This window comes from Pseudorasbora parva, chromosome 17 (genome assembly GCF_024679245.1).
Source record: "Pseudorasbora parva isolate DD20220531a chromosome 17, ASM2467924v1, whole genome shotgun sequence".
In the NCBI taxonomy this organism is placed as follows: domain Eukaryota; kingdom Metazoa; phylum Chordata; class Actinopteri; order Cypriniformes; family Gobionidae; genus Pseudorasbora; species Pseudorasbora parva.
In genome coordinates this window covers 22,770,016-22,842,104 of record NC_090188.1, presented here as the reverse complement: position 1 = coordinate 22,842,104, position 72,089 = coordinate 22,770,016, and the positions used below count along the sequence as shown (strand labels likewise).

Below are 72,089 nucleotides of genomic sequence, written 5' to 3'. Positions count from 1 at the left end.
AAGGAGTTTGTCCTGCATCACAAGGGATGTTTGGATCAGCACCACTGTTCAGCAGAAGCTCAGTCACTGGCCGGTTTCCATGGAGAGCAGCAAAGTGGAGGGCTGTGAAACCTCCCCAACCTGAGAAGATGAGAAAACTTTACAAAAGTTTTTTGTGACTATCCCGAAACATGAGTTGACAACTTGCTAAAATACACTCACCTTAAAGGGTTAGTTCACCCAAAAATGAAATTGATGTCATTAATGACTCACCCCAATGTCGTTCCACACCCGTAAGACCTCAGTTCTAGCCTGACAAGCCAGACCCACATCAAGATGTTTGGTCTGGAAACTCACCATAGACAGGGCTCAATCCAAAGGGCGGGATAAACGGTTGTCTTTCCCTCCCTCTAAACTCCCTCTGCACGCGATAGGATAGCGCTACCACCAACCAGAGCAACGAAGGTGAAACAGAGCTTGTTGATAGATTAAACATTTGCCGTATCCGGTCAGCAAAACCCCGAACACATCTTCCCTTTTTAAGAATGACTTCAGTGCCGTTTTTTGTTCTTTTCTCAGAGAAAAGCTTAACTCCAAGTCTTCCAGAATCGCGGTCAAAGCTGATTCGAAAGACCGCCGCCGTTCGCCAGTTTCTGTGTTTACTAGAAGCACGCAAACGCAACTCGGCCGTCGTCATTATGGCCCCGCCCACCGACTCTATACACGATGTGATTGGTCCGGCAAGAGTTAGGGGAATACAGCTCAGAAGGGTATTGAGAGTTCCTAGACGACACTTGCGGGCAGATTAAATTTGCTGCCGCTAGGGTGCGTCTAGATTTCTAGGCTACCTCAGTTCATCCTCGGAACAAAGTTTAAGATATTTTAGATTTAGTCCGAGGCCTTTTTGTCCTTTTGAAGCGTCAACAACACATTTTGGTCCAAAAATAACAAAAAATACGACTTTATTCAGCATTGTGTTCTCTTCTGTGTTCCTCAAATAAAGAATAAAACGGTCATTATTCAAGATTCGGAGTGCGTGTCAGACTGGCAAACTGCTGAAATCACGTGACATTGGCGAAATGAATCACAAATCAATCTGCTGATTCGCGACCGTTTTATTCTTTATTTGACGTTTGGAAAAAAAAAACGCGGAAGAGAAGACAAAGCTGAATAAAGTCGTATTTTTTGTTATTTTTGGATCAAAATGTATTGCCGATGCTTCAAAAGAGTCTAACTAACCAACTGATGTCACACGTGGACTACTTTGATAATGTTCTCTTTACCTTCTGGACGTGGATAGCAGGTGGGAATACACTTACATTCAAAGGACAGAAAGGCCTCGGACTAAATCTAAAATATCTTAAACTGTGTTCCGAGGATGGACAATGGTCTTACGGGTGTGGAACGACATTGGGGTGAGTCATTAATGAAAGAAATTTCATTTTTGGGTGAACTAACCCTTTAAGGATTATTAGGAACACCCTATTAATACTGTGTTTGACCCCTTTCCCCTTCAGAACTGCCTTAATTCTACTTGGCGTTGATTCATCAAGGTGCTGAAAGTATTCTTTAGAAATGTTGGCCCATTTTGATAGGATTGCATCTTGCAATTGATGGAGAATTGTGGGATGCATATCCAGGGCACGAAGCTCCCGTTCCACCACATCCCAAAGATGCTATATTAGGTTGAGATCTGGTGACTGTGGGGGCCATTTTAGTACAGTGAACTCATTGTCATGTTCAAGAAACCTATTTGAAATGATTCAAGTTTTGTGACATGGTGCATTATCCTGCTGGAAGCAGTCATCAGAGGATGGGTACATAGTGGTCATAAAGAGATGGACATGGTCAGAAACAATGCTCAGGTATGCCGTGGCATTTAAACGATGTTCAATTGGCACTAAGGGGCCTAAAGTGTGCCAAGAAAACATCCCCCACACCATTACACCACCACCACCAGCCTGCACAAGGCATGATGGATCCATGTTCTCATTGTTTACGTCAAATTCTGACTCTTCCATCAGAATGTTTCAACAGAAATCGAGACTCATCAGACCAGGCAACATTTTTCCAATCTTCAACTGTCTAATTTTGGTGAGCTTGTGCAAATTGTAGCCTCTTTTTCCTTTTTGAAGTGGAGATGAGTGGTACCCGGTGGAGTCTTCTGTTGTTGTAGCCCATCCTGCCTCAAGGTTGTGTGTGTTGTGGCTTCACAAATGCTTTGCTGCATACCTTGGTTGTAACAAGTGGTTATTTCAGTCAAAGTTGCTCTTTTATCAGCTTGAATCAGTCAGCCCATTCTCCTCTGACCTCCAGGATCAACAAGGCATTTTCGCCCACAGGACTGCTTCATACTGGATGTTTTTTCCTTTCACACCATTCTTTGTAAACCCTAGAAATCTTTGTGCGTAAAAATCCCAGTAATTGAGCAGATTGTGAAATACTCAGATAAGCCCGTCTGGCACCAACAACCATGCCACGCTCAGAATTGCTTAAATCACCTTTCTTTCCCATTCTGACATTCAGTTTGGAGTTCAGTAGATTGTCTTGACCAGGACCACACCCCTAAATGCATTGAAGCAACTGCCATGTGATTGGTTGATTAGATAATTGCATTAATGAGAAATTGAACAGGTGTTCCTAATAATCCTTTAGGTGAATGCATAAATTTGCAGTGGAAAAGTGGTGTATACATAAAATAATCTCTCATCGATGTATCTGTATTGCTCATCAGTTTTTAAAAAGTCAAGTCAATTTATTTGTATAGCGTTTTTTCACAATACATACTGTTTAAAGGAGCTTTACTGAGTTTTATGATGTTAATGCCTAGCAGGGTAACACTTTACAATAAGGTTCCATTAGTTAACATGAACTAACAACAAAAAAATACTACAAGCATTTATTAATTTTAGTTAATGTTAAAATATTCTTATCATATACCAGTCAAAAAGTTTGGACAACTTTTCCTTCACTGTTTTTTCTTTATTTTATTTTTTATTGTTTTTAACATTGTACATTAATAATGCATCCAAACTATGAAAATAGGTGTTAAAACAACCCAGAAAAAGTTTTATGTATTAGATTGTCCAAAGTAGCTACATCTATCTTTGATGAAAGCTTGGCACACTCATGGCTCAGATTCATGAGGTAACCTGAATGGTTTTCGATTCACAGGTGTGCCTTGTCAAGGGTTCATATGTGACATTTCTAGCCTTCTTAGCATGCTTAGTTTAGACCATCAGTTGTCTAGTGCAGTGGAAGGGTGGGTACTGGGTACAATATGGTGGGTACAAGAGCCAATAGTACAAATCCATATTATGGCAAGAAACACTCAGTTGAGTTAAATAAAGAGAAAAGACAGGAAAAAATTCTCAAGAACTTTGAACATTATCCCCTTGTGCAGTTGCCAAAATTATCAAACACTATAATGAAACTGGCTCTCATGAGGACTGTCCCAAGAATGGAAGACCAAGAGCTTTTATTAGTTTATTAGTATTACCAGCCGATTTACTGCACCTCAGAAGACAGCCTACAGAAATGTTTCAACATTCTTTGTTCAGCGGAGATCAAGTCAGGCCTTCATGGTCTGACAATGGTAAAAGAAACCATTACTTTGAAAGAACAACAAGCAGAAGAGACTTGCATGGGCCAAAAAACACAAGGAATGGACATTAGATCAATGGAAAACTGGCATTTGGTCTGATGAGTCCAAATTTAAGATTGGTTCTAACTGCTGTGTCTTTATTAGACTTACAGAGGGTGAATAGACGGTTCCTGAATGTGTGGTTTCCACTGTGAAGCATGCAGAAGGAGGTGTGATAATGTGTTGAGGGTGCTTTGCTGGTGGCACTTTTGGTGGCTTGAGGCCCCACTTAACAAGTATGGCAACCACAGCATTTTGCAGCGACATGCCATCCTATCTGGTTTGCACTTAGTGGGTCCATCATTTGTTTTACAACAGGACCCCAAACACACATCTAGGTTACATAAAAGCTATTTGTTCAAGAAGGAGAGTGATGGAGTGCTGCATCAGATGACCTGGCCTCCACAATCACCAGATGTAAATCCACTTGAGATGGTTTGGGATGAATTGGACCGGAGAGTGAAAGTAAAGCAACCAACAAGTACTCAACACCTCTGGGATCCTTTAAGATTGTTGGAAAACCATTTCAGGTACCTACCTCATGAGGCCAACTGACAATGCCAAGAGTGTGCAAACCTTAAAGGTGGCTGCTTTTAAGAAGCGGGAAAAAAAAAAGTTGTTGACTATAGGGATGTCAACGATTAATCGATCATCGATTAAGCAGGGTCATGCGCTTGCGTTCGGCTCAACCGCGAAATGGGAGGAAAAATGAAGCGAGCGTGCCCGAGTTATGTTTGGGACCATTTTACAGCTGGAGTTACACCTTCATCATGACTGCAAGTTTGCATGTGCATTCGCAGCCTTTTGTTTTGTGCAAATGTAAGTTGTAATATTGTGTTTATTTTGTGCAGGCCTATCTATAGCTGATGTATCTCATAAAGGATGCATTTGGTTAATAATTAACGTTAGAGGCGGGCGGTGGTAAAAGCGTGGCGGTGATCAGCTTCAGCGTGCAGCTCCAACAGCAATGCACAACTAATAATGAAAATGATTGGGACTGTCATATTATTTGCTGTGTGTTCCATTGCGTTGATGCAGGAAGAGCGCATGCACAACATGAGTCACGCATGACTCGTGCATGTAACTTAGTTCAAGTTCACTTGTACATTCGTATAAGATTGTGCAGATGTAATTTATAATAACATACATTTATTTTGTGATCAATCATATAGGATGCGTTTCTTTTAGCAAAATAAAACGCACTAGCAAATGGCTTCAGTGTAACGTATGGCTACCGGTTTTCATTCAGTGCTTGGGCTTTAGCGCATAAGGAGCAATGCATAATAACTATGATTGGGTTGACTATGAAAAGTTGTTGTTGCAGCCCTCAATCTTGATGTTGACATGTTGCGTTTTGGCCTGAAGCTCCACCCTCCACCTATCGACCAATCATGGAGTCAGTAGTGTTTCGGTTTCCGGGTTGCCAGATCTGCTCTAGTTACCACAGCTGCAGCTACAAACGTTCCTGCAGCCTATCTGGCAACCTCGAGTCAGTGGGGAGGGGGAGAGGGGATACACTGCTCCACAGTCATTTGAAAGTGATTGCAGTACCATTTTTGGAAACCCAGTCTTACATACACTTCCTTTAAAGGGTTGTTAATTCACCCAAAAAATTTAATTATGCCGCAGACGATCACTTCCGCATCATGCGTATGGGGCGTAACAGCGCTTAATCATATACATTATTTGAGTGTGTTGAAAGTTATTGTATAGTAAGCTAGAACAATATTAGGCATGCTAAAGCATTACTCGTAGTAAATCTAGAAAACGAGATATATAACTCTATAACAATAATTAGTTTTCTGTCATTGAATGCATCCAGACAGTTATGCTCAATTGTACAATAAAACACATAATATGTTTATTAACATCCTCTTTCCCATTATGTAAAAGGTAAAAAAATAAATAAATTAGAGCTTAAATAAATTAACTTAATTACAAGCATATTTATTACATTTACCAGAGCTCAAAATGTACAGATAGACTCAATTTGCAGTGGCTATGTTTCCGTACAAAAGATTTATTCATCCAAATTTCAGTCAAAATACTATAGTTGCAAATGTAAAACCGAGTGTGAAATCTCCCGCATTAATCTTTTAGAATATTTGTCCGTTTAATTCATCTTGTTTTGATTACAGTGTTAACAGTTTTAACAAAAACTATATAGTATTTTAGGAGAAAACACCGCTGGTTCCCATGGTAGCCTACAAATGGCTTTGTGGTGTCCTACATCATGTAAGTTAGGACACCACAAAGCGTAACAGGTAAGTTAAATCGGACGGAAACAGACTGGAAGAAGCATGCTATTGAAACTACTGCTATAACATTGTAACATTGCTATTTTAGGTCCTTTCTTTAATAGAAAGCAATTAAAGCTTAAGTTACAAGAAGCTCTATTGACCTGAATAGGATCAGGAAGATAAAGGCGAAATGTTAACAGGATCAGCGCAATCTCTGCCATCATCTGTCACCGTGGATCAATTCAGACCCCTTTAAAACAAAATACTCACCTTTTTGTTTTAAGACGCCTCGATCCTGCTGTAATAAATGGGAAACTTGATCGATCTCCCCCCGTTGAATCGATTCAAATATACAACTTCCTGAAGCCTGCAACATTCTGCCACGATTAATTCTGCTGCAGACTTAAGAAATGATCGGCCAACGATAAAACACTCATTATAAAAGGATTTTTACTGTTCTATTATTTTGTTGCAGTGGAACAATCTAACGTACGTCCATCAAAATATTCGCGTCGCGACAAGAGAGAGCCAATCTGATCATATGTAAATAACGACTGTTCTTACGTTAGTGATTTAAGAGAAACCCCGCCCTCTGGCAATATGTCTCTGCAGGGAGAAATGTATCCTCTAGTGGGCGCTCGGTGGCCCAAAACTAACCCTGAGCGGCAGTTAAATGTTAAGTTTTTGTTGTTGGTTTTTTTGCCTCACTGAGGAAAATGAAAGTTACACGTATAATCGTTTGTAATATAATGCAACGATTGGAATGGCATCTCAAGAATTATGAATATGCTCATATGATGTAAACGCATAGAAATGTGATTGACTGTGAAAAATCCAATACGATTTTTACATAAGGTTTAGAAATGTAGCAAAAAAACAAGCCATGTGATAAACAAAAGGTTATGATCCTTATATGTTCCAACGAGATTGTATTATTTTTTTAAGTAAAAAAAGAAGAAGAAGAAGAAAATGTAGGTTAAGAATTGTATTCATAAGAATGTTTCGTGATTTTAATCCGGCCCCATGAGGCCAGAGATCTTGGGAGGGTTTCACACCAATCTGAACATGAGCACCCATACTTGCTCATTTGCGAGTTTTCCACGGTAGGCTACTACTTTCAACCTCATGAGGGCAGTACAGTTCTGTGTCTGAAAAAACATTTTTTTTAGATTGGTTTTAAGGATGCATATTAGGATATGGTTTAACTGGTCACCAGAATATCTCAGCTACAGGTTTGAGGCATACATAACCCAGAATGTCTTATAGTTTTTTGAAGGTCTTCACATCTGAAGTCAGGATTGTCTAGATGGAGAGCTCTGCTGGCATTTGTCAGGAACTTTTGATCCCAGGCAGCCTTGACAGGGAGTTTTTAGACAAGGAGCTGACACAGAGCACTGGAGCTGAGGTGGCTTTGGGAACCAGCTTTGGCTCTCGCAAGACATGGGATGGACTAGATCACTCATGTCAGCCCGCCTTATGCTAAGACGAGACGACTGAGAATCTACTCAACTGGTGTGATAAATAATAGTGCAAATTAATTTAGGTTTCATTCACAATATTTACATTCTCCTTGACATGGGAGACACTTGACATTTGGTGTTCTGAAAAAAAACACAAATAAGGTCTATGCATTACACTTAGAAGAGATTTGAATTCAGATGAATTCCCATGTCACAATACATGGTATATGTGAGGATTTCCAGTCAGGATTTAGACCGTTTCATTAAACTGAGATTGCTCTCATTAGAGTTACAAATGATTTACTCTTATCATCTGATCGTGGTTGTATCTCTGTTACTGTTAGTGTTACTCGATCTTAGCACTGCATTCGATACTAACGATCACAATATTCTTTTGGATAGACTTGAAAATAATGTTGCCATTAGTGGAATTGCATTGGCATGGTTTAAATCGTACTTATCTGACCGTTAGCAGTTCGTAGCAGTAAATGAAGAAATGTCACACCGATCACAAGTTCAGTATGGAGTACCGCAAGGCTCAGTGTTAGGACCGTTGCTTTTCACCCTGTATATGCTACCGCTGGGAGATATCATTAGGAAGCATGGCGTTAGTTTTCATTGTTATGCTGACGATACTCAGCTCTATATTTCCTCACGCCCTGATGAAACTTACCAATTCACAAGATTGACGGAATGCATAGCTGATATAAAAAAAATGGATGAATAGTAATTTCCTGCAACTTAATTCAGATTAAACTGAATTTTTACTTATTGGACAGAAAAGCTCCGCAAGTAGTAACCTAGAATACTGTCTAACACTTGATGACTGCTCTGTCAAGCCCTCGACGTCAGTGAGGAACCTGGGTGTGCACTTCAATACCAATCTTTCATTTGAAAGGCACGTTTCTAGCATCTGTAAAACTGCATTCTACCATCTTAAAAATATATCTAAACTACGGCACATTCTTCCGATGCAAAATGCTGAACATTGAGCTCAAGGCTAGATTATTGTAATGCTCTACTGGGTGGTTGCCCTGCTCACTTAATGAACAATCTCCAACTAGTCCAAAATGCAGCAGCTCGAGTTCTTACTAGAACCAGGAAGTATGATCATATGATCAGTTCGGTCAACACTGCACTGGCTCCCTATTAAACATTGCATACATTTTAAAATCTTGCTTATTACAAAGCACTAAATGGTTTAGCTCCTCAGTACTTAAGCGAGCTCTTAACACATTATACTCCATCATGTCTATTGCGCATCTCTTTACTATGGCATACATTTTTAACTTTCATTATTCAAATCAATTGACCAATTGTTAGGCTGCATTAACTAGGTCAGCCGGAACCGGGAACACTTCCCATAACACCTGATGTACTCGTTACATCATAAAAAGAGTGGCATCTACGCTAATGTTAGTCTCTCTGTTTATCCCGAGGTTTACTGCAGTGAGCCGGATCCGGATCAGATGCTGGACCTGTGTCTGGACATGATCAGCGTATCCTGGAGTGTCTGCTGAGCCCGTGTCAATATGTGTCTCCTCTAAATTTGCCTCACCAGCACGTCATCCTCAATAAACCGGTCTCCGGCACAATAACTCTGATCTTTCAAGTATTTATACTCTTGTGTAATCGATGCGCCATCCTAAATAATCCTGTCTCCCGTCTCTTCTGACCTGTAAGGTTGCCAGAATAATAATCATACACTGTTTGATAATAGGCCAGAGGAGACCCTGGCACCCTGACTGGGTCTGATTTCTCCCAAGGTTTATTTTTCTCCATCATGCCCTGATGGAGTTTTGGTTCCTTGCCACTGTCGCCTCAGTTGGGGACACTGAAATTATGATCCAAGTTATTCAACTAAATATACAAATAAAATTAATTAATTAGGTCTTATTTAATTCTATAAACTATAATACTGATCTGACAACATTGTCGCTATATGATAAATTAAAATAAGCTGATAACATCACTGTTTTCTCCAGAACGACTGTACAGCCAAATCAAATTTTGTTGCAATATTGTCCTGTTTAACACTGTGAAGCTGCTTTGAGGCTCCGTCCACGCGAAGCCAGAGCTTTTCGTATCTGATCTTTTTTTTTTTCTCGTTTCAAGAAATATCTGCGTCCTCACGAGAGCTATGAAAACGACTCAAAACGATGTGGTATGTATGCTAGGCCAGTGTGTGGCACTGTAATTCTCCCACAGAAATACACTAAAAACGGAGAAGAAAAGTTATGGATAGAAGGGGTAAAGCAATGGTTGAAAGTGAGGAACAATTTCGCAATAAAATAACAATAAATACATTTGCTACTTAACAGATGTGTTTTATTAACGCCTACACCTACCCCGACCCTAAACATACCCTTACAATAATGCAGATGCAGTAATTAAATGACTCAATATTGATGTGCGCATGCCCAGTGCCTGAGCCCATGTTGTGATTTCCATTACAGTAGCATTCCTGTATGTGATGCAGTGCCGTCTAAGGGCCCTAAGATCACTGGAATCCAGTATGGTTTTCCGACCTTGACCCTTACGCACAGAGATTGTTCCAGATTCTCTGAATCTTTGGATGATATTATGCACTGTAGATGATGATAACTTTAAACGGTTAGTTCACCCAAAAATGAAAATTCAGTCATTAATGGGGGGGTGAAACACTGAGTTTCAGTCAATCGCATGTCAATCTTGAGTACCTATAGAGTAGTATTGCATCCTCCATATCTCCTAAAAGTCTTTAGTTTTATTATATTTATAAAAGAAAGATAGGCTGTACCGAGTCTTTCCGGAAAAAAAAAAAAACAGCGGATGGAGGTGTATCGTGTGGGCGGAGCTAAAGAATCACGAGTGCGTGCAGCTATTGCATGAGAGTGTCTGAAAGCTGTGACATCCTCAAGCGTGGAAAAGAAAACGTTACCCTAATAAACCATGGCTATCAATCAGATTCAGCCATATATGATCCAGAATCAGATCCGGAGGCTGAAATAAATTGAACAGGAGAAGCAGCAACAGTAGGACATCCGTCTCTGTGGTATGTACTGTATTTGCTTGTCAACATTTGTGTGGGTTTGAATTAACTCTTTAAACTTGCTTTAAACGACTTAATTGATGATGTCTTATCAAATGAATGGCACTGTTTTTTTTGCTGCCTTTGCAGGTGTTATTTGCAGGTGAAGCCACACACAGGTCTTTCTTCTCTACAGTGCATGGAGCGCTGCTAAGTGGCTGGAGAGAAGCAGAGCGTCTTATATCTCACTACACTCCTGCCACTGGGTCATTCTTATCTAAACTGTGAAAACTGTTCAAGCTAGACTGGTAAACCCAGCCTGATCTGCCAGCAATTTGATTTCGCCCCACAACTCAGTCTGGAAACGTGTACATTCATTTCTACTGCTTCTGTTACACTTTTTAGTGGGAACCAATAACAGACTGGCTTATCCACCTGGCGCACTATTGGCGGGGTTAACACAATGACAGATAGGGAAGCAATGGGTTATTGCCCATTGATCATGCCTCTTGTGGTCTGATTGGTTGAAGGACTATCCAATTGTGTACAGAGTCATTTGAATAATGCTCTTTTATCACACCTCTTGTGCAGTAAAAAATACAGACTCCCCAGACCAGTGTTCAATCTTAAAGGGTTACTTCAGCGATTAGCATATGGCTTTGTATCAGTAGAAACACTGGAATATATTCGAATGATTGACTCCTGCAGCGTCTATGCTGTGTTTTAACAGACACTTGTAGTACATTGTAGTATCTGTACTCTAACTGAACTGATTTTATAAAAATGAACGCAGTCGCGGTGGGAAAGTGAAAGTGATCCAGTCACAGTAATTCAGTAGTGGTATAGCTTTGGGAGTGACCTTGTAGGGCAGCGAAGCATTCTGGGAATTGTTGACTTTCATGCCCATGAGACAAAATACATTTTCTTTCTTTTCTCAGTCTAGAAAGCACTGAATAAAAAAATATTTCACATTGCTACTACATTAATGACCTAGTTTAAATACAGATTCATCTTCCCAGTGCTGAAGTACCCCTTTAATTTGAGCTTGGTCTGCCGATAGCCAGACAACTGAATCTGGAAGGATTGACACAAGTCATTTTCATTAATGTGACAATGTGTTTGTTGAGAATAGACCATATTTAGAGATAGTTTCTTGATACATTTATTATATTATATTTTATTTGTTTTTTATTTGTCTCGCCTTATGTATTCTATTTGACTCTTTATTTGTTTTAAAGGTGTAACACTGGTAACACTGAAGCACACTTGCATGGTTCTAGTGGACTCAAGTAATGGTCTATAAAGATTATAGACTTGATATAAAGATTAAAGACTCTATAAAGATTAAAGATTATGAACCTGATAGCTGGACTGGAAACTTAAAGTGATTACAAATTCATATCAATATTAATTTACAAAGCATGACAAACAATAGATTATTGTCAGCATTACAAACACCCTTTCATAAATGTCACGTTTAAATGCACTAGGCCTACATTTAAACAACGAAAAGTTGATTGCTCAATTCATCACCCCTTTAAATTTGATACCAGGAGATACCAGGATACCAAACAAAAAATACTATTTTAAAACTGGTCGTGATATAGGAGCAGGATATACAGGGCCTTCTCAAAATTTGCATATTGAGATAAAGTTCATTATATACCAATTATATATTTTAGATTCATTGCACACCAACTGAATTTATTTCATGTCTTTTATTGTTTTAATACTGATGATTTTGGCATACAGCTCATTAAAACCCCAAATTCTCAAAAAACTAGCATATTTCATCCGACCAATAAAAAAAGTGTTTTTAATACAAAAAAAAGTCAACCTTCAAATAATTATGTTCAGTTATGCACTCAATACTTGGTCGGGAATCCTTTTGCAGAAATGACTACTTCAATGCGGCGTGGCATGGAGGCGATCAGCCTGTGGCACTGCTGAGGTGTTATGGAGGCCCAGGATGCTTCGATAGCGGCCTTAAGCTCATCCAGAGTGTTGGGTCTTGCGTCTCTCAACTTTCTCTTCACAATATCCCACAGATTCTCTATGGGGTTCAGGTCAGGAGAGCTGGCAGGCCAATTGAGCACAGTGATACCATGGTCAGTATACCATTTACCAGTGGTTTTGGCACTGTGAGCTGGTGCCAGGTCGCGCTGGAAAACGAAATCTCCATCTCCATAAAGCTTTTCAGCAGATGGAAGCATGAAGTGCTCCAAAATCTCCTGATAGCTGCATTGACCCTGCCCTTGATAAAACACAGTGGACCATCACCAGCAGCTGATATGGCACCCCAGACCATCACTGACTGTGAGTACTTGACACTGGACTTCAGGCATTTTTGCATTTCCTTCTCCCCAGTCTTCCTCCAGACTCTGGCACCTTGATTTCCGAATGACATGCAAAATTTGCTTTCATCCGAAAAAGTACTTTGAAAAGTACAAGTTCTGGAATCAGTCCTTCTCCACAATCTTCCTCAGGGTCCGGTCACCTCTTCTCGTTGTGCAGCGTTTTTTCCACACTTTTTCCTTCCCACAGACTTCCCACTGAGGTGCCTTGATACAGCACTCTGGGAACAGCCTATTCGTTCAGAAATTTCTTTCTGTGTCTTACCCTCTCGCTTGAGGGTATCAATGATGGCCTTCTGGACAGGTCGGCAGTCTTACCCATGATTGCGGTTTTAAATAATAAACCAGGCTGGGAGTTTTAAAAGCCTCAGGAATCTTAAGAGTTAATCAGTTGATTCAGATGATTAGGTTAATAGCTCGTTTAGATCACTTTTTCATGATATGCTAATTTTTTGAGATAGGAATTTTGGGTTTTCATGAACTTGTATGCCAAAATCATCAGCATTAAAGCAATAAAAGACCTAAACTATTTCAGTTTGTGTGCAATGAATCTAAAATATATGAAAGTTTAATTTTATCAGTACATTATGGAAAATAATGAACTTTATCACAATATGCTAATTTTTTTGAGAAGGACCTGTATACCGTAAATCCGTTCGGCACGCTCCCTATCGTTCGCCCATTACTCCAAGGTGTATTGGCTAGTCACTGTTTGTGAGCTATCTTAAATCACCACACGGTGTCACTATTGCTCAACATCTGCCGAATCTCAAAGCGCTTAGTGTAAAAAAAAACACACCAGAGGACATAGATACTATTTACGTGCCCTCAAAATCACTTTTGATTGGTCGATTTTAAATCTTCCTTTTGGAATAATATAAGGAAAACCAGCCCGAATGATACACTAGTCTTTTTCACATGATCCTACTTTGAGCCTATTAATGTGGAAAACACACAGATGCGCAAGAAAGTCTTTCTTCTGCTTTTTTTCACTAGGAAGTGAGGCACATGACCAGGCGCAGCTGATGTCAGAGTTTCACATTGTGCAAAGTTCAGGCAAACAGTGTAGAATGGATTAGACAGATTAGGAGGCATGTTTCAGCTGGCCACTTGACTGGGTGATGTGACATGGGAACCCAAAGGAAAGACTTCTGTCCAGCCATAAATCTACGTACACAAGCCTTATCAAAGACTTGATATGCCACCTACTAAACAACAGGTAAGTGTCGGATTACAGTCTGGTCTGAACTGGAGTTTCACCTGGGGTTCATATTCGTTTAGAGGTTAAATCCAGCTATCTCACAGAGACCATTGATAGCTGTGGTTGTCATGTTGTTGTCTCATTTAAGTGTATTCAAAATAGTTTTGTTGCTTCATAAAGTTAAACAAGGAAGCTTGACTGATTTGGTAGTACTTTCTAAGCCTATTTGTTTGCTCGAATTTGCCTATTTTATCAGATTTTATTTTACGTTTAAACATTTCACCAAGAGACCGCTACTGGACAGATCAATATTGTTTACCGCAATTAGCCAAAGGCTTTTGAAGAAAATAACGATATGATATGACATTCCTGTGCTGTATTTAGCCACTGAGCGAATAAACTGGTGGGAATGTGCAGTGCAATGCCATTTCTCCTGGAATGTAAATGGTCCTCCCTGTAGCAAAACAAGCTCACGGCTTGACATCACAAGATCACATTTATGTGCGAACAGCTGCTTGTAAGTTGTAGGAAAGCCCTCCAACTTACTGCAGTTGTCTTTAAATGAATGTTTATTGTCAGATGCTTCAGCTTCAATGCTTTTATTGTACTATATTTTTGTGATTCCTTCTTGAAAAAAGTTGTATGGCTTCCCTTTTATGCATGCATCATTTATCAACTGTTCCTTCATATGTTTAATTTATTTTGTCTCAGATGTTTCACCTAAAAAACCCTAAAGCTGTAAAATTTAAATAAAATGTATCAGATCATTCGTTTTTGAAAGAATGTGAAGGATACATATCAGAGAAGCAGTTTTTTTTGTGCAATAGCTTCCTTGTTACAGTCACTTAATTGAGAAAGCAGTTTAAGACATTTTTTAAGAGAAGCATATCATAATCACATATCATATCAATGAGTATCAGTGTGTAAGTGTTTCAATGTAATTGTACCTTTTTTTTATTTGATTTTTTCATAGGAGGCGGGAGCAGAAATGGACAGAATCAGTAAGGAGAACGGGGAACTGAGTGCGTCAGGGGAGAGTTCAGAGAGCACAGAACTGAAAACTACCCAAATTAACAGTGAGACAAATGGGGACCTGAAAGCAGATGAGGATCTAGTGATGTTTCTGAGAGATCAGCTAACTCAACTGGGCCAACGCTCACCAGAACACAAAGACCAAGAGCTCAGTAGACTACTGCTTCTGTTTATCCAGGTACAGAAAATGATTGAGAGGAGTGAAGGAGAACTGATTGTTATAAACTGGCAGTCAAAAGTTTTGGATGCTCCTATTAATTCACAAAAATAATATCCCTATCTATCTATCTATCTATCTATCTATCTATCTATCTATCTATCTATCCATCTATCCATCTATCCATCTATCCATCCATCCATCCATCCATCCATCCATCCATCCATCCATCCATCCATCCATCCATCCATCCATCCATACATACATACATACATACATACATCCAATCTTCAGTGTTACATAATCCTCCAGAATATGCAAAATAGAATATGCCTTCTAATATTCTTATTACAATGGCTTCAGAAACATTTCTTATTACTATCAATGTTGAAAACTGCTGTTGTGCTGCTTAATATTGTTTGATGAAAAGAATGTTCAAAAGAACAGCACTTATTTGAAATAATAACAATGGAAACGTCTTTTGTTCATTTTTAAAGAGATAGTTCACCCCAAAATGAAAATTACCCCATTACTTACTCACCCTCAAGTTATCCTAGGTGTGTATAACATTTTTTCTTTCAGACAAATACATCGGATATAAAAAATTGTCCTGGTTCGTCCAAGCTTTTTAATGGCAGTGTATGGCTGTTTTTTGTTTTGAAGTCCATAAAAGTGCATTTAAAGATAGCCCTGAACCAGTGATGAGCGGGCCGTCTCATAACCCATAACCCTGATGTCAGAGTTTCACATTGTGCAAAGTTCAGGCAAACAGTGTAGAATGGATTAGACAGATTAGGAGGCCCCGTATGTCTATTTAATGGTCGCGGGTGCGGGGCGGGTTGTAAAAATATATACAGTGGTGCGGGGCGGGCCAAATAACTTCATAAAAGCGGCCCTGCGGGTTGGAAAAAAAGCCGACCCGCACATCACTAACAGTTACCCTGAACACTGCAGGAGTTCACATGCAGGAGTTCTGTTTGTCGCGTGTGAAATGTCTTCATCCCAGGTACAGTGGCATATGTTTCAGCATGTCATATGAATATAATTTCATGGGTTTTAATTTTTTCAAACGCCAAATGATCGCGATGCTCACGATTACAAGCCAGCGTCATTATAGTAGCATAGTCTATTGGTTACCGTTTTACAGAATCTATATAATACTTCGATTCAGTGTTTGAGTGGTAGGTAATAACCATAGCATGACAGCCAAGTCAGCATCGGTTGGGCACGCCTCCTTCAGCTCACGCCAACAAACGCTGGCCCAAAGTTGATCCTCGTCCTGCCTTTAATCCAATCACTTTTTCGTTTCCTCTTATTGCTTTCCTCCAACAAAACCTTTGCTATCTAATTTTTTTGTGCTGCTTCGGACATGACTATAACATCTGGCAAACAAACGATTATTGGGCTCGCACGTCCGAATTTAAGGAAGTGTGGGTGTTGGTGGAAGTGACGTATTTGCCGTAAAGCAGTCGAATTTTGTAGTTCTTTTTGTTCTCTGGTTACTACCCGAAACTCAAAGTTTAAAATTACGATTAAAAACGATACAGACCCCGTTAAGCTATGGCAGACGTGTCATTCAACCTATTGTAAGTCGATGTATCATTTATACACCTTTTTAATATTATAATATTAGCTGCCCATCAGTGATTGGATGAAATGTGTGTCCCTTTGACAAAAACACTTCACACTGACACTGATTAAGCATTTAGTGTTTAAATTCAAAGATAATCTGTAACTAGGAGACATTGATCTGGTTTGTGGATCTGCATTGACAAAAACTCGTCATGACCTACTGATATGTAATCACACCCATGGAGGTTTACACACGTGTGACTCAATGGCTTATCACTGCATTCTTACTGGGATTTAACCAACTGTAGAGTAAGAAGTAAGGCATCACATCCGCTTGAAAACTCACACAGAAGTAGGGATTGAAGTTGGGAATGTTGGGTGAAATATGCACTCAGCTTAGGGAAATTAAACTTGAAAAGTGCTGATTACAGTTGTGGAGAATTACTGCCACCCTTGCTATAAAAACAATCAAAGATTACTGTAAAAATAAATCTGCATTGTTTATCCTTTTGATCTTTCATTCAAAAAATGTGCAAAAATCGAACCTTTAATTGTTCGAACCTCGAACCTTTAATTGTTAATTTAAAAAGAACACGAACACCTGACAAGAAGAGGTGAACGACTATTCCTCCATACAGAATCTCTCCAGATCCTTCAGATTCACAGCTTCATGTTTGTGCTTCTTCTCTTCAGTTCACACCACTCGTTTTCTATAGGGTTCATGTCAGAGGACTGGGATGTCATGGCAGAGGCTTCCTTTTGTGCTCAGTGATACATTTTGATTTTGATGTTTATTCTGGATCATTGTCTTGATGAAAGATCCATTATAAGATTTCTAGTAGAGGCCCGTGCGTCAGGTTTAGATTTTTTTTATTTGTTGGTATTTGCTAGAATCCATGAAAGCATGTATCAGAACAAGATGTCCAGGACCTACAGCTAAAAAATACACCCACAGCATTAAAGGTCCAGCGGTATATTTTAACTGTGGGCTTAGGGTACTTTTTATCCCTGTTTGCACCAAACCTGTCTGATGGGTTTGCTGCCCCAAAGGTTTTTTTTTTTAGTTTCATCTGACCACAGAATCCAGTCCTGTTTATCCCAGAATCCCAGTCGTGTCTGACCATTGCATATGCTGGTGTTTGTTTTTGGATGAGCGAGGATGATTTTTCTTCCATTTTTCTCGCAAACAACATGTGGTGATGTAGGGGCTGTTTGATTTTTGTGTTTCTGACCCCAAGACTCAACTAATCTCTATGTTCCTTGGAGAGTATTTGGCCACTCAAACTCTCCTCCTCACCGTGCATTAGGACGATATAGACACAGGTCCTCTTCAAAGATTTGTAACATCTTTAGTTGATTGGAACTTCTTAATTATTGCCCTGATGGTGGAAATGGGAATTTCCAATGTTTTAGCTATTTTCTTACAGCCACTTTCTATTTTGTGAAGCTCATAACAACCTTTTGCTGCACATTAAATACTTGTTTGTTGTTTGGTTTTACCCATTGTGATGGACGATTAAGAGAATTTGACCTTTGTGTTTCGTCATATTTACACTGTTGTGAAACAGGAATTTCATGTTCCTAGTCATGTTCCTAGTCATGTTCCTGGTGTGCCAAAAAAATATGAATGGGAATATACAACTGCGATATTTTACTCATAAAGCATTCTAGAAGTGAGTGCCAATACTGCTAGAATCAACGAAAAGTTTTTACTTCAACGAAAAGTTACATTTTGCTCATTTTTTGAACGAAAGATCATATTTATTGTGTTTATGTTTAATGATTAACAGAAACAATCTTTCCGCTAATTCTTCTTAAGGTCTCAGAGAGTGGTGGCGTCCTTGATGATCTGGACCTCCAGGGTCTGGCGCTGCAGGTTGGAGGAGCTCTTGTCTGTCATATACAGCAGAGAGTTGCAGAAAAGCCTGCAGGTACATAAAAATATAATTCAACGCAGTGTTAATAAAGTGGTAACAGTGGCATCGAGTCACTAAAGGCCAAATACAAAGCAAACTCTGATTCTGTTGTTGTTTAAAGGGAAGTAGCACCCACTTCTTTATTTCACAAACATACAACAAAATGAATGTTGACCGTTATGGCTATTGTCTGTGTGCATTTCTTTTCAGTTCTTCTTTATTGTGTTTAGTTCAGATTACATTACTAAAAATTGTTGTTTAGTAATGTAATCTGTTGTGCTAATATACAGTAAGCTCAAATGGCTTTAATTGTGCTTTCTGTTGCTTTTATGGCTTTGTTCAAAATAGAGGAAGCCCGATATGAATTGGAGCAGTTGTTTCAGAGGTCAGAGGTCAAAAGCAACCATGGGTGGCTTCTGCTCAAATCAATATCTCTTTTGTCTAACAGAGACGCTGTAAGTACTAAAACCGATATATTTATGATGTGTGCAATCAGTTTTGTAATTACTTTGCTTATGTTTTACCAATAAGTACACATTTAAAAAATATAGTTAAAGAGCAAATCTGTTGCATTTTATGTATTTTAGGTAACACTTCATAAAAAAGTTTCATTATTTAACATGAAATATGTAAGAAAAAAACAGTACTTTTACAGCATTTATTAATCTTAGGAAATTTTAATATCAGCATTTACTAATACATTATTGAAATCCAAAGTTTTTATTTTTTCATATTAGTTAATGCACTTTGATTTAATGAACAAACAATGAACAACTGTGTTTTTATTAACTAACGTTATAAAAGATGAATAACTACTGTAACAAGTGTATTGCTTATTGTTAGTTCATGTTAGTTTATACATTAACTAATGTTAACAAATGAGACCTTATAGTAAAGAGTTACCATATTGTTTTATAAAAAATAAATAAAAAAAACATATAAATCATGAGTTTTGATTGCGGAGACAAAAATGTATTCAATTCAGAATGTCATAATTTTCTTTTCTTTTTTCTTTTTATGGTTTTATTACACAAGTCAGCGTTCAGATGCTTAGATCTGTCATTGAAAGCATTCTTCTGTTTGACTCGATCCTGTCTAGTCATGTTTTGACATGAAGTTGTTGTGTTATTTGACAGGAGGTTGGCGTTATGATCAGGACGGGTCTTCCTGCTGCATTAGTCAAATGTCTGTACCTTTTTGTAGCTTTGCCTCCCAGGAAAGAGAACTTTGACCCTCAGAAGAATGTCAAAGAGGAAGTCAAATGCTCTTTCCAGGACACTCTTATTCAGGTTTTTACATTTTGACATGCTTTATTTTATGTTGTAAGTAATTACACTACAGAGGCTCATCTTGTGTAATGCTTATCAAATTGGGAACTCAATTTCTCCATTAGTACATACATTTTTAGAAAGCTAAGTCTTTGTTTAGTATTATTATTGTTTAAATAAATTTGCACAAATTTACATAGTCCTTTTAATCTTATAGTGAATGACCATGTATAGAAGGTTTTCATATCTAATGCATTTGTGTCAAACTAAGAGAAATGTATCTCTTTAAACCTTGCTCAGGTGATCTTGCAGCTCTGCAGGCATGTGTGTTTTGTGGAGGTTCTGCTGGAGACCCAAGAGCTTTCAAGTGTGATGATTTCCCTCACACTGCTGTGGGATCAGTGCAGCCCCTCATGGAGACGGCAGGCGTCCCGTGTGCTCCGAGCAGTGTCTGCAGCACAAGCTCACAACACTGTACCTGCACTGCAAGGTCAACAACCACACACACACAAGCCCCAGCCTATTCTCCGGTCAACTGAATGCACCGTATTAGATTATATTATGAAGAAAAAAAATCATAATAAATTATTCGCATTTAGTTTATTAAAAAAAGTGCATTAGTGTAATAATCTACTTTAATATCTATTTATATAAAAAAAGATTGTATTTTGGCTAAATATGGAAAGCTACTATAAGCACATCGGCAAATTTACTTTCACATGATGCTAAATTGAATTGCTTAGTTGCCCCAGACTTATGAATACATAACATTTGGGTTTTAGCTGGATATCTTTGGTAGGTCGTATTAGGAAATCTTAGGCATGATATAAAAACTTCCAGTTGTCACTTTTTGGCAGACCTGGGTCTAGGATATTATATTGAACATGATCCAAGTCAGAAAGTTTGCCCGGGGACATCCTATCTTGGAGCCACAGACAATTAGGAAAATGTACAGACTGACCTAGGGAAAATTAGTTCCTAAATTGTTAGTCAATAGTTCATGTACTTATTTAATTCTATTACACTTATTTATGGTGTTTTGTTTCCTTTAGCTAGTAACTGCATTAAGATCTGCATCCAGAACATGCATAAGTTCAGCGAGGACGTCCCTGGTCATGTTGTAGCTGAGGTGGCCATGAGTGTTTTCAGCTTTGTGAAGGACTCTTATCCAGTCAGTCCTGTTCTTTTTGAGGAGTTTGAGAACAACGACGGCTATGGGATCTTTCAGGCCATCTTGTTACGGTAAATTCATGAGATTTGTTTGGAAAAATCAACAATGTAATTGAAGATTGTCACTAAATAGTGCACATGAAAGGCAGAACTGATAACTAAATGTCTCCAAAGCCTAAAAAAATTAGGTGGAAAATGCTTTTACTTAATGCATTCTTGAGTACTTTCCATTCCTTTCTGTAGCTCTCTTTCTTCCTCTCATTCTTAGCTCCTTCCTCCTGCAAGTTTCTTTTTGAATGCCGCAGAATTCAATAATTAAAGAGCTTGTAATAAGATCAGCAGTAAATTGAGCTCAATCATATTACTGATCATGCTAGCTCTCTCTATCCCACTGTGTGTCTACGCTTCCTCACAGCAAGGGTCACTACAGGACTAGACCGTTCTCAAAGAACAATGGGTCTCATTCACCAAGCATGCTTATACACGTATTTGTGTGTAAAACTGTGTGCGAGCATCTACATTTAATCCGGAGAAATGTTTGTTACTTTTCTGTGCACATACTATAAGAACGCTTAGTAAATGAGACCACTGTTACCTTGTTGTCTGTTTCTTACACTACCATTCAAAATGTTGGAGTCTGTAAGATTATTGAGGGCCAGATTAACTGAACAGTGCAAAGTAGCGTGAGAGCGCAATTTTAAAAAAAGCACAGATGGAAGTGGATAGTTCTGTGCGTGATCTACTGACGACCTGCACATTAAAGAACACAGATGCTGCCGGATCATTTCCATAATGACAAACCAAGAGCAAAACCAAGAGCCGCACAATTTAGCATCTGATTTAAGACATGCTTTTTTGGGGCGGTAAATAATGGCGTAAAAAACAGTAAATTGACTAGCGCAAACTTTAGTAAATCACCTACAGGATTCATTTAAATTCTCTCCTATAAATGTAGCATATTACAGGGAAACTCCTACAAATGCATTTGCTATAAGGTCAGCCGCAAAAGTTACTGTGCCCACGTCTTTTCAGCGAAATTATTTCACTGCGTGTCTTTAGTAAATCCAGACAGTAGTTTTTTAACGCCAAAAGAGGGTTTGCGCTAGTTAATCTGGCCCTTAATGTTTTGGATAAAAGTATGTTATGCTCAGTAAGTCTGCATTTATTTGATAAAAAATACTGTAAAACAGTAATATTGTGAAATATTAAAATTCAAAATGGCTGTTTTTTTTTGTTTTTTTTAATATTGCTGTCAAATCGATTATTCGCGATTTATTCGCATCCAAAATAAAAGATTGTTTACATAATATTTGTTTGTGTACTGTGTATAATTATGTTTAAATAAATACACACTCATTTTATGTATATATTTAAGAAATATTTGTATGTAATTCTGTATATGTATTTTTTTAATTTATCAGTATATACATACATGTATGTGTGTGTATTTATATATACATAGTGATTATACACCGCACACACACATATATTATGTAAACACAAACTTTTATTTTGGATGCGATTAATTGCGATTAATCGATTTGACAGCAATAATTGTATTATTATTATTTTAATATGTAATTATTCCTGTATTGGCAAAAGTAAATTTTCAGCATCATTACCCGAGTCCTCAGTGTCACATGATCCTTCAGAAATCATTCTAATATGCTGATTTGGTGCTCAAGTAACATTTCTTATTAGCAATGTTGAAAACAGTTGTGCTGCGTAATGTTATGTTTTGGATTTTTTTTTCTTGTGATTCTTTGAGGAATAAAAAGTTAAAAACAACATCATTTATTTGATGTTTTTGTTGCTGTATAAATGTCTTTACTGTAAATTTTGATCAGTATAATGCTTCCTTGCTGAATGAAAGTATTTTTATTTATTTTTTAAATCATACTGACACAGTTTTTAACAGTAGTGTAGCTTTGACCAGTTGTAAAGAATAAATGATACAAAATACCATTCATTAAATTCCAGTAAAAAGTTTTTAAAAGTTTTTTTCTTTGAGCTGTTGCAAACATGTACATACATGTGTAAACATGCCATACTGGACTAGATAATTACTTTTTTTTTGCCCTTTGCAGCTGCGAGGAGGAAGTAACAGATGAGCACTTTCTAGCAGTTCAAGACCTTCTAGGCCTCATTGCATCATTTACGCTTTTTGGCAAGGCTGAACTGAAGGTGGCCGTATGTGTGAACAACCCCCAACCACCAGGCTTCAGATTTGACCCCACCCTGACTAACGGTAAGCCACCATGACAGACAGTGAGTGCCACTCTGCATCTTTGCTGCACCACCTCATAGTAGCGCCACAGAAAAGGCAATTATGTCCTGGATGATGAAGTGTAGCACTCCTCACTAACTCGTTTAAGCCACCCTGCATCCATTCTCTTCATCCATACGGCAATTCTCCATTCATCACCACCAGAGCACCTCACTCCTGAGAGAGAGAAAAACTGTGCCTTTTTTTAAGCTTTATTTCATTTGGCTTTGATGTGATTTTAATTATGGGTGAAACTCAATCTTATTACCCTCTGCAGCTATATTTATTTGCCATAAACATCGGCGCACCTTTGTCAAAAGAGCAAATCAGTCTTTTTTTCATAATGTTGACATACCTAAATGTTGATATAGTTCAAAATGTGGTTTAATACGTGCCCTATAACACAGTTTCAGCCATCATAAATGTGAATAACTCAATACTGATGCAGAGTTTGTCATCTGCATGAGCTCTTAGTTGTTCATAATGTCGTCAGTAATGTTGCTCTCTCTCAATGTACTTTTAGGAATAGCGTTACAAATTGTGTATATAATATGTAGACAACCTAAAGTCAATTAATATACATTGTTATTCTACTCAAACATGATGCAATGCTATTTTTGTCCAGTCAAGTTAATTGCATCTTTTTTTTATTTATTAATTAATGTTTTCTGTAGAAATAATTTTCTGAGCTTTTTATTTGTATTTGATTTTTAGGTGCATACTTTATGGTTGAAATTATTATTTTATTAATAAATTGTTTCATATTTAAAATTTTTATATTATAATATATTTTTTGCTGCACAGTAAATTATTTGATGAAAGTTTTTAGTTAAAGGAACTGTATGTAAGAAATGTATTTCAATTAATCATAAAATGGCCCTGATATGTCACTAGACATTAAGAAATCATGTTAATTTCAAATACTTATATCACCAACAACAGTAGTCCGGCCAGGATATTGTCATTTAAATGTCCCATGGCATGAAATTTTTATTTCATGAGGTTTTGTTCCCCTAGCCTGAATATTATCCCCAAATGGCTAGACATTTTGATTGGTGTAAACTGAGTTCTGGCTGTCTTTCTCTGCCTTTGAGAAAATGAGAGCTCAGACGAGATGATCTTGAATTCTCTTATGACGTCATACCAGGAAAGGTTATCTCCCCTTCCTGTGCTTTGCCCGCCCAGAGAATTAGTAGAGAATAGATTCAGTTTATCAGTCGCGATGTCAACACAGGCTTTACTATATGGATTCAACAGCACCGCCACAGTATGTAACAGTGAGTAACAGTGTTCATTAATGCCTGATCTAGGATCAGTGAGTTCTGTTGTGTAGCTAATCATTCAAGTTCACACAGACTTTCTTTCTAAATTGATTAATACTGTCAGTCCCATCGCTGACCGTCTTGATGCATCAGAGAATCAAGCCAGTGACTAAAACCATCAACTTCACGTCATTTTTGTTAGTGTGAAACAAATCTGTTATTTAAATGATTAAACTACAGAGAGCAATCAAAGAACAGTCTTTATAATGTTCGGATCTGTCAATCACATGTATATCTGCAGTGCACACTTGTCCAAACTGCCTTTGAATGACACCGTTAAGTTAAGCAAAGGTTACTTGTGTTTATTCAGAGCAATCAGATACAAACAAAATAATAATATATAATATATATAATAAGAATAATATTAAACTCAGAGACGCTCAACAACTCGGTACAGTAACACTTTCTCAGCAATCTTTCCCCAGCTCCCTCTGTCTCTCTCTTGATTGGCAGTGAGTGCTATTCCTGGTGCTCGCGCCTCACTAAGCCACGCCCCCTCCGCACGTAATCTCATTTCAAACGCAAAGATGTCAGCCAATCACAACAGTGGGTGTTTTCACTGAAGACTCACAGCAGACACGCCCCTTGAAACAGAGCATTCCAGCCAGAGGGCTAATATCAGGATAGAAAAAAAATGCCTTTTATTTCTAAATTATGACATTTTTTTTGATGTAAAAACCATAATAACAATATAAGTACACCTCAGGAAACATTATAAAATAATAAAAAAAATCCATGCCATGGGGCCTTTAAGTACTCGACCAGTTGCTCCTTTACCTTTTATCACTTTCTAAGCGCCTCACTGTCTATATTTTTTCAGGTTTGTCCGTGAAGAACCTTACAGCCTTCAAGATCATCCAGTCCTCCTTCTTGCGCTCAAGCAACACAGTGATCTGCAGCCAAATCCTGCGCACCATCCAGATGATCTGGTCTTGGGAAAAGGCTAACTTCTTCCTGCTGGAGTGGACTCTGCAGTCTCTTGCTCAGCTGGCTGAGTGTGTGTGGCAGAAATCTCCACCTGTTCACCTATTTTTCTTCAAACTGGTTGAGACCGTCATCTTCCAGCTCTCCTACATCCCACACGAGACCCTCAAGAAGATCCAAGCTGTGCTGAAACAGGGCTGTTCGGAGGCCTTCAACGTCGCAGCTCTCGACTGCTTCTATGGACTCATCATGCACAGCAGATTGCTGTCTGAAGTCCTGAGTGATGGAGGACTGATGGAGCTACTGTTGTTTGAGCTTAAAAAAAGGGCAAAGATAATCAGAAAGACTGGAGTTGCTGGTGAGTCATTCGGGGTTTACTCCATACTATGAATTACAAGAAAGTTTGATATGAGCCTGATCTGAGGTCTTATTTATCAACAGCAAATGAGGATGAAGAGAAGGCTGACAACTATGAAAGGAAGTTGACCACCAATATTTTGAATGTGGTTGCAGCCCTGGCCTTGCAGTCAGTCAGGAACACTGGTTGGTTGAAATAATTTTCTTTATAATGAACCCTCTATGCAGCCAGGAAATAATTACAGTAAAATGAAATAAAAATGTAAACCCACAACATTTTAGGAATGATCTCTTTCTCTTGCATTTGAGCACAAGCTCAATTTGAAGTAAGGAGTTATCTAAAGGACAGTGCACTAGAAGTCATGGCATCTGATCAGTCTCTTGGCTTTAATAGTGTTCATCAGGGACTTGGGGATGATTCCCTATGTGAAGATCTTTCTGGATGTTGAGCAGATGCGGAGTCCTGCTCTGTGCATCCTGGAGCAGCTTTCTGAGGTGAATCCAGAGGAATACATGAGCACCACCGTTGGAGCCATCTGCTCCTCCACTGAGAGTGAGCTCAGACTCAAACAGGATCTTTTACAGGTATTTACTTTATTGCTGCTTTTTATTTTTTGGCTCTCCCACTTCCTCAGTCACATATACATATTGTAAAGACTTGAAATAGTTGAAATACAGTCGCAATTATTTATTCCAAAGCATGATGGGATTAAATTGGAAGAGGGCACCTACTAAAACTAAACCGTGAGTTCAGATAGCCTGTAACTGTCTGTAAATTCAGCGTTCATTCCTAATTCTAACAAATTATAACATGTTTAAAGTATAATGAGCCGGTGAATTTATTATATCAGCTTTTGGGAGCCTGATTCCATTATAGCCAAATTCAGATTGATTTGCTAATATACAGTTAGCTGTTAACTCAAGCTTCATTCGATTAAGCCTGCAGCCTTGTGGTGCGACACACACAAAATTATGAGCAATATCAGATCAGAGAATGTGAGAGAAATCTAATTATGCATAACTATGTTATTCAGTTACTGTACATGTCCATTTTTTAGATTCAGGCTCAGGAATACTAACCTGCAGACCATTAAAGTTTAACTGGGTTAAGGCTGCTGACAATTGGATTCACCCTGACCACTCTGTGAAATGTGTCAGAGCCATTCTGATTACTTCTATTGGTGCTAATTAGGTTTGGGCTTCATTTTATGACACATTAGCTCTTTGATGTATTAGCATGGTAGATTGAATAAGGGCTAATCCATTTTGTGCTAGGCTCTTTGAAACTTGAGACCCCTCCCGTTTCCCTTTTTAAAGTGATACATTATTTTCAAACAGATATTTTGAACAATTCTAGGCAGATGTAGTAAAACCTTGTAACTAATTCCTATTGGATCGTTCTATGTCAAATCAACCACATTTTGGAAACTTCCCTGGCTCAAATTTTAGATTTTGTTTAGTCTTTTCTGAAGAAAGATGTAAGAGCCACATAAGGACTAGTTCACTTGAAATAATAACTTAGTTTAAACTGTAATAAATAAAAAATAAAAAAACTATTTCATGAAAACGAATAAGAAATGTATTGGTTTAAAAAAAGCATGATTTAGTAATGCTTAGATCCTATAACATTTCAGTATTTTGAGCTTCCAGTCAGATAGCACTACGTCATAGCTTAAGCGATTGCATGTAGTTAGTTTAGTTTAAAGTTAGAGACGTTGGAAACAACACAGTTTTTTGTCTATGCATAATTTTTTGTTTAAAAAGATGACAGTGGTCTGCTCGAGCAGCGTTTCAAATACTGGTTGTAGTTAGACTGACTTCAAAAGGTGGTACAGAAGAATTAAAAGCAACTAGGTGCCACTACAAAAGATTAACATTAATAGCGATGGAAGCCAAAATATTCAAATAAATTGCTGTATATTTACTGAGTATCTCATTATCTCTGGGATTGAACCACGTAGTCCTTTAAAAAATTAAGATTCCAAAAGAAAAGTTTCAGAATCTAAAGTTATATTAAGATATCTTGAACACTTCTTAAGTTACAGAATTTTTTTGGAACATTTAGAGAAGTATGTTTTATGCAATGGTTTTGATAGAGGGAAACAAGATACATTTCTAATTTCAGTATTATTTGATCTTCAGACATTACTTTTTAAAGTATGAGCTGTTTGAAAAGTTACCCACATTTGGTTTTTGACCACTAAAAATGTGTACAATTGACCAATTTACTTACAATTTACATTAACATCTCCATTTTGGGCCTCAAGATACCAAAATAAATGTTTGTTAAGAACTAGAATCTAAACTAGAATCTAAAATCAAAAGCACTTCTAAAGTAAACAGATTTATCTAATAGACCTAAAAATCTCTGTGTAGAAAGATGACAGAATGATGATTTTTTATTAAAGTAATTTTTACACTGTAATGTGGCACCAAATCTCATGTGAAAATTGGCATTTTGACCCCCTCTACAATTACTGTATTACTCAGTAGATATACATTCATGAAATGTAATAATTTGGCTTTCTTCTTCATATATTTCTTTCTTTCAGGAGAATTTTTTTCATCAAAATCAAAGTTTATTTTAGCCAAGGACCTCTGGTCGAGTTGACACGGAATGACCCATTTATATTGGTTTTTAATAATAATACATTTATAAAGATTAACGTCTGAACTTGAACTATACAGAGCACCAAAAGGGACAATATGGTGGAAAAAATATGAGATTAGAGGAAAAATTATATTTCAAAACATTTGTGTTCTCTCGCAAAACTTTTGGGTTCCCCCAATAAATTTTCCGTTCACTTGCGGTGAACTCAAATGTTTTGCTAGCGAATGCAAGGTTTCTTGGGGAACGCAACATTTTTGTGAGAGAATGCAAAAATATCAACATAATTTGTTCTCCCATCTCAAAAAAATTCCTAAAGAGATCTATTTTTTTCCATCACCATGTCCGTTTAGGGGCTCCATAGAGCTACTTAACTATTGAAACTTGAAAACTTCAATAAATTTAACACAAAAAAAGTTATTCAGCAAGACATTTATAATGTCACAAAGGTTTCTGTTTCAAATAAATGCTGTTCTTTTGAATGTTCTAATGATCAAAGAATCCTGAAAAAATCTATCACAGTTTACTCTTAAAAATAAGGAACACAACTGTTTTCAATCTGGAAAATAATTAGACATGTTACTTAAATGTGACCGTGAAGATTGGAGTAATGGCTGCTAAAAATACTGTATTTTATTATTACTGTATTTTTGATTTGAGCCTTGGTGACTGTTTTCAAAAACAAAGAAATCATCTTTAATTAATCATCCAAACTTTTGAACGGTAGTGTACTTGTAATAATCCCTTGCACCTTGCCTTTGCACAGTCTATTATGAAAGTTCTGGAGAACCCAAACAGTTGGAATGCCTTCCGGACTGCTGGAGGCTTTACCGGCCTGCTCTCTGTTGTCGTGGACATGGAAGGATCCCTGCTGGAAGCCCCGACTGGAATATGGGCCTCACTGAGCCGCCAGAGCCTTGTTGAGCTGCTGCTCCTTACCCTGCACACCATCGCCCTTGCCGTGCACGTGCACCCGGTCAACGCCCACTTTTTTCACACAACCGGAGTCTGCGAGAAGCTGGGTGAGGCTCTGCTGCAGCTAGGTTGTTTCCAGAGAGGGGTCACTGTGGAAACAGACAAAGACATCTCAGACTGCAGGACTTTCCAGCAGTTTGTTGAAGCGGCGGAGAAGCCGGAACCCCAGTTGCCATCACTTTTAGGAGACTGTGTTAAGCTGCTGGGATTCCTGGAGCAGTTTGCTACCGGTGTGAGCTTGGCTGCAGATCCATGCACTGGTTTGCAGGAGAATAAGGATGCTGGTGAGAGTCAGATCAAAGTCTCAGGTCAGAGGATAGGGGAGCCATCCAATGAGGATGAGTTGTTTAATCACAGTAGGGCCTCAAGTATGTCTTTACTATCAACAAATTCTGGGAGGTAGGTACTCTCAATCAACTTTTATCTATGTATAGATTACTGGGACAATTTCTTCTTTGCTTTGTCTGCCTGTTTATGATTGTTAAACATATCATTGTTCATTCAGGGTTTACTCTGACCTCACCATTCTTCACCCAGGAGCTGTTAAGCTCATCATGACTCTCCTGCCCAGTATTTACTGTCCTAGTGACCCTTGTGTAAGTAAAACCACAACCGCAATCACAGTCATACCTCGGACATAATTTGTATTTGGTGTAGTGACTAAAAAGCAATAATTAGCAAGTTATTAAATGACAATAATGGCCCACATTCTGTCCTATAGTTGGCTGAAGAGCTGCAGCTGGCTGTGGCTTATCATGTGCAGACTTTGGTGAAGTCAGAGAGAAACAGGCAGATCATGTGTGAGTTTGGTCTGGTGTCCACACTCCTGACTCACTGCAAACGCATCCTCATCGACAATTCCCATTCACTACACCTGCCCATAGTTCGGATCATTGAGAAACTCGCTTCTCAGTCCATGGATCACACATGCCTGAGGTCAGCATTCCTCATGAAACATGTTAAATTTACAATATGATAAAAATAATTTAAAATATTTTGTATGTCATTATTCTAGGCAGTTTCTGTGTCTTGGGGATCCTCTGATGTGTAGTGGAGAAAACATGCTTTCTGTCTCCTGTGAAGAGGCCAACTGCACAAGTACTTCTTAGTCCTCACAGACTTCCTTTTTGGATTACTTCCTCTTTCATGAAAGAAAAAAAAACATTTGATCATATTGTTACATCTGTTGTTTGCAGAAATTATATTGATCTTCATAAATTTATTTTATCTATTGCACAGACCAGACAAAAGACTCTGAAGAGCATAACAGGAAATCCTCGAAAAAGGCAATGAAAAGAAGTTTCAGTCTACTGAAAACCTCTTTAGACACTGGGATGGCAGTTCCTCTTCATAGAATCATAAGTCTTGTCTCCATCACGTCGCCACGGTCCTTTCAGCCACACAAAATCTCTATTTCCCCTTCTTTTGTGGAGTTTGACATGACAGACAGTGGCTATGGGTAAGTGTTTGCACATGAGTTTTTAGACATACCAGTAAAGATTTGTGTCTTTTTAGGCTGTGTTTCTCAACTGGTGGGTCGTGACTCAAATATGGGTTGTACTTGTAATGTATGTAAGGAGCTATATATATTGTGTACATAACTATATATATATGTATATATATATATATATATAATATTAAAGGGACATACCAAAGCCAGACGTAAGATTTTGCTGGAAGTAAAATGACTGATTTATTAATATAGCAATATTTATTCTGCTAAATGACAAAAAACTATTTTGTCTCCACAGGTGTTTGTTCCTGCCATCCCTGGCCACGGTTAAAGGTGTCAGTGCAGACTTCATATCCACTGGCGGCTTGGGGACTGGTAAGAAATACTGTAGAATTACATTGTTGCATATAAATAATGAGATTCAAATAAACACCCCATCTTAAATCACATGAGATATAGAAGTACAACTAAAGTTATTTTGGTATAAAAATCTAATATACTAATAAACAAATGGATGTTTACAAATGGATTGATCTGCTTTAGAAATAAACCATTTACCAAATGCTTTTATAAAATATATAAAGGCGCAATGCAGGCCCAGTTTTATGCATTTTGTGTTTATCACCACAGACTGCAGAGGCTTCCCTCCTTCAGCCGGCCTGTCTTTCTCCTGCTGGTTTATGATCTGTCGGTTCAGCTCGGCATTTGAATCCCACCCTGTGCGTCTGCTCACAGTAGTGCGCCACATGTCTCGTGCTGAGCAGCAGTTCAGCTGCTTGTCTGTCAGTATCTCTGAAGGCAACTTGATGATTTCCACTGAGGAGGAAGCATATCAGTTCTTAGGTGAAAATGTCACTTTAGGTTACTTTTGTTACTTTTTTTTTTTTACTAGTTTAGCCATGTGTTGTTTATAGTATTTTTTTTTTACTGTACAGACATGATGGAGCCAGAGGTGTCGACTCCCAGCATGCTGCCAGCCTCAGTGCGGTTTAATTGTTCCAAACACCTGATACCAGGCCAGTGGCACCAACTTTGTGTGGTTATGGCCAAAGGAATGAAGAAGAGCTGTGTAGTCACTGTTTATCTGAATGCAACAGCAATCGGAACAGCAAAGGTTGGGGCAGGGAGTTACATTTTTACCTAAAAATTATGTACCCACTTTTATTTCAAAGCTAGCGATACAAACAGTATGACTGACGTTCTTCTGTCAAACACAAATAGTGAATTTTTAGAAAATGTTATAAATGACTTAAACTACATTTTGCAAGAATCTTTGATATGTTTTGTTAAATTAAGGAATTTTCTTCTTCAAATTTTTTTTTTATATATTTGGTGTGAAATACATTGCCGTTCAAAAGTTTTGGGTCTGTTTTTTATTTTTTATTTTTTTATTTTTTTAACAAGGCTGCATTTATTTGATCAAAAATATAGTAAAATAAAATTTAAAATACCTGTTTTCTATATATATATATTTTAACATTTAATTTAATCCGGTGATGGCAAAGTTTAATTTTCAACATCATTACTCCAGTCTTCAGTGTCACATGACATTGCGGAATTAAAATATTAATTAAAAAAATCTTACTGACCCCAAAACTTTTGAACGGAATTGTAAGAATGAGACATTGATAGGGTAATTTTTTGGGATGATTTCTATTTCTATGATGAACTGATTCCCATAGCTGCCTTAAACAGTAGAGAATGGAGCTAACAATGCCAAGGTCATGGGTTCAATTCCCTGTCAATGCATAACCTGAACAAATGTGTACCTTGAATGCAGTTTAAATCACTTAGGATAAAAGCTTCTCTTTTGTTTTCCATACGCGTACAAGTTTTAAAATAGCATTTTTAACTGCATGTTAGCTGCTAACTTGTTAAAAATGCTCTTTTTCCAGATTAAGTACATTCAGCCGTTTCCCGGTCAGTCCATCTCAATGGATCCCTCTGCAGTCATTGATGTGTGTGGGATTATTGGTACTCCATCTTTATGGAAACAGCATGCAGCTCTGGTCTGGCGTGTCGGTCCCACATACTTGTTCGAGGAAGTTTTAAGTTCTGATCAGGTGGAGACTATTTATGGGCAGGGCACCAAATACATTGGCAATTACCTCGCTCTCAACATTCAAGGTGAGAAAGTTTGCTTCTCGCTGTCTGAAATCGTTCTGAATTCTATGGGGATCTGTTTTCACACATGAACATATGTTTAATAGGAGGTGAGACAGATGGTGCAATGTCCCAAATTAGGATGGTCTCACCAGAGAGGATTTCCTTTGCCATAAACCCGGCAGTTTCCACTGTAACTACAGTAGTAAATATTAGAGACCAGTACAATGAGGTGGACTGTCGCCTGATTGCCAAAGAGGTGCTTTTATGTTCCTTTTTAATTTATGAATTGAATTATTTTGATTATTAAATCATGATTGATTCTTCTATTATTTTGATCACAGATGGGGATTACGTCACGTGATAACTGTACTCCTGTCTTCCTGGCTCATAATATCAGCCAGCACCTCAGTGGAACTGCCCGGACGATTGGGGCAGCCCTGGTTGGTTGTTTTGGTAAAAACACAAATCCACTAGCTACCACTCTGAAGTGCTTATTGTAAGACAAGATTGCAGCATTTGTTTTGTAGTGAGCTACTGATTTGAGGCTGATTTTACATTTTTATTTCCAGGTGTAAGGACGTTCAAGTCATTCAGTGCTGCTAGTAGCTTCCAGTATATTGGTGGCCCTTCTGCCATTCTAAGTTTGGTGGCGATGGCCTCAGATGATGGATCCTTGTATGCTGCTGTCAAAGTTCTGCTTTCGGTTTTAGAGACAAATCCTGTGATGGAGCAGGAGATGAAACGTACTAATGGGTATAAGGTAGTGCTGTCAATTAAAGGAAGTTAAGACTTACAGTATAACAAATCCAAGCTGCAGATTTGATTGTTTTTTTATTGTCAGCTCTTGTCCTTCCTGCTGAAGATGAAGTCTCAGCTGATCAGCAGCAGGATTTTTCAGCTTATTCTGGCCATAGTGGGCACAATGGAGCTGGGCAATGTCACTACTCGTATCCCAAACATCAGCGCTTTTCAGGACATACTCTGTGACTTTGAGGTAAGTTTTAGATTGGTGTGCTGTATGTTTCTTCATAGCTGCAATATTATCTACTTTGGTGAACTCAAAAGCTTTCTGAGTGACTTAAGTTGAATTTTAATAGAGATGTTCAGTCATGACGTCAATTTGTTGACTAACCCTGAAGTCTAACTCACAGTCTGTACCAAGCTGATCATATTTAGTGATAAGATCCTTCAAATGAGTGTTAACCACAGCAAGTCTAAAGAGATGACTCATAGAAATGTACTTTTTAGAGCAAGTAGCTAGCTAAAGGATGACCACTGATAGGTTCATGTTATATCCGGTTTAATTTTTAACAAATTATTTTCAGTTACTGAATTCATGGGGCTAGCATGTTTTACACGTGATCACATGTGGACAGTATGTCACCACGTTTCGCATGTGATCTCACACGTATTTCACATGGGAACCGTTCCAAAACCCCATGTTTCTCATGTGCAAAATATGTGTTTCACTTGTGACCACGTACTTTTGCACATTTGAAATTCATGTAAGGGTAAAAATAGCACTAACAGTACTTTCTGCATGCAAAACAAGGATGCAAGTGTACATGCTTGATTAATGATGTGCAATTAAGCTAACAACTCTTACCCCCCTTAAGTAGCAACCTTTTGGCAATGTACACCACCATTTTTTGGGTCTGTAAAAAAAGAAAGAAGCCTCTTATGCTCACCAAGGCTGCATTTATTTGGTCAAAAATAGAGTAAAAACTGTAATATTGTGTAATATTAGAACAATTTACATAACTGTTTTTTATTTTAATATATTTTAAAATTTACTTTATTTCTTTGATGGCAAAGCTGAATTTTAAACATCATAACTCCAGTCTACAGTCACAAGTCTTCAGAAATCATTTTAATATGCTGATTTGCTGCTAATATGCAAAAAGCACTTTTATTATTATTATCATTGTTAAAAGTCATACATTTTTTACAGTGTTTATCTTAATAGAATATATTCGTCATATTATATATGTCTTTCCTGTCACTTTTGATCAATTTAATGCATCCTTGTTGAATAAATATACAAATTCCTTTTAAAAAATGTTGCTGACGTCAAACCTTTGAATGGTAGTGTATATTTTTAAACCACACGGCAGTTGCAAAAATTAGATTTGAGAGATGACTGTGCATAGCTAATGTTTTAGAGACAAAAAAGAGAAATCTCTCATCAAGCAATGTTAATCACAGACCACAGACCTATTTTAATCCCATTCTAAAAACTCATAGGAGTTTTAGTTACTCTAATGGTAATTCTCTTTGTTTTAGGACAGCAAGCTCAGGACCTCTACACCAGTTTCACAGACAAGGCTTTAACCAGTGCATGTTTGAGCTGTTTTTACTGACACTTAACTTGCACTGACAAATCTTAAAATAAGTCGGTGCCATTGTTTTGTCATTGTTTTGTCAAGGCATGTTGGCAAAAAGTCACTTTAATGTCCTAACTGAACTAAGGTTTAATCCTGGCTTAATCTAAGCCTGTGAAACCGGGCCCTATTGTTTGCTAAACTTAATATTGCAAAATTGTTGTCATTCAAGAAACAAAAGCAACCTTTTGCTTAAATTGTAAGAAGTGTTTTTCTTTTTTCTGTAGGTGTGGCAGAATGCTCCCGAAAATCTTGACATTTGTGTTTTAAATCATTTTGCTGATATCCTGAAGTCAAGGTACGTTGTTGGCTACTGATGTCAAGTTGTTATGAGTTCATGTTTAGTGTGCAGCATGAAGTGATGTGAAACGCGTGGCACACTTCCTGTTTTTCAACCATGCCTAAACCTTGTTAGTGGAAACATGCTGTGCCTGTGTAGATTGTTGTGGATACGTGTGTCTGATGGTGAGTTTGTTCCAGTGGGAGTCAAAAGAATGCTGAAGTCATGCACATACTCAACATGATGAGCAAACTCCTGATCCTGCTGCATGATCCCAGTGTGACCCGCAGGAAGGTGTCAGTCATCTGTACCATCATCAAATCCCTCCTCGAGGAGCATTTCAACACCACAGACATCAAGAGGCATGTCTGTTCACTTTTACAGGCTTAAATTGAATCATTCGTTGTACCCCAGTTTTCATGCCAATTTTGGGAAAATCGGCAAAGCTTTAAGATAGCAAATAAATAAAAATAAGTAACCCGGTGTGATTTCTTGACATTTTTGTTTGTTCAATCAGGCTTGGACTCTTCTTAGTTCATAGTCTTTTGCCTCCTACTTTGAATGAGAAGAGCACTTTCTCTGATTTGGATTATGATGATCAATCACAAGGTAATTTTTACCAATTTTGTTCATGATTTTAGATTTGTGCTCTTCTCAAATCTTGACTTTTGAACGAGACTCACTCCTTACATGCTCTTTAAACTCTTTGTAACTCTAGGCTGGAGTCAGACTCCTGGGAGATCAGTTTGGATAAGGAACCAGTTGCTCTCTATGCTGTCTTCTCTAATCATCCCAAAACCTTCTAGCATGTGAGTCGAGTTTAGCAATGTAACAACGCTTGCTCTTTTTATCCTTGTTTACATTATCCCATTGACGCATATCTTAAATCTTAAAGTGTTTTTTTAACTGTGTTTTTAAATTCTTATTCTTAAATTTTAAAAACTGTTACATAACATTTAACAGAAAAAAATCTGGGTGCTTTGGAAAATGTCTTTCTAAAACGTTATAAATGTCCCTTATAACCCCTGCCAAAACCTTTGTATTTTGGGACATTCCCGGAATATATAATACATAGTCCCCCACCATCCCACAATCTCAGCATTGTGATAATGGTGAAGTACTGTCAAATTTGGAACTGAAGAATCTCATTTTCTTTCTCCAATCAAATTCCTTCCACATTTGGCTGCTGATACCCTAATGACAGCCAGCACATATATTTACCCACATCTCATTCTCTAGTACAGTATTTATCTCTAGTTCCCAGTTTCTTTTGATATGAAACGTGTCATCAGATTGGTCCTGCATTAACTTCCCATAAATATGGGCTATATGATTTTTAGTTGGTCGATCATGTTCAATAATATTGATAAAATAATTGTTTTAATTTTTAATTCTAAATAAATTCTCAAATGTTTCTAAACATGGCAGTAACCAGGAAGAGGTGTTCTTCGCATTGGGGTCGGATTGGTTCCTCCTCTTCTTACAGGGCCACATCCACACTAGCACAGTGCTGCTGGTTCTCACATTGCTTACTCACTTCCTATCGTATCCGAACATCCTGGCCAAGTTTAGAGAGGGTGTGTCACCAGGAACTTTAGTGGAGACCATGGAGATGCCTACCAGTATCACAGGTGTTGCATTTCTGGATGAAATTTCAAAAGTGTCCATTCATTTGGTTGCATGTGATATAGCACTACAACTATTTAAAATAATGTAATAAAATATTTGTATTTTTGATTTATTTTTTTGTTGTTGCCATTTTCTTCCTAGATAATTTGAAGTCTCGCTCATGGTCGTTTGAATGTTTGAGCTGTATCTGCCCAGGGTTTGAAGTCCTGCAGAAGCTTCTTGTCAGCCATATCCACCTACCTCAAATGTATGGAGCTCTAGCTGCACTGCTTATTGGAAAATCTGATTTCCAGGTTCCTGCTGAGCAGGTAGAGATCACATTGCTTAAATGTCTCATGTGACAAAATGTATTTTATTGGCATGTATATTTAATTGTGAAGGTTAAATGACCTACACCCCTTTCTGTTTATTTGATGTAATTTATGATGTCTATATTTGTGATGAATTTTGTGGAAGATTTATGCTTGTGCTTTGTCCTTTGGGTGGCAGGTTGATATAGACCTGATGCTTCAGAGTTTGATTGACGGCTGCAGTGTATCCGAGGGCATTCGGCTATGTGTAGATGCAGCTTGTGTCCTTTTAGAGTTGATTAGGATTATCATTACTAAGGTAAGTGTGTCTAAATTGTTCAATTTTTTGGCATAATATAAAATAATATACTTTTATTTATAATTAAAAATGTGATGATGTGACAGCACAGGATAGCAGGTACTATATGCAAAATAAGGTATTGCACCCCCTAGTGCTCAAAAAGGCAATACTAAAATAGATTGACAGACAATTGCATGTCTGCGGGATGTAATCTTGTGCATATTATTTAAGTGGCAGTTTGCATGATTACAGTCCCCTTTTGCAAACGTTGCATGATCCATTGCATAGTCATTGATGCACTACCAGTAAATCCAGTTTTTTTCATGTTGTGTATTTGTATTTCTCTATTAAGCCTGTAACAGAAAGCGCAGATGGCTGGGAAGTCCATTATCCAGGTAGTGTGATGCAGTTCCTCTGCCTGGTGAACAGTTTGTTTCCTCAAGATCCTCTCTGGACCTCCCCTGATTTCCTCAGTTCGCTGGCTAGTGCTGTTTTTCCCTTTGAAACCCCAGAGGTAAGGCTTTTGGGGACTGTACCATACATGTTCTGTGCAACTTAAAAATATACCCAAGAGTCGTTTCATTGCCCCATAGGAAAGCAGTTTACAGAAGTGATATTCTGCTTCTCATCTTCTTGTACAGGGCTCTACAGGTCTCCAGGGTATCAAAGAAAGTGGCGAGGGGGTGGGGGAGCCCCCATTGCTTCGCCCATCCCACCCAGGCAGGAAGCAGGTGTGTGACTTCATCCGCATCCTCTTGATGGACAGCCTCATTAACATCCCTGCCAAAGAAGGCCTTCATCCTTTAATACAACTGCTAGAGGTGAGGGATGTAAAATGTTGACATTTAATAAATAATACAACTTTTCTATAAATCATGTATAAAATATATAAAGAATACATTCTAAATAGTAATATGAATACTGTTTAATAAGTATGTATGTATTATTTATTTATTGGAATTTTTTTATATATATATTTTTTATATTTGTGTATTTATTTATTATTTAATATAATAATAATAATAATAATAATAATATATTATTACATGCATTTAATAATAAAAGGTACTACTTTTGTAATGCAGAAGTCACATCTAAACTGTTAAACCAGCATCTGATGCTGTGTATAATATCTTCCCTCCATAAGGTGCCACTCTTTGCTCAGTTTTGATGATGCGATGCACATTACTGCTCACTGGAGGACGATAACTACGGTTTATACAGTCTAGCCAGTAGTGCCCTCGTGGACTATAGTGAAGCCATTATTTTAACATTCTCAAGGTTTTGTTTTTTAGTTTTCCCCAGATGGTGTTTGTCAAGAGCAGAGGCAGAGCTTTCAGACTGAACTCCTGGAGTTTATGATGGACATTGTCCACATGACAGGACAGGAAGAGGGCCAGTCTACACATGTGGCCAGAGATGGTAAAATATATCAGACACTATATCAAAATCTTTTAATGAATTTGTTTAAGGTCAGAAATTATATTTTAAATATAAAAAGAAAGATTTTACGGGTGCTTTTAACTGCTAACATGCCCCAATAAATTCTCATAAGATCCATCCAAGTCCAAGCAGGAAGGAAAAGCTGCCGTTTTGGTTGAGAATGTGGCATTCTTCAGTAAAAAGCTGGTGGAAAAGCTCTACTCTGGCATGTTCGTGGTGGAACCAGAGAACCTCTTGGTCTTCATGGCTGAACAGATAGCAGTGGTGAGTTCATCTCCTGATTTCACGTTCACAGAATAATTGTTTTAAGCCTAGACACACCTGTATTTACAATGTATGTTTGTATCGACGTCAGGCACTGGAGAGAGGTCCAGGTCATCGGGAGATAACGGTCAGCATTCTGTACAAAAGCTTGAACCGGGCCCTGCTCTTCTTCCTGTCTCGATCCAGACAGACTCCAGCTGAGCAGGAACTCATTATTCAAACACTTCACGTTCTGCAGCAGCACTGGGATGTGATCATGGCAACATACAATGCCAATGTCCACTTCATCAACTGTCTCATGCACTGCCTCGTTCTTATACGCTCTGACAGGTGGGTTTTGACACTTAACACTAATATTTTTGTAATTTGTGTGATTATTGAATGATTATTTTGGTTATTGTCCTTTCATTTATAGAAAATATAAAGTTATAAATAACTATGAACCAGTGTTTGAAACCAAACTACATAATTGGGTGACAGGTTAACTCTTTATTGCTGTTATTATTATTATTATTTATGTTTATTGCTAGAGAAATTGTAATAACATCACAACCAGCAAATTTTGTCCTTCGAGAGAAATCTTAAGAAGTCTTTTTTTAGAGGCCATAATCTCTCACAATCCATAATCATTGCTATCCAAGCTTTTGCTATTGTAATAAATACATGCAAATTAATAAACCATGTGTTTTGACATTAGTAAAATATGTTTTCCAGTATTTTAATAACAGGGTTGCAAAAAGAATTTAAAAAATATATAACATAAAACAGCTAATACAGTATTTAGTTTGATCAAGAGTCAAGAACACCATTTCATTGATCATTTGCTGAAAAAATTACATAATTTCTTTTTAACCCCTTAACTACCACTGTCAAACCATATATGGAAAAGTAGATGACCTTATATGGTCAATAATGGAGCTTGGATACCATCTAGTGAAAAGGTTTGGTACTGCGCCAAAACACAATCTTACTGAAAGCAAATTTTTTGAGATCTTAACTTGGAACAAAATTTGTTCAGATTTTTCGCTTTGATTTTTATTGCAGTTTTAGAAAAAAAACATGTCTTGTAAAATATGTATTTTATGTAAAATATATGTTTTGTAAAATTATATGTTTTATATAAAATATAAATAATTATTTATTTACATTTTCATAAACATAAACCTTGATAACTTTTTCTATTTGACTTTCACTCTTTCTATTACAACCATTTAAGTTTGAGTAGAGCATTTTCATGTCTAAATGTGAAAAAAGTAGGGTGACAGCTAAGAGGTTAAAGAATTTATTCGCTTTTTTAACTCATAGTTTGCATTTTATCACTGTCTTTTAGCTTTCTTGAAGGCTTTGGATGTGAAGTCCATAAAAAACCCTCAAGAAACATCTGGAGGCATCTTTTTCCTCACAAGAACAGCCGGGCGATGTCGCAGAGCAATGTCGCTGATTCAGCAGAAGGTGTCTTTCTTTCTTTCTTTCTTTCTTTCTTTCTTTCTTTCTTTCTTTCTTTCTTTCTTTCTTTCTTTCTTTCTTTCTTTCTTTCTTTCTTTCTTTCTTTCTTTCTTTCTTTCTTTCTTTCTTTCTTTCTTTCTTTCTTTCTTTCTTTCTTTCTTTCTTTCTTTCTTTCTATTAATGCCAGGCACATGAGTAAAATTAAAAGTTTTGAAAATGCTTGTGGTCCTTGTAGTTGAGTCAGAGCTGATGATGCTTGTGGAAAAAACCTGGAGTAGAGTCATGCAGGAGCGGAGACAGGCGCTGGAGGAGGCCTATAGAATCGACCTGTCTGCTAAGTCGGCTGGCAAGGAGGGCAAGGTCTCTATGGGTGATGTGAGCCCTCTGTGGGAAGAGACTGCAATGAAAGCTTGGCAGCTCTTTATAGGTCAGTCACTGCTACTTGTGTGTCAACATTTGAGATTACTGTCAGCTTTCTTATTTTAAACCTCTTGCTTTAGTTTTGGTTGTATTTGACTGACATAAGAGACGAGAATGCACATGAATTATATACAGTAGGTTGCAAAAGTAGAAAACAATTTTCCTGCGTATAATTACATTCAACGCTTTTCTCTCAGATTCTCAAAAGAAAAAAGCAAATAATGGCCACCAGAAGAGGGCAGGACTTCTCAGCAGTGCATTGCAATCTGTTCAGAAGCGGTTTGGGAAGGATTCAGCCGGCAGTGCTGAGGTAGGACAACCAAATTTGTCACAAATTTTTCTGTTGAATTCCAGTGATGAATGCCCAGAACCACTTTGGACAGACAGGAAGTGAGTGGTTTAGTCAATGAGAATTACTTCGCATGGTGCCCTCACACCATCCCAATGTCACCGCAACCGGACGCCACCACCTACCCCGTGGCACAGTCTCAATCCTGTCTCTAAATCAATTTGGATTATTACAGCTGAGTACACCTCAGTGGGCAATGTAATTGATATTTGTTAATTTTTTCCATGGGAACACTCACTAGAACATTGCGTTTGCTGTTGAAGGTTAAAGACGCTGTTATTGTTGTTTTTCCCCCCCGAAAACGCAACCCACATCATTAGTTCCCACCACTGAAGACGTCGCCATCTGGAAAAGAATGCACAGAGATATTACTCAGGCACAAGGGCATGAAATTACTGTTTCTTTGCAACTGCTGCTATCTCCGTCTCCGCCTCAGAAACAGGGGGCGGTAATTATAGGCAGTCCCGATCCGATGAAAACATTCATTTTGTGTTACTCTGTATCATATCAGTTTGTGACAGCCTATCAGCTGTCTTGATGAATTGTCCTCCTCAGAAACGTGCGGCTTAAAATTTGCTGTGAGTTTTATGGATTCTGAATATAGCTTGGAAAGTCCTGTACCAAGAACATCATGTGGTACACACATACTTCAGATCCTACTTTAGTTCCTTTGAGTTTTGATAGAAAGTTAACGTTAGCTCATAACAGAAAAATCAAGACTCTCCTAATTGATTAGCAGTATTAGCTGCTCAACTAATAGTTAAAGCGTATTTTGCATAGAACAGAACACACTTTTACAAACCGTATTAGAAAACAGTGAAAAATATTTTACTGCTGCAATCGTATACTATAAATATGAAACCTTTTCTGAGGGGTTTTATGAAAATGTGACTCATGTCTAGCAAGATAAGGCTTATGAAATGTCAATTGTTAAAGCATTTCCCAATGATTCAACTTGCCATCATTTGATAAGTCATATTTATAAAGACAATAGAAACTTTCTTCTGATTTCAGTTAATAGCACGGTTATTAGGAATATTCGTTTTACCTCTCATTTCTCCTTGCCTAAGAGAAAACTTGCAGTGAGTAAAATGACACAGTTTACCCCACTCCTATTTCACTAGAAAATTAGAACGAGAAAAAAAGAGATCAGAAAATCTTAAGAGTTTTTAAAATGTCTTGTTAATTGATGATGTTTACCGTAGTTATTTACACTAGTCAATTGCTACTATTGCATCATTTCTGTGTCTAATGAGTGATTAAATCAATTTCAGCATTTTAAAATGAATATTTTGTATACACAGGCTAATCCAGTTGCCTGTACACCAGAGAACTTACCCATACTGCACACCCAAGGCAAACTTTGCTCTGGATTCATTTCAGATATATGCTACAGACTAATTATATCTTCATAATGGAAAGATAATTAACATAGCTAATGATCAAGTTAAGTTTATTACACATTCACCAACAGCCTAAAATGAAGCTGACATTATGTTATGTTATCATCAAAGGTAGTCTTTTTCTGTGGAAAGTAATTAAAATGGAAATCAGTGTGATGTTAATTGCAGAGGGGATGCTGTTTAATGTGGCGCTCGTACAAGGCCAATAAGTTTGCTGTTTGGGTAAATGGAGTAATTAATGCTATATATTACTTATGATTCTCTAAATACAAGAATACGATTAGGCGATGATTCAGTGTTTATCTGTCAACACAGGGCCATAATTACTCCTGTGAACTCCTTTGTAACACTTCTTAATCCCACCATCTATTTGGCACACACAAATGCACAATTTCCTATTTTCTAGTTTTATAACTTGTCACTATTTTTCTTTCTAAGTCTACCAAATTGCATTTTTCCTAAATTTTTGTTGGATTGTTCTCTTTGGCATGCAAAGCAGTAATGAGTATTTAGGTGAAGAAAGTGGACTAGTAAACTTAGTTACTTAGTAAAATTACAAATTTAATATCTATTTTGTTGCTTACTTTGTATTGTTTACTTCCAGAAATCCCCTTTTTACGGTGTCTATAAAATGTAGGACATTTTCATGTTTTATTATTTTACAACATTTTACCACAGATTATTTAATTTGCTGCTTTTTACATAAAAATACCCGAAAAACATTTCTACAGATCAAAATGTATAGTTTGCATAACTATTCATCCACTTTAGGTCCGTATTTAGTAGAAGCACCAAAAAAAGCCATGAGAAGTCCACTGTAGTTTTAAAGCTGTAAATCAAAAAAACACGAATTTATTAATTATGATTTTTAAAAATCACACCTTTTATTCATCTTAGTTTTATCTTGTGTCTTCATAATTCATATTTGTCTCTGTATGAGCTCTATCAATGCTGAATTCAGCACTTATGGTTCACCTGTAGTCTCTGAACTGCAGTCAGTGTGGCTATTGGGCGGCTCCGAGAGGACACCACTGTGATGATTGGTTTAATGAGCCTTTAAGTAAATCTGGATATGAGCAGGTCGGTGGTGAAGTACACAGGCTTCCTGAAGGGCTAATGCCTATCAGTACAATAAATCAGCAGGACACAGAGCATGGCGCAGGGCCAGCAGCCACCTCACACTGTGCTTATATTATACTTTAAGTTAATTAGAGCACACTGAGGACTATTGGAGACAGCTTTATTGTATGGTTAAATAGCCACTAGCTTGTTTTTCCCACATGAATGCAATTTGCGAAATGTTATTGTAACTGTGTGCAAACCTAATAGCTACAGAGGACCGTTTACATACATATAACTGTCTGCTTGTTATAATGTACCTTCATGTGTGAGCCTGTTTTGTGTGTTTGTTTCCATTAGGGGTTCGTGTTGGACATGGAAGCACACTGGCAAACTTGTGAGACCATATTTGACAGCATGTTGAGGAGTCACGCGCAGGTTTGTTTTTTACACTAATACATGCTGTGCCCCAGGAATCCAACAAAAACAGTTTTAATTATTTTGCTTTTATGTTTTGTGCAGATGACCCACAGTGAGAATGAACGTATGGCCATTCAGTGGCTAAGAATAGAGGAAGACCTGCTCAGAGAGAGGGGTCTGTTCGGCCCTGGTCCGGGAGTCTTCCTTAAACAAGGGTGGGTGCAGAACACCGCAGAAGGCCGCAACCGCACACGATCCCGAATTCGCAGAAAGCAGCTACGTCGATCTAAAAAGGTGAACTATTGCTGTCATGCCTAAGAATAATAACGTCTGACTGAAAAATCTTAATAGCTTAATAACATTCTTAGGAATTAATTAAAATAAGGAGTTGCAGGTTGTATATATATATTTTTTCCTACCACTTAAATAATCATCAAATACAGGTCTTATATTATTTATTATTTTAATTAATAGAATAATAATATTTATTTTATTAGTATTTTTCCTATCACTATTAAAGAATTATGCTTGGAAAATGATTTGTCCTCTGTATCAATTTCAGTTCTATTCTGTTAAATGAATAAATCTTTATTTATTTTAAATAGAGGCCAACACTGACTTCAGGACTTATTCAGAAGAATTTCACTGAAGAAAGCAAAGGAGCTGCTGACGTTGTTGAGGCTGATTCAGGTAACGTATTTTTCATATTATTTCAATTTTATAACGTGTTTTACTATTGTACAGAAACGGCTGAATCTGCACATCCCTTATAGTGCATATATTCTGTGTGTCCTAGACCTAAGGATCCTGTGTGAGACAGGCCGGGAGGTTGAGGAGGAGCCTGGTTTAGACTGTGAGCATTTGACCTTTTTCCCTGTGCTGAACGAGGCCTCACTTCTGCACGAGGACATCTCCGATCAGTGCATGGATACTCAGCTCATACTGAAGGAGCTGGAACCCACTGAAGAGGTGAGAGTGAGCCTATATTTACCTGGAGACACATTCCTTTGGTATGAGCTTCTTTGCGGACAGCTGTAGTGTGTGTGTGTGTGTTGAGCTTGACAGCACTCTTCAGCATTAACAGGGCAGAGAGTGGCTGACAGAAGTATTAATAAGGAACAGTAGGGGGTGATGTCTGCTGTCTTGTATTCATTCAGTAGGTGGTGTGTCCTGCTGTGCTGCGTGCCAGCAGAATTGCCCTCTCCATACTTATTAATACAGAAATGCAAACGCTTGACGCGGCCTACGCCTCAATTCCAGAGGCAATGTGATGACTGTAATTTACAGGCACCATGTCCTCAGAGGCTTAGCTTTTCATTATTACTCAAACAGGAAATAACTTCACAGATGCAATATTACGAGTTGTTAATTATTGCTTTTATACAGAGCCGAGGTTTGGCGGTTAGTCCACATCCTGACACATTTAGCTGTGGTGCTCCTGTGGGCAAATAAGTTTGAATCTAGCTAATTTAATTTCCCAATGCTTCTCTTATGTTCATCATTTCCTGTTCTCTCTTAACTATACCTATCAATAGGGTGCAACAAAAATATCAATAATAATATTTTTAATTTTAATTTTGGTAAGTAATTAAGGTAGGAGTAGATAAGGTAGGAAATTAATAATATTCCACTTTATTGTGTGTGGCTTGGTGATGGATAGAAAGGAAGATAGATGAAAGGGATGAAAGCAGTAAATTTGTTTATAAATATCAATATTTTCCCCATTTTTTTACTTTATGATATCATTTCTACAGAGAAATAAGATAAATAATCATTAAAATTGTTGTTTATATCTAAATCTCATTCAGATTTATTCTAGATGTGTCATTACATCGTGTCTACCGTTGACATGAACGGCGCGATGTGACAAAAGACAATATAACCCATTATAATCCATGATGTTTTCTACATCGGATGTGGTGCGACGCGACACGACACGACAAATCACTGACAGTAAACTGATCCCTCAGTCTATTTGACGTACTGACACGAAGGACAAATGCCTTGCAACAGTTGCCTTGTCCCGCCAGTTCAGACAGCTTCGAGCTGTTGCAATGTGACACGTCTACTGAAATTGTTTCTGTAATTAGTAAGTATGACTAAAAGCTATCAATTGCAACATTTATTAGGCTTTAAAAAAATAACGCATTTTAATTTAAGTGAACTTAAACATAATTGTATACATAAAATAAATGTCACATTTACCTGTGCCCTTATGTCTAACAGGTAGGAAATATGCATACATTTAATAAAGTTATCTTCACTGCATAAATTATAAAGCTGAAATTTTCTCTGTTATTTTCTCCTTTGTTCTTTGATTGACATTAATGACATCACAGCAACTGGTTTATTAGGCTGATGTCACTTTAAGACATGCCGCTGCTGATCATGACTCGGATCTCATTTTCTCACATTTCTTTAAGTTCATTTGAGACATTATTTAGCTCATTAAAGACTGCTCTTATGAGAGTACATAGGCATGAATTAGAGTGTGATCATAGAATGTTACACTAGCCAAATTATGAAGGGAAAAAACATATTCTGCGTTAATTGCGTTAAATATTTTTAACGTGTTGAACTGAAAAAATGTATATGTACATATATGTGTGTGTACTGTTGTGTGTGTGTGTGTGTGTGTGTGTGTGTGTGTGTGTGTGTGTGTGTGTGTGTGTGTGTGTGTGTGTGTGTGTGTGTGTGTGTGTGTGTGTGTGTGTGTGTGTGTGTGTGTGTGTGTGTGTGTGTGTGAGAATGTGAGTCTATATAAATTCTAATGTGAACTTTCACCGAGCACTCTTAAAAACATTCTGTCGCAGGCTGTAATAAGTTGTTGCTGTAAATCCTCAAGCGCAGACAGAATTAGGACCGACTCAGGTCAGGGCTGATTCTGTTTTAAAGCTCTGTCTGAAACCAAAACCCCACCAGGTGGACCATATATTTAAACAGGGCCTTAATCAATTAGCGTGTTGCTATTGTTGCTGTGTCATTGATTAATTCTGGTAATAAACAGTGGGGCCCTCTCTCTGTGCTGGTGAGGGGGCGCTTGCATGGAGAGGAGGCTCTGATTTGATTTGTATTAATTGTGGAGCGGCTGGCAGTACGGCTGGACCCCATATGTTTCGGGGACGCGGATCCCCGGAGCCCAGAGTCGTGGTGACTCAGGGCTGAGGCCAGGTGCAGCTGCTTGGTGTGAAATGAAGGGAGACAATACAATTAGCCGTGCATAATCGAGAGGTTTCGTGCAAACTCCGCCTGCGGACGATTGGCCCTGTTTCACAAACACCCCAACCATTCAGCGTCTTGCCTTTTTCTCCCTTTAATTTTTGTCTTTTCACCATGTTGTTTAGATAATGAAGTGGTAACAGTGATCAATCAAGGCCAGGGTGGCGCTTCTTTGACACGTTAGCCCCAGGGCTCAATTCAGAAGGCAGGCTTCAGTGACACTTCGTACAACTGTTGAAAACTTGGCTTGACATCGTGTTTACTCATCCATTGATTTTGGCAGCATGTAAAACAAATTACAGCTTTATTTTAAACAGTTCAATGCACAAAACGGATTCCTGTGTAAGCTACTTGATACACATGCTGTCTGCTGTAATGTGTCCATACTTCAGGTCAAAGCCAAACACTGTGTGGTGGTCGTCAGTGGTCACGTGGTGACTGAAGGAGTGCTGCTGTTTGGTAAAGCTGACCTCTACATATGTGAGGGCTTCACGTTGACCTCCACAGGAGATGTGTGCTGTAGAATCCATCATCAGACCAAGTAAAGCTTTTTTCTGAAGTTTTCTTTCAGCATATACAGTACATGAATACACACACTACCATTCAAAACATAAACCTAGTATAGAGTATAGAAACATAATTATAGATTAATTAAAGTATAGAAACATAATTTCTATTTTTGTTGGCAAAGCTGAATTTTCTCGAGAACTCCAGTGTTCAGTGTCACATGATCCTTCAAAATCATTCTAATATGCTGATTTGCTACTCAAGAAACATTTATTAATTATTATCAATTTTGAAAATGGTTGTGCTGCATAATATTTTTGTAGGAATCCAATTTTTTCTTTTGTTTGAAAGAACAGCATTTATTTGGAACAGAGCATGTGAGTGGAGCGGGGAGCGGAGTGGTAGTATTTCCTCCAGATCTGGAGATCCCGCTCCGCTCACTCATTCCGCTCACCGCCGCTCGCTCAACCCAAAATTCCCTTTGTGATCTGATGGTTTGGAAATATGTGAAATTAGTAAGGCTACTGCCCCTGAGAAAGTTTTGTTCTACTGGATTAGTAGTTGTTAATTTAAGCCATTAGTTGACGACTAAGTACACAACACATATTAGACTAATTTAATTACTTTAATATAGCACTTAAGCGCAGGCATAAAGCTTGCCACAAAGAACAGCAAAAGTAATAATTATGAATATGTTAAAAATAGCAAGGAGACAATTTAATTGTTTATTAATAAACTAGGTTTTTTCTTTGTCATTACCGGCTGCAAAGATGAAGTTGACGATGCTGACTGGCCATCTCCGCAGTAGTGGAAGCACCAAGAAAGAAATGCATGTCTAGTCCATGATAGTGCCATGATTATATTGTCTGCTATATTTGCATATTACAGGTCATTCTCAAAAAATTAGCATATTGTGATTCTCTATGGGGTTCAGGTCAGGAGAGTTGGCAGGCCAATTGAGCACAGTAATACCATGGTCAGTAAACCATTTACCAGTGGTTTTGGCACTGTGAGCAGGTGCCAGGTCGTTTCGTTAAAAACGAAATCTTCATCTCCATAAAGCTTTTCAGCAGATGGAAGCATGAAGTGCTCCAAAATCTCCTGATAGCTAGCTGGATTGACCCTGCCCTTGATAAAACACAGTGGACCAACACCAGCAGCTGTCATGGCATCCCAGACCATCACTGACTGTGGGTACTTGACACTGGACTTCAGGCATTTTGGCATTTCCTTCTCCCCAGTCTTCCTCCAGACTCTGGCACCTTGATTTCCGAATGACATGCAAAATTTGCTTTCATCCGAAAAAAGTACTTTGGACCACTGAGCAACAGTCCAGTGCTGCTTCTCTGTAGCCCAAAGTGTCTTGACCTGGGGAATGCGGCACCTGTAGCCCATTTCCTGCACACGCCTGTGCACGGTGGCTCTGGATGTTTCTGGAATCGGTCCTTCTCCACAATCTTCCTCAGGGTCCGGTCACCTCTTCTCGTTGTGCAGCGTTTTTTGCCACACTTTTTCCTTCCCACAGACTTCCCACTGAGGTGCCTTGATACAGCACTCTGGGAACAGCATATTCATTCAGAAATTTCTTTCTGTGTCTTACCCTCTCGCTTGAGGGTGTCAATGATGGCCTTCTGGACAGCAGTCAGGTCGGCAGTCTTACCCATGATTGCGGTTTTGAGTAATGAACCAGGCTGGGAGTATTTAAAAGCTTCAGGAATCTTTTGCAGGTGTTTAGAATTAATTAGTTGATTCAGATGATTAGGTTAATAGCTCGTTTATATAACCTTTTCATGATATGCTAATTTTTTGAGATAGGAATTTTGGGTTTTCATGAGCTATATGCCAAAATCATCAGTATTAAAACAATAAAAGACCTGAAATATTTCAGTTGGTGTGCAATGAATCTAAAATATATGAAAGTTTAATTTGTATCATTACATTATGGAAAATAATGAACTTTATCACAATATGCTAATTTTTTGAGAAGGACCCGTATTTATTAAATCCAGGCAATTGGTCGATAAAACATTAATCAAAACTAAGATGCAATTTATACAAAATGAAATTCACTTTAAAGAAAGGCTTTCTACAAAACACAATATTTTCTGATCCACTTGCAACCTATTGTGCATCTTGTGTTCTATACTCAAACTGTTCTTTTTTCAAAATCAAAAGATTAAATTATACAAAAATAAGAATATAATATTATTATTATTATTATTTTTTTTTTTTTGAATGGCAAATTTTGAGGTGCAATTTTATGTCGGAGCGGAACTTTTGATCCACTGAATGCATTCTTGCTGAATAAAAGTATTAACTAAAAAAATCTTACTGGGAATCTTTTAAATGGTAGTGTATTATTATTATTTTTTTTAAATGCAAAATTGAAGAATTTCATCACAATTTTGCACCCCATATATAATTGTATATCTTTGTGCATATGATTTACTGAGATAGAACAGCTTTATTTATTTTTGTGTGTAGATACAAAAGTGTCTAAAGTTTTCTGTACTTATTCTAGCGTGAGAGACTCGTATATTTCCAACATGATGAATAAAGAGAAAAACTCAGTGAGCCCAAGCTGCAAACGCTGGTCATATGATGACATCAAAGAGGCTAATTTCATGCGCTTTTTGCTTGAGGTGAGATTCACAGATCCCATAGTTATTTCACTTTTTGAATTATTTTATTTTATTATACATAGTTTGTTTTTAGCATGCATGCCTTTGTTGTCCAGTGTATTTGTTAGCCATTATGTTTAATTAAATTTTTTTTTATTTTTTATTTGTATTTCTTGATGGTGCTTTAGGATAACGCTCTGGAAATATTTTTAAAGAACGGAACTTCTGTGTTCCTGGTATTCTTCAACAATGACCACGTCAATGCATATAAGAGGTAAAGCGAGCGATTGTGCTTGTGCTTTAGGCATGTAAAGAACTGTGTGTGAGGTGACAGGCTAAATTGATTTATCTTGATTCTCTCTCTCTCTCTCTCTCCGTCTGTCTTTGTCCTTCTTTCCAGACTGTGCTCTGTGGTCTCCTCATTAAAGGGAAGAGGAGAGACTGTACTTAATGTGAGGTGAGTGTCAAAAGCATCTACCAGATCTTGCAGACAGCTGCCACTTCAGTTGGAGGGACTGTGATGCTTTTATATTGAAAGAGAGTTTTGTGGGTTCAAAATTTCCAGAAAAGACATTCTCATATGTGTCGGTTAAATATCGACAGGAAGTCTTACAATCCCCTCAACAATATCCCGGGCTTATACTGAAACTACAATTACTGCATCTTCAGCACTTTCTACCAATTAAAACAGCCTCAGTAACTTTTCAAAGTCATAAGCTGCCAATAGTCACGATTTTATAGTTGTTAATTGTCTGCAAGGGTGCCATAAGCTTTCTACCTATTTGTTATTTCAGATATTGTTTTGTTTCAAATTACCATTCCTTAACTCACCATTTCAATTTCTGCTCAATTTAGTTGTATCATGTTTAGTTCCCCTGACTTTTTGACACGATGAAGAGGGAATGGACTTAATATCAGCATTGTTTCCCATTGGCAAGTTTTTTCATACGATGAGAAATGTACAGTCATTTGATGCATATTTTTTTAATGATACTGTACAGATTACAGATCGAAAGACTCCTTCATGGATAGCATTTTTAAACCTAGCCTATAAAACCATTTATTCCAGTGGCAATTTATATATTTACACATTTAATCAATCATTAATGATGAACAAATACAGAAATTTGTACATTGAAACAGCTAGCTGAACTTACACTTCTAAGCTTTAGCTTTGGTTGAAGTTAACATTATTGTAGTTTAGTCTTGACACATTTTTTTTTAAATTCCCTCACAAATGCATTTGAGATCGTACAGTAATTGGTGGACCTCCTGCAAAACCCGCAGTTTATTTAATACAATTTCAGGAGTAGATTCAAATGTTAAAGCAGTCATTATGTATTAAAGTTGTTAATAAAAGACAATGTATTGGTGTCTCCGGCAGGTCTGTCTTGTTCTCTGTGAAAACGTGGAGGTGAGGTAGTAATCTTTTGCCGCCAATTTTCTTGAACACCTCGAGCTACAGAGTTTGGCGAGATCAGCCCTGAAAAATTTATCTTCCTTTGTGACCTATCAAGCAGCTTTTTCTTTCTGCATCTCTCTTGACAAGGATTGCACAAATCTCCTTCTCTCAACAAATACAGACTTCCCGTCATCTTTAGCGGGTCAGAGTCTTTGCCGTCTTGCTGTGTGCAGGCCACAGGATTGCGTTTGGTGTTCAACTTCGTCAGGTTGGGCAGCACGTGGATGCATTCGGGTACCTGTGTGAGCAAGTTATCGAAAAGTCCCAGCTCTGTCAGGTTTGTCAGGGCAGCCAAGGTGGGCGGGAGGGCGTTTAGACGATTCATACCTAAGTTCAGAACCTGGAGGTTTCTCAGATTTCCTATTTGAGGCGACAACCCAGCAGAGTCCAGGTTGTTGTTACAGAGGTTGAGGTGGAATAGAGATCCCAGGAGCCCGATGCTTTCAGGCAGTTGTTCGATTTGGTTGCTGTGAAGGTCTAACCAACGCAGTCCAGTCAGTTCGCCAATGAATTCTGGAATTGTTTTCAATTTGTTCCGGCTCAGGTCAAGTTCCTCTACGTTTCTTAACTTTAAGAGGCATTTGGGAAATGTGGCGATACCTACGTTGCTCAGATCAAGTCGTAGTTTGCCATCTGAAGTTACTCTGAGAGCATTTTTAGCCATTTTCAGTGTTATCTTCGTACCTTTGGCTCCACCTGATCTCTTCCCTTTAGCCATGGAGCTGTACAGACACAGATTAATGGTTAAACGCTTCTGAAGCATCAATTTGATTAAGTCTTAACTCAAGTCATGCAATTATTATCTCAGGAGCTCGTAGCTTTAAACATGTATGACTTAATGACGGGACAGTTTAGTTGTTTGCATAGGGAAAGAGGTATCATGTATGCCCACAGGCAGTATCGGGGGGTGCCTAGGTGTCAGGCCATTAGGGGAATGAGAGGGGTGTAATGTTTACACCCTGACTCACTCACCCAACTCACCCTAAAGGGATCTTTTCAGATAATGTTGTTCTCTAATTAAGGCTAATACCATATAACGGTGTGTACAGCGAGCACCCAACAGATATTCTGGGAAAAGCTGTTTGTGTTCCATCTGATTGATCCAGGGCGGCGCTAGCAGTCCGTGTGACTGTGTGAAGAGAGTCAAATCAGTACTTTGATAAATGACACTGTAAAGAGATTTAAACTCGCTCCCTTCATATCTTCCCATTATAAAGGAGGAGTGGCTGCATTGTAAGCCCTTTGGCGACTCATTAATCACATTGGTAGATGGGCTAATACGGTTCATCCTGTTTCTATTAGACCTTTTGTTTTTGAATCCATTGCATCCGAGAGGTGCAATTACAGAGAGTTGACCATCGGCGTGATCCATCTTCATGTTGTTTGTGATTCGCTGATTCTGAACCCTCCAAACGGAGAGAAAATTGGATGGTGTTGCTATTTTCGTGACATACGGAATATAATAGATGCCGCAACTACATGATTTAAGACCAGAAATCATTTGCAACCAATATACTTTTTAATTGATGCATATGCTTTTGTAAATCTCTCTAAAAATTGTTTAGTTAGTTAGTCTTTTAGACTGATATTCAAAATTCTACCGAAATTAACATGAATAAAAAATGAAATAGTCTTGAATGTTGTACCAATGATATAACAATACTTGCTTGAGTAAAACACATGAGAGTGAATACAGTCAGACACTTTCTAATTTGTAATTTTTGTTGTAATTTAAAATCCAATTTAAAATCCAAATTGCTAATATGTGACGTACGGGTATATCTGTGGCAATAGTCAACAATACATTGTATGGGTCAAAATTATTCATTTTTCTTTTATGCCAAAAACCATTAGGATATTAGGTAAATATCATGTTCCATGAAGATATTTTGTCAATTTCCTACCGTAAATATATATTGTTAGTAGTATTATGCAATTTTGAGGACTTCATTTAGACAATTTTAAAGTTGATTTTCTCAATATTAAAATTATTTTGCACCCTCAGATTCCAGATTATCAAATAGTTGTATCTCGGCCAAATATTGTCCTATTCTAACAAACATACATCAATGGAAATCTTATATATTCAGCTTTTTTTATTTACCTGTACGACTGGTTTTGTGATCCAGGGTAACATTTTCAGTAATAGAAAAAAATATATAAACACTCTGATAGATAATTAAGCTTCATTGTCTAACTTTGATAGTTGTGCCACTAGAACCTGTTTGTTGGTTTATCATTAACCATAACACATTTGGTCTTTTGTCCTTTTTATATTTTTTTCTGTGTTTAAACAAGCTTCACAAGAACTTCAGAAAGGCTTAAAAGTGAAAGAACTATGCAAAAGTCTGTAAAAAAACATAGTTTTTGTCCCAACCAGCTATTGTTAACCAGGATTCATTTCATCCCCTTTCTGGTGTGAAGGAAGACTTAAATACGTTTTTTACTCACGGTTTTTAATAAGGTCCACAACTGAATTGCTTGAGAATCAAGGGAGGATCTTCAGACTATTCCAAAAAGAAGCTTTGTCCTGTTTAACTTTTGTTACCAAGCAACACTTGCAGGGGGGTGCCAAGAGTTTTATTGTCCTGTGACCGGAGTGCGCACAAAAGAAAGGGGAGAAAGAAGTGTTGCAGCATTTTTGTGTGTGTGTGTACACTCCCTCAGATTACATTTCCAGAATGTTATTTGAAGTCTTGGACGTTAAAAGTTTCACCCATTAGTGACAATTGAACAATTGCATTTTCTTCTCTTTTTTTCTTTCTTTCTCTCTTTTAATTTATGTATGGGAATAAATGGTGATAAATGCAAATCACTTTCAGTTCTTGTGGTGTATCATCAGCATGCATGCATGTCAAATCAGCTGTGGTTTTGCATGTTTGGGTTGCTTGTTATAAGAGCCACACTTCGTAATCTTGTAATTCAGTAATATGTGTGCAGAGGCAGCCAAACTATCAAGGTAATGTGTCACTGTGTGTTTACATTCATTTCCAAAAACCTATAGATGGCACTATTTACTCCTTTAAAGGAGGGAACGGCATAACTGAAAAAAATCTCAACCCTTATTTCCACAAGAATATACATGTTTCTATTGCCCCGAGTCTGATGAAACCTTGGTTTAATAGTTATTTCTATTTCTTAACCTGTTGCTATGCAACAATAGTAGACTTGGTTCAGATGACTAGTTCTGACTTCACTTCATTCAAGGCACTTGATTCTGTAACAGTTAAGAATAAGAAGTAAATTGCTCCGTTTATATTACAGGTTTCATCGCAATAGGTCAAATAATTTTTTTCCCCCAAATCAATGTCACAAATTCTCCACAGTAAAATATTTGAATAATATCTGTCTTCAAATTCTTATTTGCTGTGTTCATACAGAAAGACGGCAGCAGTTGAGAAGACGGCCCTAATTAAATGGCAGGTGAGAGCCTTCAGAAAGCCTACTTTCACCATTATTGACCATTATCCTTTGTGTTATACATACTGCAAATTTATTGAATACAGTAATAGAAACATAAGCTGTTGCAATAGTGATTTTACATTAACTCAAAATGCATATTTTTTTGTTTTATTCCTTCTGTTTTGACATTATTTCTTTTATTTTTCCATAGAGAGGAGAAATAAGTAACTTTGAATACCTTATGCATCTCAACACACTTGCTGGACGGACATATAACGACTTGATGCAATATCCTGTTTTTCCGTGGATCATTGCTGATTATGAATCAGAGGTAAAATTGACATGCCTCCAAAGTTGAAACTTTAATATTTCAAGGACTTTTTTATGCTGAAATTTCTTGTTTGTTTGATGACTAGACTCTAGATCTGTCCTGTCCTGCTACATTCAGAGATCTTTCCAAACCTATGGGAGCTCAAACTGAGAAGAGAAAAGCGAAGTTCATTCAGAGATACCTTGAAGTGGAAAATAATGATGGTAAAAAATATATTTTTTATATGCAACTATTCTGTAACCGAGACCTAAAAACCTTTCGCTCATAGCTTTAGTTCATGAAGTTTGTTGGTTTCACCTGCGGATATGTTTTTTGTTTGTTGGCTTTCACAAAAAAACATCTGATTCTGTTAACCAAGATCAGCTGTTAAACATAAATGCAGGGCTGTTGTTCAGAATAAAAGCATTCGGGCCTGAAGGACTGGATTAAATGATAAAATAAATGCTTTTATGTTCATACGTGAATATCATGATTACAGGTGATCTGTCGGCTCAGTGTCATTACTGCACACACTATTCCTCAGCCATCATAGTGGCCTCATATCTGGTGAGGATGGAGCCTTTCTCTCAGACCTTCCTCCAGCTGCAGGTACACTTCTCACCTGTGTGACCACACTCAAATACCTCACACTACTGTTGCTGCAGGGCACACATTACTATAGAAACTGAAATAAATAATACGTGTTGGCTTCTTCTTTATCAAATTAAGCACAAAACGTGTCTGCATGACAGAACTTCTCCTATAAAATTGGATTTTTCTAAATTGAAGTTACTTGATGAAACGGGCTACATTGTTTTTGGCCTTGTTTGGGCTTGTGTGCGCTTTTTATTTTTTCTTTCCAAAACTGAATTAGGGTATGATTTTAATATGTATGCAAATAAATTCTTTTGCGTCACTTGCTTGCAAAACCGCATTTAGTTTTTAAAGAATATTTCATTTATACACATGGAACCAATTGATTAAAATAAAATGTCATGCATATTTGATAGCCGCTGTAACGTAATGCAAACATTAGGATAACACTTTACAGTGATATTTGCTTAACTTGAGCAGCTTTCCTCTGTACAGTAATATTCATAATCAGATTTGTGCAACTAACAGTATATTACTTTCATTCAATGAGGGCATTTGCTTTCCCTGCAAATTACATAACTTCTCCTGAGATTTTCGTCAGGACATATAAACTCCCTTGAAAAATAAAAAGCCTGAATCAATTGCTTGAAAATGTCTTAAATCTAGACAGTTGTTCCTTGACTATGATTCATATACACACATGGGGCTGTTTTAGTGTTCTAGCCTCGCTGGCGGTGGAGCTCCCAGCCTTATGAATTTAACAAACACATGATGGCATCTTTTTTCATCCTTTCCTTTTCATTGTGCCACTTTGGTTTTAAATAACATTGGAAAAGTTATCATAGATCACCCTCAAATATTTTTTTTGCAGGGCGGAACGTTTGACGTCCCAGAGCGGATGTTCCACAGCATTCAGAATGAGTGGGAATCTTCATCTAAGGACAATATGAGTGATGTCAGAGAGCTCATTCCAGAATTTTTCTACCTCCCGGACTTTCTTGTCAACTCCAACCAATTTGACTTTGGTAATATTTCTATGAAAGCCTGTTTCCGCCACACAATAATATTATAAAAGGTAATTGTGACTTTGTATCTCACAATTCAGACTTTTTTTCCTCAGAATTGGTGATATAAACAGACTTTAAACTGATATAGTCGCAATTATCTTTTAAATTGTTTCATTCTGTGGTGGAAACAAGCTTTAATACATAACAGTATTAGCTCAACTGTCAAATGGAAATGTAGTTTCTTATAGTTCTCTTTTGGTGAGAACTTTAAAAGAGATCTCTTTTATTCTTTCAGTGTTTTAATTTCATGGTTTGAGTCAGAGTGGCTCTTTTTCGAAATTGTATTTGTAAATTACCTGTTTCATAAGTCTGTACATGTGTGTATTGATAATATAGGTTGCATGCAGGATGGGACGTCATTAGATGATGTGGTTTTGCCACCATGGGCTAAAGGAGATCCACAGGAGTTCATCAGAGTACACAGAGAGGTCAGTTTCTCTGGTCAAGGCTGTCCATCAAACTCAAAATAGGCCTTATTTATGGCCCACCAGCATCATAATATCTAATTCCAGTTTAAATGCTGCTACTTACTTTTATACTTTACATGAGACAACGAGAGTCAGTGCAATCAGAGCACATAGCAAGTTTCATGAAAGCAAGCATGGGGTGAAACTGTGTCAGTGTCGTTGCACCATTCATATCCAGCTAAACTTATTTTTTGCCTTTCTTGAGATAATAAGCACTTGTTGAGTTCATCAAGGAAGCCCCATTACTCTGTTTAACGCCATTGTAATTAGAAGATAACAGGCCCAATTCAGCGCAAGTACAATATCTGCACTCTCCTATAACTCCATTACTGAAGCCTGCTGGTTATTGGAATGAATGCTTCCTTTCTCACTACGTTATGCCCGCAGGCATATACGGGCCAGGCTTTATCAGTTCCCAATCTACAGAGCAATATTTGTATCATTTCCAGATGGCATAAAATGAGCTATTCTGTCTGCTCGCCTTCCTTCATATGCAAATGAAGGGTAATATAGGGATCGTCCACAATTTAGTGTGACTTAGAGCTGCTTTGATTATACTTGTTATTTTAAGTGTTTTTTCCCTTTGTGTATATGTTTATGTTTAGGCACTTTAGCCAATTCTAAAATGCTTATATTTAAAAAAAATATATATATTGGAAAAATCACTTATTAACATAGAGTAGGAATACAAACTTTTGGAATATAATTTTTAGATCAGATTGTTCGAACCGTAATGGGTCGTCCGGATGGAATAATATCTTTTTAAAATGCATTATTGTGCAATCTCTTTGACCTGAAATTTGTAAGCTTTTCCACCTGCACTTCTACAGAAATAAAGGTAACGGCATCACTGATAGCGTATTAGACCTATCCAGATGTGCTGACTGACCCAGTTTGCACTTTCTATAGGCTCTGGAGAGCGATTACGTGAGTGCACGCCTGCATCTTTGGATTGATCTGATCTTCGGCTACAGACAGCAGGGTCCGCCTTCAGTAGAGGCCCTCAACACCTTTCACCCGTACTTCTACACTGACAAACACGATAGAGCGAGCATGAAGGATCCTGTCATGAAAAGTACTGTCCTGGGCTATATCAACAACTTTGGCCAAATGCCGAAACAGGTACGCCAGTTGATCAGTTTAAAGAAAATAGGGAGATCCTCTATTCCTTTATTTAAATAGTTTTTGGTTGTATATACAGAATATATTTCACAACAATATATACTAGGGCTGCATCTATATTATAAGTCTGGCCAATACTGATAAGCCAATAATTATTTAAAGTTACAGCTGATGTAAATGAATAAATGGTCAATCTTAAGATTCTCTTTTGACTATTACAACAAAAATTAACTTTTTTTTTCTTAATTGGTATACGATCATTCCGGCATCGCAACATTATAATGTATAGTATGACATAAATATTTATTTTGAGATCAATCAGTTTCAAAAGGAAAACCTTTTCTTGGATTGGTACACACTGTGTGACTAAAAATCAGCAAGTTTTAGTTCAATGCAATGTCATTAACTAGCATTTTTGAGGAAAAGAAAATCCTCTTCTGGTCAAATTTACCCGGAACACAACCAGAGGGTTAAAAGTTTCTTTTAATGACATGATTTACTGCATGTTAAATCCTATACTGAAAGAAGTTATTTTCTTCCAGCTCTTCACAAAACCACACCCTAGCCGCACATCTCACAAGGGTCCTGCTGCGAAAGAGACATCGGCATCCACTCAGATAACCCCCTTTTTCTTTAAACTGGACAAGCTGAAGCCCTCCACCCAGGCAATAAAAGGTACATTGCCTGCTTAAAATGAACATTCTCAGCTCTGTGGTCGAGACCCCCCATTTAATCATTCATAGTCACCTTGTTATTTTATTCCATTCCTCAATTATTTTTTACAAGATGGGGCCACGTCTACGGGGAGCAATAGGAGCCGCGAGGCAGAAGATGCTGGCTAGACTTTTCACAGGCTCATTTTCTCAGTCATAGCTCAGCTCGGGCTCCATTCAGCTCCTGCTATTTGTTAGGCCGCTCTTGATGATATAGCCACTGAGGCTTATTTAATAATCTGAATATCCCAAAAGGATCTCTCTTAGAAAATTAGATGATTCTCTTTCGCTGTTTCCATCTCTCTCACTATATTGTCTCTCACTCAATATCGTGTTCTCACATCAGGCATTACTTTATCATTCTGATCAGTAAATCCAACAAGGAAAGATTTGAAGGGCATCTTGAGAGAAATTTGCAATCGTCTCAGGCTTCATTATGATTTCTGTTACTGTTGTACTGTCAGGAGATTGACTGTGTCCTCGTATATGTAGGTCATTTGAATCCTCCTTCCTCCTGACTACACATTTACTTTTATCCTTAAACCTGATACAGTTGTTCCAATTCAATTATAATGTCCCAAATGCCTGATCCAAAATTATAGATACAATAACAGTGTAAAAAGGTGGCTGTCAAAAAAACCATGGCTATTTTAAATCAAGATTTTTGTTTAAATATATAATGTATACAATGAGTTCCAAAAAGTCTTAAAACCACTACTGACATTTTTTAATCATTTAATAGGGTTCATTAATTTAAAAAATGAATGGCAATTGTAATTTTTAGTCTTCATTTAATGTTTTGATCTTTTAGATTAGTTTTCATAACATATTGCTTTTAAGTTTAACAGTAATAGTTTTGTGTCAAATTAAAGTACATTTAAAATTAACTCATGTATTATAATTAACTCCATGCATAATAATACATTAAACATTACACAAGAATTAGAATAATAAAATATATTATAATATATATATATATATATATATATTACTCCATACTCCATTTTCATAATACTCCATTTCCATTTCAAACTCCATTTTAAAGGTATGACGAAATTTGAATTAAAAAAAAAGTGGATCAAAAATGAAAGTAATTTAGATTTATTATTTACAAATTGTAATATTACAATTTAAAATTTACATTTCTATTTCAAATAAATGCTGTTCTTTTAAACTTTCTATTCATTAAAAAATGCTGAAAAAATGTATCAAGGTTTCCACAAAAATATAAATCAGAACTGTTTTCAACATTTACAATAATAAGAAGAATTGAAAATACTAAGTTTCTTGAGCACCAAATCAGCAAATCAGAATGATTTGTGAGGGATGACGTGAAACTGAAGACTAGAGTAATGACTGCTTCAGCCATTTAAATGGAAATATATATATATATATATATATATATATATATATATATATATATATATATATATATATATATATATATATATATATATATATATATATATATATAGCGCATCTCAACTGCCCAAAATTTGTTGCAGTATGTTGATAAAGCTGGTTTTCTGTTGTTTCTCTTGATAGAGCTCTCGCTGGGGCCTGTTGGTCAAATAGTGTGTAGAGAGAAGGATGTATTGGTCGTGGAAAAAAACAAACTTCTCATGCCTCCACATTGGAACACATACTTCTGCTGGGGATCTTATGACCAGACCTGCTCTTTTGGGAGCTACACAGCTGAAAAGGTTTACTTTTATAGTTTCTCTAGATCCTTAAATAAATGAAAGTGACAGCCCTGCTTGTAATGCTTTGCTATTGTGTAACTAAATTGTTGTTTGTGATTAAACAAGGTTACTTTTGGTTGGCTGTTAAAGTTTGATAGCTTTATTGCCTGTGATGCAGAGCTTTGGAGTGTGTGAGAGCCTGTCAGACTGGGGAGAGGCTGTGTGTGCTGCCTGTCCCAACAACAGCACCATCATCACGGCTGGGACCAGCACTGTAGTGTGTGTGTGGGAAGTCTCCATTAGCAAGGACAAGCCTAAAAACATGAAACTCAAACAGGTCAGATTCACACTTGTTACCATTTATTAAGGAATATAATTGTCACAAAGCGTTTTTGTGATCTGATGGTATCGTTTTTTTCCCTTCATTTAAAAAAAAAAAATGTTCTGTTGTTTTCCATCCTAGACCTTGTACGGTCACACAGACACAGTGACATGTCTGGTAGCATCAGAAGCACATAGTGTGATTATTAGCGGCTCTCTTGACCAGACCTGCATCCTGTGGGACCTGGAGGACCTCAGCTACATCACACAGTTACCAGAACATTCCTCTGCCGTGTCTGCCCTGGCTATTAATGACCTGACCGTGAGTACACTCCAGCAAAAACATTCACGCTCTGAGGTCAGCCTGCATTTTTCAGCTCCCAAATCTCTCTCAATCCATCTCACTCCCGCACATTTAATTTGGTTAGGGCCGTTCGGCTCGTGTTGCGTCTGGATGACACATTTATACCGGCTCATTTGCACCCGCAGAGTGGTTTCTGCAACTCCCTTCAGCTAGCTGTGTGAAGGAAGGGTGGGCACATCCTTCCCTTCAGACCTGTTTTAACACTTAAACCCCCTGTCAAACATTGTGAAAAGTACCTGCTACTAAAAACACAAGTGAAATGTGTTGATGTATGATTCCAAAACTCCTTCAAATACAGCAAATTAAAAGTTAATGTTAATATTTCTTTAAATATTAACATTAAATTGCCTTTTAATTTTGATTTAAATTTCTAGTAGCAAACCTCATACAGAATTGCAATTTGCTGTAAATGAATAGAATTTAAAGGATTTAAATAAATGAATGCGTGTTTTTGATTTAAAAAACATTTGTTGTTTTTGTACAAATTACTTATTACAGTTCAAAAGTATAGTGTCGGTAAGATTATTAAAACATTTTTTTAAGAAGTTTCTTATTTTTACCAAGCCTGCGTTTATTTGATCAAAACTGGTTAAAATAATATTGTGAAATATTGGAAATGCATTTTTTTTTTACATTTAAAAATGTAATGTATTCCTGTGATGGTTAAGCTGAATTTTCAGAGTCTTACTCTAGTCTTCAATGTCACATGATCCTTCAGAAATGTCCTTACTAGTAGCCACGTTTCCCGTTTCCATTCCATTTTAATTGCGCAAATTGAAATTGCGAATTGAAAAAACACCCAATGGGGGAAAATTGGCAAAAACAGGCAATTTAAAAAAGGAATGTTATGCAAAACTACAATGGAAACCATTATTTTTGGAATAACTTATCGCAGGAGGAAAATATCACATTTTAGTCATGAAACATGGTTAATGGAAACCATGGATGGAGTTTTAGACATCTGTAATGGAAACGCGGCCACTGTCACTTTTGATTAATTTAATGCATCCTTGGTAAATAAAAGTATGAATTTTTTTTGTTTTGTTACTAAACTTTTGAACAATAGTGTAGATGGAAAGATGGATCATTCCCTGATATGTGTACATCATTAATCGCCTTTCTATCTCTCTCAGGGTGAGATTGTGTCATGCGCAGGGACACATTTGTACCTGTGGACCATGAAGGGGCAGAAGCTGGCATCTGTAAACACTTCCTGTTGGCCTGAAGGAAACATTCTTTGCTGCTGTTTCACACAGAAGTACGAGTGGGACTCTCGCAACGTGATCATCACCGGCAGCGCCGACGGCATCGTCCGGGTGCGGGCCTTTTCAATGCTCTTCGAAAGGCTTTGACTAAAAGATGATGGTTCGCATGGCGAACTTTATAATGAGAGCGTTTAAATGAGAAGTCTTCTCCAAAGAATACACCTTTGCGTTTAAGCAATAAATCTTTCCTGTAGAGTTTCCTGCTTAATAGTCAGGTAATATAGTTGAAAAATATTAAAATATGGTAACTGGGATATTGAAATGGGGCTCACAGGCTTGGCTGAAAAGTCCCACTGAAGCATTAATAGTTACATGTGCTCACTTTAAATGAGGTAAGAGCAGTTATTAAATCAAAATGCTTCTTAAATTAGGCATCAATTGGAGGCTGGACCTGCGACATCAATGGCCAGCAGATTTGATTTATGAATATAGCTTCAATTGCGTTTGATTTTTTTTTTTTTCTCCCTCTTTTTTTCATTAACCGTGTGGTTCTGTTGCAGATATGGAAGACTGAATATACTAGAGTACAATTACCTGGACATGAGGAGTGCTCTGTGTCTCAAGGGCATGTTTTGTCATCAGCTCCTGAGGAAGCAGGTAACACTAATACACCTCACCTTAAGTGCAGAATTGAACTAGAGCGTGAATATGTGCGTTTGCTCTCGCCTCCGGTCATAGGACCGGAATAACCCACAAGCTTCCTTAATGGCCAGCATGAAATAACAGGAACTCGCTCGGAATATTGGAAAACAATGTACTTTGTGACGTCACGAGAATCGTTATTTTTTTAATATACAAGTAATGTTTGAAATTAAATAGCCAGACCAAATACTAGACATCCTTCAAAAATGCTGTATAAATCGGATTACGTCTGTTCTTAAGTGTGATAGTACAGACACTCAGCCGGAGGTTCGGTTTTGAGCGATCCGCAAGAAAAGTTCATAATGATCTACTGGTTTGTGCGACGCATTAGGGCTAGCTGCGAGGAATTATGGGGCAAAGTTATTAAACATACAGCCTGTAAACACTGATGAGCAATTTTGCTGATGTAGGCATGCAATTTAGAAAGCAATAATAACCAAATCCAATTTGGTACACATTGGTTACAGCACAGCGTCAGCACGTGTAAGTATCAACACGTTTAAATTAAATTGGGGGAACTCGTAACAGTGAAGGCTTTATATTAGATGTATTTCTCTCAATTTAGCAACGTGCTGACCATAACTAATCTCTGTCTCATATCTCACTCTTGCTTTTTCTTTTCTTAGACGGCTGCTCGTGGAAGTGGGAAAGACACCTGGTGCTCTGTCGAGAGTTAAACCGCAACCAGGCCGTCTCTCGTCGACGCTGCAAAAATAACCCTGCGATTACGGCGCTGGGCATATCCAGGTATTGACAAAAGGCCGCTCTCCTTGACCAAAATATGGGCTGAAAGCTGAAATAATTCAGTGCAGGATTGAACTTGATATTATTAGCAGTGTCTTTTTTTCTGAAGATATCATTTGATTGTGATTTCAGAACGTACGGCACGCTGCTGGTAGGTGATGCCTGGGGCAGGGTGTACGGCTGGTCCTGCGAGAGCTAGGATCAATCAATCACCCGTCAGTCAGCGTTAAATTCGTCAGTAACTGCAGATGAATGCAGCCACATGCCAGCGGAGAGTCCAGCTTAAGAGCTGCCTACGTGTGCACTTTGCTCTCACCACTTCCAGCAGGACTGCTGACTTCAGGAGACCCACTCTGGGTCTGGTGAATTACAGGGATGACGCATTCTTTCTTGGACTGGGTGAGGCTCGCTGGCCAGGGCCGGAAACACAACACTGCTTATTTAAGAAAGGAAAGATGATGCCATTTAAAAAAAAAAAAAAATTAGGCCCATTCGGTGTATCAGTTTTATTGTATAGTAGCTCTCTTTCTCTCGCTGGACTCTCAGAAAGCCAAAGTAATGTTTATTTTATAAACACTGGTATGCTCGAGTTTCAAAGCCATTCACTTGTGTGCCATTTCATATTTTTGCTTTAAACTACACTGGTGGATATACTGAATGGATATTTGTACTTCATAAAGCAGCAGGGTTCTGCTTTCTTGCTGTTTTTTATGCTGGAACCATGAGGATTTTTTTATACAGTGTATACTGCATATCAAGATGATTTTATTAGTTAAACTTAACAATCTGTAATTAAATCAAAATAAAGTTGTTTACTCATCATGTGGTCCTACTATCTCAGTCTGGCTACTGTTAAAGGGCTGAATCAACCGTCCTCAGCCAATTAGAGTCAGAGTTTCCACTGGGTATGTGCCCCAGATTCCCAGAGGGTGCGGATTTGGAAAACTGCATTTACACGCATTCCGTGATCTGGAGAATTCTGAAATAAATGCCACAAAATGATGCCATAAAGGAAAGAACTTTGATATCCGTTAATAATTCTTATTACTAACACTTACATTAGTCAACATTAATTAATGCATTATGTCATTACCAATGAAATGTTCCTTTGTTTGGAATTGTTAGTATTTTACTGTAAATGTTTTAAAAGGTTTTTTTTATGATTAACAAAGCAACAAAAAAAAGTAATACAGTAAAACAGTAATATTTTTAAATATATTTTTAAATAACCGTTTTCCATTTATATATATTTTAATATGCTAATTAGGTAATAAACATTTCTTATTAGCAATATTGGAAACAGTTGTGCTACTTAATATTTTCTGTACATTTTGATACATTTATTTGGAGTTCTTTGATTACTAGAGTGTTAAAATATATATATAAATAATATATATTTATATTTGAATAAGATTTTTTTTTGTAACAATGTACGTTTTTACTGTCACATTTGATCAATTGTATTTGTTTTTGCTGAATAAATGTATCCTTTTTTTCCCCCTATAAAACTTGCTGACCCCAACTTAAACAATTTAAAGATTTTTACAGAATTTAATTGTGGAAAATTTTGTTTTTGCAGTGTGGTAAAGGACTGGAAAGGAAAATGATTTGTTGTTTGGTTTGGAAAACATGTTTGTACCATACTTTTACCCTCAATCACAGGCTCTACTTACCAAAACTCATTCCAGCATTACCAAACTATGCCCTGTTTTAACAAAGGCAGCATTTTATCATCAGCTTTACAATGTAGAATATATCTATTTAACCCGCTAATGCATATTTAATCTGATTAATTTCTCAGATGTCATCAACACATAAACTGTAAATGTGTAACATCATCTGCTAAAGATGCCAGGAATATTAATGAATCTTATGATTTAAATAGCATCATTTAGTCATGACCTTGAATGACGCTTCTGTTTGCATGCAGCCCGATTAATAATAGCCTGTATTTGCTGACATCCTTAATGAATGAGCAATTATGTTTATTCTATAGAAATGCTAGCAAATATACGTTTTCTGTGAATTATCCAATTGTACATGCGGTCCCTTGGCAGCTTCCAGCAGTTGATGTAATGTTTGTGGAAGTTGTCAGGGCTACTGCGGTAGTTAAATTCATAGAATCAACACAGATGTCCATTAAATTTAAGAATATGGCTTGCTGCATGCAGAACAACATGCTTTTACAAAAATTGCAATGTGGATCCAGGAAATGCTGTAAGTATAATTGTTCAATATTTGAATAATTATATTATATGTTTTTATTATTTATACATTTAAAAATATAATTTATAAACTGTATTTACTATATTATATTTAGATTATAAGGCTCCCAGGACTAACTTGTTGAACAGACCAGCTAAAAACAAATCTGTTCAGCTGTCCAGATGTGTAACTTTGCTGTGTGTAAGGGACTCTCTGGCACATGAGTGAGTCTGAGTCTGGTTCTCTCAAGCAGGCGGACAGCAAGGAAAGAGCTGTGATTACTGGGAGCTCCCACCAGGCCACGCTCCACTTCCCTCTCTGGGGAAGAGGGCTAATTGTTGCTCCCCTCCAACCTTAGGAGACTGTCTTCTCCTAATAGCCGTCATTAAGCAGCATGAATAATCCAGCGATGGGGGTCGGGTCATAAAAAAAACGGGGATGGGATTCTGAGATCAGCCGTTCCATAAGGTAATATCTCCACTGTGCTCTGGTGTGTAAGGAGACTGGTGTAATGCATTTTCACTCAATATGCTGAAAATAAAGAAATAGTCATGTCTACATAATTCACTGCAGTAAGGTGTGTGTGTGAATATATATATATATATATATATATATATATATATATATATATATATATATATATATATATATATATATATATATAGTCTCTCGTGCCTCCTCTCTATGCTGTCTCACGTTCTGTAAGAAATGTCCAGCATCCCTCTTCTGAAGTCTTGTGCTGCCTTCACGTGCTATCCCACTTTAGAAGTCGTGATTATGAGCTTGTTGCTTGCATTCAAGTGCTTTGTTGTCGGAATGAATAGGAATCATGGAGGACACCAGATTTATTCTAGCATGTGGCAGTATCAAATTTTCATGTTGCTGTTAATTGTTGAGCTTTTATCACGGTATTATCGCGGTATTGAAATACGTTGCAAAAAAGTTGTCATACTATAACAGGTTTAATAATTTTCTTATACCAAAAAGAACTGAACATTTAAATACAAAAAAATGTATAAAGTAAACAAACTTTAAATAAACAGATTAAAGTGCAAAAGAATGATAAAGAACAATCTGTAACACTTTACAGTCAAGTCTCACTAGTTAATGCATTAACATTAACAAAGAGCGAATAGCTACATTTTTACAGAAGTTATTCTTCTTTGATAACATTAGTTAAAAAGCAGCTGTTATTGTTAGCTTGAGGTCCATTAAACAATACAGTTACTTTTAATTTTAATAATGTGTTATTAAATACTGAAATAATACATTTAACTAAGATTATTACACGGCTCTGTGAAATACTTGATTCTGATTGGTCAAGCGCGCATTCCAGCGGTACGTTATTTCCAGATAACACCCGCTCATACGGGTACTACGAGTTATCTTGACCGGTACTACTTCTATGCTTAACGCTAGCGCCATCTTGTGGCTTAAGCAGCCGTGGGTTACAATGGAAGACTTCAAGGCAGGTTTCCTTTATAACGTTTTTAATATAGATCTTTTTCTTACACAAACGCATCGATTCGAATCAGAAGGCTCTATTAACCCATCGGAGTCGTTGACGGATAGCTGCATTTTTTATGGACTTCAAACACAACTAAAACAACTGCTTGGATTAACGTTAGCCTGGACTTTTTAAATATAACTTTTTAAATATAATTTGTCTGAAAGAAGAATGTCATATACACCTACGATAACTTAAGGGTGAGTAAATCATAGGCTTGGTTTCATTTTTGGGTGAACTAACCCTTTCAGCATTCATTTTCAACATTTAGCAAGGGCATATGGCAAATCTTCAACAATAGATAGGCTTAAAGCACTGTTTTTCTTCGCGGAAGCTTTGCGTAAGAGCTAATAAAATATTTAATCTCAAGACAATATTTTGTGTCTAATAATTATTTATTTGAGACAGCCGTGTAATAAGCGGGATAATGTACACCCAGCCGGTTGTTACCGCAGAATAAACCCCTTCAGAGTGATGCAAGACCCCTCCGCGGTAACAACCGGCTGGGTGTACATTATCCCTTACTTAATAAATGCTTTAGAAGTAACTTAATTATTCTTCATTGTCAGTTTGTTAATTAATTAAATAATTTAAAAAGTGTGTGACTGAACAAATCAGAACACATTCAAACAATATCTAGGGCATGTAATTTAGTCCAGATTAAAATATAAAATGTTTATGTTTGAAATAGCCTTTAATATTTAGGTATTACGTATTTGGTGGTGATGTGATGAGCTAGCCTGTCGTGGTCATACTCAATTCTAGTCAGCACAAACTGCTCCATTGGGCTGTGATTATCATAGACAGTAAAAGAAATGGACGGAGCGATCCCATTGCCTTCTACGGCGTTAAGTGATGTCAGTATAGGAGCACTCACTTCCTGATGGCTGAGCGAACTGCGCAGGCTCAGACTGAGCTTGAGGACGTAGATGGGACGTGAGCCTCCTGTCTGACAGCTGTAGGTCTTCTAGTAGTTGTGGAAAGTGAAAGCTGAATCACGTTGTTTAAATATTTTCTCCCGTTGCTTTTGGCTCACTATGGGCTTCTCCCCATTCTTCCCCCTTGACTTTATCAGACTTTATGTCTCCACGTCCCCCCAGACTGTCTCATAGACAGTAAAAGATTGCCTGCGAGCGTCTCCTCAGGTCTATACGGTAATTTCTCAACTGTGCGACAGAGTCACGTTGGTTATGACGCAATCGTTAGCCTATTTTTACAAAAACAGCTTCTACGGGGTGATAGTGTAAGATACAAGGTAACGGAGCCTTTTATGCATTGTAATGTTTCTTTAGAAATAAACAATGGACAAATGGAGTCTTTAAACGCCTCTGATGTAAAGTTATTCACTGTCAAAGTGACTCAAAAATGAATGGGAGTCAATGGGATGCTAACAGCAGGTGATGGCTTGGTTAGCAATGGCAGCCCCTAGGGGTGGAACGCTTTCCGAGCGCTAGATTACCCCCTTGGTGATTATGAGGCGTGTTTTAACCGAACCAGGAAAGACATCAATTGGATAGACCTACAACCAATCAAAGCAATGAAGCGACGCATTGTCAAATGTCAACAAAGTTCAACTGGACTGTGTTGCCAAGTCCGCGTTTTTTTCCGCTGGTTGTTTTCCATGTCTACGGGTTGAAGCAACTATATTATTACCGTGGAATAAACGGTGTTGTAAAAAAAAAGAATTCAAGGATACAGAGCACTTACCAACATGATCATAATTTCCGAGAGAAATAGTGAAGGTGAATGCATACGAACAAGCTCTCCGTTTAGGATTCGAACAAATATAATCCATGCACTTTGGGTATGTTTACATCTGTGCGCGTTCCTCTTTGATGTGTTGTTAATTTTAAATGGTTGATGGGTAATTCTTAAAATGCATTCTAAAAATCGGAATAATTCGTAATAAATAATTATTCACTGTATTTTGAAGTGCCCACGATAACATCGTGCATGTTCATTATTGTGATATATCGTATTACCGTTTATAGTCACGTCGTTAGTCTTATTGGAAACATTTTACCAACATCAGTAACGTTAGTGCCCCATGCACTGACAACTGACATAAACATCCCAAATAGTCTGGTTTTCTGCAATTTCAGTCAAACGTAGGCTATTTTCACTGTGTATCAAACATACAGTGCGCTTCAAATGATTACTCGTACATGTAAATATGCACTACATAAATGTCAAGACAAGACGATCTAGATGTTTTGAGGGGAAAAAACGAACGAATAAAATCACACCTGCCACAGCAGTTCTCCCCGCCAACATGTTTATGGCATGGGATACCATGTTTAGGGGCGGGATAAATGGTTGTCTTTCAAACTCGCTCTGCACACAATTGGATAGCGCTAGAAACAACCAGAGCAATGTGAAGCGGAGCTAGTTGAGAGATTAAACATTCGCTGTATCCCATCGGCAAAACTCGGAACACATCTTCCCTTATTAAGAATGACTTCAGTGCCGTTCTTTGTTTTTTTTTCTCAGAGAAATGCTTAACTCAAGTCTTCCAGAGTCGCGGTCAAAGCTGATTCAAAAGACCGCCGTTCGCCAGTTTCTGTGTTTACTAGAAGCACGCAAACGCAACTCGGCCGTCGTCATTATGACCCCGCCCACAGACTCTATACACGATGTGATTGGCCCGGCAAGAGTTAGGCGAATACAGCTCAGAAGGGTATTGAGAGTTGCTAGACGACATTCGCGGGCAGATTAAATTTGCTGCCGCTAGGGTGCGTCTAGATTTTTAGGCTACGTAATCACGACTTCTTCAGAAGTGGGAAATAGGATTTTTAGAAGACAGCATTTTAAGGAGCTCATTGCATTCAGGTTTTGACTTGAGAGGACGTTCATGTCCAATTTTTTAACTAGGAAACTAGTGTGGGTTACGCAGCAGACTTCTACCCGGCAGTCAAAGCAGCATTACGTTGTGAAAGTGTTGACTCTTGAGGGTGAGGACATGAGGGTTTAGGGTGCAATTTGGGACAGGGCCTCAAGTTAAATCCTCCCAGGTACCCCTGCTGCTTCAGTCACAGGCTTTCTGGTCACTCATTATGAAAGCACATTGCTGGCTCTGTGAACTGTCAGTCACGTAATATGCCCATATATAATGTATAATGTAATCGAGAATAAATGAGTTGAAAGTCACGTGAGAGGAGACAATTTTTTCATGGTGAT

At 37.6% G+C, this 72,089-nt stretch overlaps 3 protein-coding genes across 3 annotated transcripts in view; 1 reads left to right on the top strand and 2 right to left on the bottom strand.

Annotated features, from left to right (window-relative positions):
• Positions 1-6,411, bottom strand: part of si:ch211-223a10.1 (uncharacterized) — a 15,398-nt gene extending 8,987 nt beyond the window's left edge. Inside the window, exons 1-2 of the mRNA XM_067420655.1 lie at positions 6,133-6,411; positions 1-120 (exon numbers count right to left, since the gene is read on the bottom strand). The exon at positions 1-120 is cut by the window's left edge and continues 16 nt beyond it. Coding sequence (XP_067276756.1) covers positions 1-120; positions 6,133-6,238 — 226 coding nt within the window. The 5' untranslated portion in view covers positions 6,239-6,411. The remainder of the gene's footprint in view (positions 121-6,132) is intronic.
• Positions 6,412-13,583: 7,172 nt separating this feature from the next.
• wdfy4 (WDFY family member 4) lies at positions 13,584-66,022 on the top strand. Its single transcript, XM_067422311.1, has 62 exons — positions 13,584-13,905; positions 14,861-15,097; positions 18,468-18,579; positions 18,913-19,019; positions 19,701-19,853; positions 20,133-20,322; positions 20,885-21,074; positions 23,090-23,250; positions 25,411-25,872; positions 25,956-26,057; positions 26,266-26,456; positions 29,246-29,853; positions 29,960-30,050; positions 30,176-30,390; positions 30,470-30,552; positions 30,694-30,913; positions 31,206-31,282; positions 31,538-31,750; positions 31,843-32,021; positions 32,803-33,034; positions 33,118-33,269; positions 33,355-33,466; positions 33,583-33,773; positions 33,855-34,007; positions 35,622-35,692; positions 35,875-36,036; positions 36,192-36,283; positions 36,393-36,483; positions 37,103-37,305; positions 37,445-37,611; positions 37,793-37,912; positions 38,247-38,408; positions 38,536-38,715; positions 39,190-39,316; positions 39,450-39,601; positions 39,693-39,931; positions 40,932-41,053; positions 41,283-41,474; positions 41,665-41,777; positions 44,639-44,716; positions 44,801-44,992; positions 45,304-45,388; positions 45,495-45,667; positions 48,310-48,458; positions 50,946-51,066; positions 51,234-51,319; positions 51,446-51,502; positions 55,888-55,930; positions 56,121-56,240; positions 56,326-56,443; positions 56,719-56,828; positions 57,685-57,838; positions 58,217-58,308; positions 59,257-59,469; positions 60,012-60,144; positions 61,728-61,885; positions 62,043-62,201; positions 62,328-62,507; positions 63,683-63,865; positions 64,315-64,411; positions 65,083-65,203; positions 65,333-66,022. The coding sequence occupies exons 1-62, from the start codon at positions 13,885-13,887 to the stop codon at positions 65,397-65,399; spliced, it is 9,534 nt and encodes a 3,177-aa protein (XP_067278412.1). The 5' UTR covers positions 13,584-13,884; the 3' UTR covers positions 65,400-66,022.
• lrrc18a (leucine rich repeat containing 18a) lies at positions 51,515-55,924 on the bottom strand. Its single transcript, XM_067422312.1, has one exon. It carries the CDS (start codon positions 53,268-53,270, stop codon positions 52,380-52,382), a length of 891 nt encoding a protein of 296 aa, XP_067278413.1. The 5' UTR covers positions 53,271-55,924; the 3' UTR covers positions 51,515-52,379.
• Positions 66,023-72,089: the final 6,067 nt, after the last annotated feature.

Coding starts and splice junctions, on each gene's coding strand:
- wdfy4 (XM_067422311.1), top strand. CDS start 13,885: ATGCCACCTACTAAACAACAG. Junction 37,913..38,246: donor TTAGGATTATCATTACTAAG/GTAAGTGTGTCT, acceptor TTCTCTATTAAG/CCTGTAACAGAAAGCGCAGA. Junction 59,470..60,011: donor TTGGCCAAATGCCGAAACAG/GTACGCCAGTTG, acceptor ATTTTCTTCCAG/CTCTTCACAAAACCACACCC.
- lrrc18a (XM_067422312.1), bottom strand. CDS start 53,270: ATGCTTCAGAAGCGTTTAACCATTAATCTGTGTCTGTACAGCTCCATG.